At 38.9% G+C, this 72,089-nt stretch overlaps 2 protein-coding genes across 2 annotated transcripts; both read left to right on the top strand.

Moving 5' to 3' along the window:
- Positions 1-34,956: 34,956 nt before the first annotated feature.
- Positions 34,957-36,792, top strand: LOC141660714 (uncharacterized). The gene is made up of 3 exons (XM_074467704.1): positions 34,957-35,809; positions 35,903-36,316; positions 36,413-36,792. The coding sequence occupies exons 1-3, from the start codon at positions 34,957-34,959 to the stop codon at positions 36,790-36,792; spliced, it is 1,647 nt and encodes a 548-aa protein (XP_074323805.1).
- A 2,114-nt stretch (positions 36,793-38,906) lies between these two features.
- Positions 38,907-55,565, top strand: LOC141660713 (uncharacterized). The gene is made up of 7 exons (XM_074467703.1): positions 38,907-38,978; positions 50,911-51,272; positions 51,378-51,504; positions 51,579-51,899; positions 54,613-54,705; positions 54,805-55,263; positions 55,437-55,565. The coding sequence occupies exons 1-7, from the start codon at positions 38,907-38,909 to the stop codon at positions 55,563-55,565; spliced, it is 1,563 nt and encodes a 520-aa protein (XP_074323804.1).
- Positions 55,566-72,089: the final 16,524 nt, after the last annotated feature.

Below are 72,089 nucleotides of genomic sequence, written 5' to 3'. Positions count from 1 at the left end.
AGTATTTGATCCAAAGGAGAAAATTCAGACGTTTCACCAAGTGTGAAGAGGCTGGAGGCCAAAAAAGAGTCAATGACCGAAGAGATGATGATGGACGGGGTAATGACAGTGATCGCAACCCACAGCCCCGAGGGCCAGTAATCAATATGATCTGAAGGGGTCCTACAATAGCTGTTACTACAAGGAATTATGCGAGAGAGGTGATGAGCATAGTTGGAGAACCATCTAAGCATTCTAAGTCAGAGATGACGCTGGAATTTGGTGATCTAGACCTTGAAGGTTTAAAATTTCCTCAGGATGATCCTCTAGTTATCACTCCGGTAATTGGAAATTGTCCTGTTATGAGGGTCCTAGTGGACAATGGAGATTTCGTGGATATTCTTTACCATGGCACATTCATAAGGATGGACTATAATGATTCTCAACCAACTCCATCTGACGCACCCATCTACGGGTTTAACCACGTAGAATGCAAAGTGGAAGAAACAATACAACTTTTCGTGACTATCGGGGAATAGTCCAGGAAGGCCACACAGATGTTGAACTTTCAGGTTAAGGCAACCTCTACTTACAATGCCATCATGGGTAGAATGGGGATCCATGCGTTTAAGGTCGTGCCCTCAACCTACCATACGGTACTGAAGTTCCTAACTAGGAACAGTGTTGGAGAAGCGAAAGGAGATCATAAAATAGCCCGCAGTTGCTACGTTATAGCACTTCGGCCCAATGGAATGGGGAGCAGGTCCTCCCCATATAAGATTTGTCTTGTACAGAAATCTCAATTTGAGAACTACAGATCATATCTGAACCAGTGTTTGCCACTACTGCTTCATATGCAGTTCCGGAAGCATGTGTCATATACATAATAATCATTTCCCGTTTAACAGATCATGTCAATACACCATTTGGCCAACAGTTTATATCACTATCTATAAACCAGACATCATACATAACAAACAAATCGCATACTGATCAGTCATGGCAAAATATAACGTGCTAGTATCATCATATGCATATACATCACGTGAATATACAAAAAATTCTATATAAAAGTTCGATCATAAATTAACATAATAGCATGCATATTAAATCTCACAGATAAACGATATCAATACATGGAAGATCTGATACATGCTTAATATATTGAAAAATTGTCAAAACACGTAACCAAATCATCCCATTATACACATAGCTCTGATGCTAGTGATAGGGATTCAAGCAATAAAACCTGACGGAAAACCAAAAACTTTTGAATCCCCACCGCAGGATCTATGTATAATGACTGGATAATTATGGAGAATATATGTTTACCTTAATAAAGCTTTCCTTCTGATTTTAATGGACGTTCTGATCTTGATGAACCAACACATCAGCCCTCCTTTCGAAGATCTTCTTTCCAAAGTATCCACGCGAACGTCCGATCATCCAACGATCACCGGAGCCGGTACTAGCCAATTTGCTTGCCTCTTTATCTCTCTCTCTCTCTCTGCCTTTAGCCTCTCCAAGATGTAGAGCTGCTAGGGTTTATTCTCTAAAAATGTGATTAAACTTCTAACCCTAAAAATATATATCTTAATATATAGGGGATAGAGGATTAGGGCATGACCCTAATCTTATTGGGCTTCTAAAAGGACCCATTCTGATTTTGGGTTTATATTATTATTAAATTTGAATTCTAATATATATACAATTAATCAAGTCTCGCTTAATTAATTTAATAATTAAATTCGAATTAATAATAATGAAATATATAAATTCATAATTTAAATAACACTCCGTTTTAAACGTTCTTTGTGTGTGACCCTTTAGGTTATTATTATGTTGGAAATAATTTTATTTTCTAATAATAAAATTATAAACAATGAGTGGCATCTAGTAATACATCATTGCTCCCCAAGTAATAATAATAATTGGTGATTCAATTACACCTTTCATGAATAATATAAAATGTAAATTTAATCCATTTAGCCTTATATTATAGATCAAACTCGAGGCATGCATTATGTCATCCTTTATTAACGTTTAATCCTTCTTTCCTTGATCAATGAGTAAACTATTAAACAAATCAGTATTTGAGTACGGCCATGCATTTTCTAGTCTTACTCAATCAAGAGGCCAATAATATCACTCCTTTAATATTGGAGGGCTAAATCCCGTCTAGATTATACATATTTCTCGTACAATTCATAATATACACAATGTCTACTTTTATTAATACATGGTCAAGAATAACTTTCAATAGTATAAAAGTATATTAATTCTCGTATAGAAATATAATGATTTTAGGTCTAAGGACCAATACATCATTATCAATGTGAGATTAACTTATGACACTTTAAACATGTAGTATCTCACAGCGGGTCAATCCAGCACCATGTATCTAATATATGTTTCTGTGTTTTGATCTTAGTATCAAAATACCTATGATCAATGAGATGTGATCATCAGTCAACAAACACACTAGTCTCAATGTATTTATTATCATCCTTTAACAATAATACTTGACCAGGGACCTTTAGGAATATCAATACTATTCTCATAATCTCATTTCTAAGTCACATACTTGGAGATATAGATTTATATATCATATTCCAAGGACATTTATTAATCTAACATTTTACCACAGAAAATAAAGATATAACAAATTACTAAAGAATAATCCATGGAATCATAACTAATAATCCAAATCTCATAATATAAACATAATAGTGTTGTCTCTAGGGCACACACACTAACAGTTCTCTAATGCCCTGCTGGTACAGCCCATGAACGACGCTATCAAGTGTCGGGCCTTTCCTCAAACCCTATCGGATACGGCTCAAAGGTAGTTTATCCGTCTATCTTCAAACTATATTGGATCTTTCAAGGACTTGAGCCAAGCTTTTATCAAGAAATTCATAAGTGGCATAGTACACAAGAAGAGTTCGGCCTCTCGCATTGACATAGTCCAAGGAGCAAAGGAGTCCCTGAGAGAATATCTGAATCGATTTATGAAGGAGTCTTTGAAGGTCCCTAATCTTGTTGATAAGGTAGCTATGATAGCCCTAGAGCAAGGGACTAGAGATGAGTTCATTAAGATGTCCCTGGCCAAACGCCCTCCCGAAAGCATGCTACAACTACATGATAGGGCCGGAAAGTATATCAAGGTGGAGGAAAGTATGAAAAAGACAGCTGTGAGTAATGAACCCGCTGGAAACAAGAAGCGGAAGAAGGATCAAGAGTACGATGGGAAGGACAAGTATCCTCAAATTAGCCAAAGCTCTGACTCCTCCTCTTCTAAGAAAAATTAGCAACCAAGGTTCACTGAATATGCGAGGTTGAACACTGCAAGGAGCCAAATCCTTATGGAAATTGAAAAGGACAAAGAGTTCAAAAGGTCGAAGCCACTAAGTAGAGACCCCGAGAAAAGAGACAATAGTCGATACTGCAGGTTCCATAAAGATGTTGGTCATGATATTGACGATTGTAGGAAATTTAAGGATGAGATTGAGTATTTGATCAAAAGGGGAAAATTCAGACGTTTCACCATGGGTGAAGAGGCTGGAGGCCAAAAAAGAGACAATGACCGAAGGGATGATGATGGAAGGGGTAATGACAGAGATCGCAACCCACAGCCCCAATGGCCAGTAATCAATATGATCTCAGGAGGTCCTACTGCAGCCGGTACTACAAGGAACCCTCAAAAAGCTTATGCGAGAGAGGTGATGAGCAAAGTTGGAGAACCATCTAAGCGTTCTAAGTTAGAGATGATGCTGGAATTTGGTGATCCAGACCTTGAAGGTTTGAAATTTCCTCAGGATGATCCTCTGGTTATCACTCCGGTAATTAGAAATTGTCATGTTATGAGGGTCCTAATGATCAATGGAGCTTTCATGGATATTCTTTTCCATGGCACATTCATAAGGATAAGCTATAATGATTCTTAACTAACTCAATCTGACGCACCCATCTATGGGTTTAACCAGGTAGAATGCAAAGTTGAAAGAGCGATACAGCTTCCCGTGACTATCTGGGAAGAGCCCAGGAAGGCCACACAGATGTTGAACTTTCAGGTTAAGGCAACCTCTACTTATAATGCCATCATGGGTAGAACGGGGATCCATGCGTATAAGGCCGTGGCCTCAATCTACCACATGGTACTGAAGTTCCCAACTAGGAACGGTGTTAGAGAAGCGAAAGGAGACTAGAAAATGGCCCGCAACTGCCAAGTTGCAACACTTAGTCTCGATGGAACCGGGGGGCAGGTGCTCCCCATAAAAGACATGGATGTCCATGAGAATGATGAACTGTGAGAGAAGCCAACAGAGGACTTGCTCCCAATTCCCCTAGATTCATTAGACCTGGAGAAGATCACGTTTATTGGAGCATCTATGGACAAGCCCTTGAAAGGCCAATTAACAACTTTTCTAAAAAAGAACGGTGATGTGTTTTCTTGGACAGAAGCTGATATTCCTGGGACTGCCCCGATGCTTATAACTCATAGGTTAAACATCGCTCCGACTCGAAAGGCTATAAAGCATAAGAAGAGAATTTATGCCCCTGATAGGCTGTAAGCCATTAAACAGGAGGTCGAGAAGCTCCTAGAAGCTGGATTCATTGAGGGAGGCAATTCCCTAAATGGTTGTCCAACCCCTTAATGGTTAAGAAGGCCAATGGGAAGTGGAGGATGTGAATTGACTTCACTGATTTTGAATGATGCTGTTTTTAAGGACTTATACCCCTACCAAGGATTGATACCCCGATCGACGCCACTGATGGACACAAGATGCTAAGTTTTATGGATGGCTTCAGTGGTTACAATCAGATTAAAATGCATAAGGATGACACCCCCAATGTATCTTTGATAACTGACTTTGGAGTATTTTGTTAACTTGTTATGGATTTTGTACTTAAGAATATAAGAGCTACTTACCAAAGGTTGGTAAATAAGATATTTTCCCATGCAATTGGGAAGACCATGGAGGTCTATGCTGATGATATTCTAGTCAAAAGCCTAAGCAAGGCCGATCATATTAGTCACCTTAGAGAGGCATTTGAAATGCTGAAGCACCACAAGATGATGTTAAACCCAGCCAAGTGTGCTTTTGATGTTAGGTCTGGAAATGTTTTGGGTCACATGGTCTCTTAGAGGGGAATAGAGGCCAAACCCGATAAGATCAAAGCCATCCTGGACATGGAGCCACCACGCTCCATCAAGGATGTCCAACAAATGATAAGAAGAATCGCAGCTCTAGGAAGGTTCATCTCCAAGTTCGGAAATAAGTGCCTCCCCTTTTTCAGAACCCTTAAGAAGGTGAAGAATTTCCAATGGACAGCTGAGCATCAAGAGGCCTTTGAACAGCTAAAGAAGTACCTGATTGAAGCCCCGTTGCTGGCCAAACCAAGTCTGAAGGATACCCTTTATCTGTACTTGGCAGTATCTGAATAAGCCGTGAGTGTAGTCCTCGTGAAGGAAGAACATAAACTCCAGAAGCATGTATACTATGTAAGCAAGGTGCTCCATGGAGCAGAGTTGAATTACTCCACCATGGAGAAGTTTGCGCTTGCTCTCATTACAGCCTCGAAGAAGTTGAGACCATACTTCCAGGCTCACAAGATCGAATTCCTGATGGACCAACCCTTGAGAAATATTCTTCATAGCCCGAATGCCAGTGCAAGGCTCATTAACTGGGAAATTGAGTTAGGAGAATTTGACATCAAGTACAAGCCTCGAACGGACATCAAGGCTTAGGCTTTAGCAGACTTCGTGGTAGAATGCACTATTAACGACCAAGAAGTGGGGGGGGGGTAAGAGATAGTAACCCCAGAACGAGGAGAGAAGGAGAAGGATACAGAAATGACCCTTAAAGAGTATTGACGGAGCATCCAAAACAAAATCTAGTGGTACAAGCCTAGTCTTGCAAAGCCCGATGAGTTTATTATTGAGTATGCCTTGAAGTTGGACTTCCCAATTATTAACAAAGAAGCAGAATATGAAGCATTGATAGCTAGCTTAGGCTTGGCTCGAGACGTGAGGGCGAAAAACCTGAAGGTCTGTGGGGACTCAAAATTTGTGGTTGCTCAAGTTAATGGAGAGTTTAGGGCCAAAGATGATACTATGGCCAAGTACCTGAGAGTCGTAAAGGGAATACTGACTCGATTCGATGAATGGTACGTAGAACATGTTCTGAGAGAAGAGAACACTACGTCGGATTCCTTGTCCCAGTTCGCCTCATCAGAAATTGAGAACTATCTGAGAAGTATCTACTTCGGGGTCCTGAAGACCCCTACTATTCATGTCATAAATCTGATAGCACCGGTTGGTGTGACCAGCTGTTGGATAAACCCGATCAAGACCTACTTAGAGACTGGGTGGCTTCCCGATGATGCCTAGGAGGCACGTAAACTGCCGGTTTGAGCATTGAGATATTCATTGATTGAAGGCCTTCTCAATAAAAGGTCCTTTTTTATTCCGTACTTGAAGTGCTTGAGACCTCTTGAAGCAGATGTGGCACTTAAAGAAGCCTGTGAAGGGATCTGTGGACAACACTTGGGAGGCAAGGCCCTCGCTCACAAGATAACTCGGTTGGGGTTCTACTGGCCAACTATGCTAGTCGATGCAAAGGCTTATGTGAAAAAATTTGACAGGTGCCAGAGGCACACTCCAATAGTATGACATCCCCCAGAGAGGCTTACATCTATCAATACACCCATTTATTTTGCAAAATGGGGAATGGATATACTTGGACCATTTCTGTAGCATCGGGACAGAAGAAGTTCATGGTGGTAGCAACAGACTACTTCACGAAGTGGATTGAGGCTGAGGCACTAGCCAAGACAACCACCAAACAAATTGCCCAATTATTCAGGGAGAATGTGATATGCCAATTTGGAATCCCACGCATCCTAATCACGGATAATGGGTAATAATTTGATAATGCGGAATTCAGAGAGTACTACGATGATAACAGCATAGAGCTTCACTTCACCTCGGTTGCTCACCCACAAGCAAACGGGCATGCGGAAGTGGCAAACAGAATCATCCTCGATGGATTTAAGAAAAGGGTTGAACACTGTAAAAATATTTGGGAAGATAAGTTCCTTTTTTTACTATGGGCATATCGTACCACCTGCGAAGTAACTATTGAAGCTACCCCATTTATGCTGGCTTATGGGGCCGAGGTCGTGGTGCCCCTCGATATCACTCATTGGTCCCCTAGGATCAAAGCTTGTGAGCCAGAGACCAAGGAAGAAGGAATGACGCTCGCTCACGATCTCATTGACGAGGTCAAAGATGAGGCCAACGCCTGCAATTCAGAGCATCAACGAAGAGCCTCCCTCTATTACAATAGAAGGGTTAAATAAAGGTTCTTTCATCAAAGAGATTTAGTTCTAAGGAAGGTTGAGGAATCGGGAGTCGGTGAAATATGAAAGCTAGCCCCTAACTGGGAAGGACCTTATAAGGTCAGAAAGACATTAGGTTGAGGATCCTACAAGTTGGAGACCCTGAACAGTGATGAAGTGCCCCGCACTTGGAACGCTTCAAACTTGAAGGTTTATTATGTTTAGGATATTTATGATGTAATCCTAGTACTTGGCCCTTTTGGCCGACCAACATAGAACAAGACCCTTTTGGCCGACCAGGACCCCCTGTGAGGGTGATTCCTACGAAATTTCTTCAAGTTCTAAGAGAAGTCCACTTAAACGAAAATTTTATACAAGTTAAAGTGTACCTGATACAAGGCATGAGCCCCCAGCATCTCGGCCTCAAGAAGTTTCTCACCAGAAGAGACATGAAAAAGGTTGGGAAGAGTAATACAGTTCCTTGACCACTCGAGGGCTAATTCCGGACTTCCGAACACTGAGTCATTGTTGGAGATGCCCCAACCAGGTTCCTAGGGGGACCTTGCACTCCCATCAAAGTCTTTGGTCCTCTTCTGGCCAAATCCAGACGCTTCAAGGAAAGCAGGAATCTTAGGGACTCGATTGGCCTGCTTGGCTGCGTCCCAAGCCATCTTTCCTGTAATCGAATCGCTCTTGTTAAACTTAGCGTCAAGAGCCTCAGTAGATGAAACAAGATAAAAGAACATAGATTTAAGAATAAACTTGTACAAAGTTGAAGTAGAATGAAAATAAATACCCTCTATAGAGAGGCCACTAATGCCAGCCTCAACGAGCTTGGTTTCTGTTACGAACTCCCAATAGGGGGTTCTCCCGTCATCATCAATAAGAAGGTCGCTGGCATGAAGCTCAGTATCTGAAAGATTAATGATGTAATGAGAACTATCAACCGGACTGCTGAAGTCATATATGAAGTACACTCCCCAGTCTCCACCCTTCCATTCTAAGACCACAAACCTCTTATTCCATTTATGGATTGAGTCATGAAGAGAACTTATGTTCAGTATGTGAGGGATGTGAGCTTTGTGTTATATCACAACCCATTCAGGTCTGTTCATAGGAGAAGTTTTCATCATAAAAATACTTTAGAACATCGTTACACTCAAAGGGATATCTATGTCATGGCACCTCACTATGAAGAGAATGATAAAGGCCCACCCGTTGGGGTAAAGCTGACATAGGTGAATCTTGAGCTCGGCTAGAAGCCTCAGAATGAATTGGTGCAGGGGAAACCTTAGCCCGGACTTCAGAGCTGCCTTGTACATAAAGAGTCTCTGGGGGCAGAGATTGCAAGCCCTCTCACCAGGCTTAGCCTTACGAATCTCTAAACAATCGGGCCAAGAGTAAGTCGACTGAATCTCTTCGACATCCTTGTCACGGAGCATACTCCTCTGATGAAAAGCATCAAAATGGACGGTACTTGGGTACTCGTCCACCCTATCATCCAACATGCTCTTTAGGCTGTTAGAATAACGGTTAATAGAGAAAGAAGAAACGAGAGTTATACCTTGCAGAGAGCGAAGAGTAGCCCTCTTGTGCATAGCTTCCTTCTGGGAGAAAGAGGACTTTCAAGGGCCTTGACCTTGAGACATCTTTGACAATCTTGAGAAGGATTGGGAGCTTGTGAAAAGTTTGAGAGTTTGAGAAATGAAAGTGTGAATGAAAATGAACACTTCTCATCTTCTTTTATAGGAAAGAGCTACCTGCTGCAATAGGTCGTAACTCTTCCTGGTTTGTATTAGAAGGTACCTCTCAAAAGAACACTGGAAATGGTGGATAAAAATGATCAAAAAATGGAAAAGGATGACATATTAAATGAAGAAAGCGATGCAGGACACCTCTTATCGTATTAGTCTTCCAAAAATAGCCTGGCTGAGACAAAACATAAGTCATTAGTCTTAGCTAACGGCTGATTACGTTAATCACCATGATTAGCAAAACTTATAAAGGTTAAAACAAGATTAGATTTTCCGCTAAATAAATTCTGTGAAGGCCACAGTGCTCACGAATACTAGAATAGAACGTTCTCCTCTGACAGATCAAACTACGCTGCAGAGGTTGTCAAGGTCCGTTAAGAGTAGCCCCGGCCGACAAGCCAACAAAAAGAGGCCTTATGGCGAACCAGGAGCTTCTATAGGAGAGCCCGTAGGGCCAAAGGTCCATTAGGACTAGCCCTGGGCGACCAACCAACAAAAGGAGGCTTTATGGCCGACCAGAAGCCTCTGTAGGAGACCCCAGAGGGCCTCAATGTCCATTAAGACCAGCCCTGGCCGACCAGACAACAAAAGGAGGCCTTATGGCCGATTATGAGCCTTTCTAGGAGACCTCGGAGTGCGTCAATGTCCATTAAGACTAGCCATGGCCAACCAGCCAATAAAACAAGGCCTTTTGGCCGACCAGGAGCCTCTATAGGACATCCCGGAGGGCCCCAAGCTCCATTAAGAGTAGCCCTGACCGACCAGGATACAAAATGAAGCCTTGAGGCCGACCAAGATCCTCTGTAGGAGAGGCTTGAGGCCTTTCAATTTTTTTCTGGTGGCTCCCTAGAGAAATTTTGTGCGAATTCGTAAAAAGGGGTTGACCTCTAAAGGAAACAAGTTTCATGAATTAGCCTCGATTAAGGCCGTTTAACCTATTCACTCATGTGATTAGTGTGAATTAGGGATAATTAGTGTCTTATGCATGCTGATTAGTCTTGGTTAGCTCCGTTTAGGGCAGATTAGCCCCGATTAAGGCCAATTAGTGCATTCTAGCTTAAAATTAGCTCTTTTAAGTCTAGTTAGCAGTTTGTACATGGTAATTAGCCCCGATTAGGGATAATTAGCCCCTATTAGGGCCAGTTAGCAGCTTTCACCCTATAATTAGCCTTGACGAAGGTTAAAGGGTGATAAATGCTCGCTTTTTAGTCCCGATTAGGACCGTTTAGTGTTGAACACTATCCAAATAGCCTGTGAAAAGGCCTTAAATGTGGATGCTCACACTAATAAGTCATTGTAAATGTGTAGGTCACTCCATATTTTATGATAAACTGGCGACACCCATGAAGGGCCGATACCCGAGAAGGGCCAAAAGTACCACGAGTCGTTATAAGACCATTATAACTTCCACGAAAACTCGAGCAGTATTTCCGGAAGTTGGGGGACAAATGATATGGATAGAAAATATATCCTAAAGGTACATCAAATATCGTATTAATTACACTTGGGTTTCTTGTCTGAAGTCCAGTACAGATCTGTCTGGTCCAAGCTCGTAACAGACTCAAGATGGCCCATGTAGACAAGGCCCACCAGCAGAGGTCATCAAGGTCCACGAACACAAGTTCTTCATGGACTAGGCCCAATATGGCCACAAGAGCAGAGACATGTGTCCTAAATAGACTTAAAGTCCTACACAAAAGGTTATGGAGTTCCTTCCCTTAAAGGACACCTAATCGCCTTCTAAGTTGGAGACTTGTCCACCAAGTCTCCCAATACAAGTCTAATCCTAGATTCACATCTATATAAAGGGCTCTACCCCTCAACCTAGAACTACATTTTTGGTTTGATTCTCTACCGCACAGAGATACGTAGGCATCTTACAAGGACCGAGAGTCCCAAACGGGGGAGCAACCATTAAAGCTCGAACCTCATAAACCCTAGCATTAATTACTAACGCACTCTAGTTTTTATTTCACAACAATATGAATCACGAGTTTTGAATTATTATTGTTATGTGATTATCTATATCATCTGCATTGAATAAGAATATGAAAGTTTATCAAAAATATTTGTTTCGTATATTGTATCATATAGAGTATCATATTTTATAATATGGGTATAAGTTGCTTGGCCCTACTAGTTGGATCGATTGGCTACTTGATGGGCTATATATAGCCATGACTTACAATTTTAAGCTTCGTTAAAATTCAAGTTGGATAGTATTGGAGTTTTTTGGGCCTTAGATTTGGAGTAGATTGACTTTTGAATCACGGTTAGCGGCACTTTTGTAATAATCATCACCGTAACTATAAATTCTAAATACAAAACTGAAGTACAATTCTAACTTATTAATCTAAAAGTCTGTTACATGATGACTATTACGTGATCAATGTTTATATATCACTGCGGGATAACCTCTGAATGAGCTTCAGTATAAGTAGATAATAACTCAAGACTCTCTGAAGACATCAACCCATTAGCATATAGAGTCGGGCACTCAATATAAAAGTTAACGATTCCTCTATAAGGGTAACTCACTACAAGAAAGAATTGAGTCTCTAAGATATAAGTTAATGGTCCTCTAATGAGGGTAAATCATCGGAGTACAATATTAGGGCTTCAGCATTTAAGTAGTCCCTTAGCGTTAATGTTGGCATGCCAAGAAAAACTAAGTTGACTCTATATCCCCCAACAGGGAATACTTATTGAAATACATGATCGGGCCTTCAGCATGAAGTTGATTCCTTGATAAGGACAAGACATCATAATACATAATCAAGTTTACATCATTTGAGTAGTCTTGCCAACACTAGTGGAGCATCGGTCATAGTCTCCAATCGAGAAGTAGAGCCCTGATACCTTTGGACCAGGAAAACCCCCATGAGGCCCTCAATAATTTAATAATAGTTGATGCGCCTAAATTAGTTTTTCACCAAGTATTCAATAAATTTTCATTCTTTTTCATAAATAGATTAATTCCTTGTAGTGTGTAGCTTTTCATAGAAAAATTACCCAATGAACTTGAGATACAAGACAATCTTCACACTAGAAGAAAAAAGAGTAAAAGTGACCAAACAAAAGCGACCAACTATAAATTCCACCAAAATGGTGGCTTTTAAGGTCAATCCCACTTGACCAAAAATCGCGCATGAAAGCGACCGATATGAGTGGCTTTTATAAGCGGTCGCTTTTGTTCGGTGGAATTTAAGGTCGGTGGCTTTTAGTCGGTGGCTTTTAGTCAGTGGCTTTTATTAACAAAAGCAACCGCCTATTTGGTGGGAAAATTGTGGCTAAAATGAAGCCTGAAATTAGAAAACAAAAGCGACCGTCCGGTCGCTTTTAAATTAATTACCAAAAAACATTAAAAAAATACAACGGTCATTTTAATAAAAACAACCACTAGTGGTCGCTTTTATAAAATCCACCGAATGCGGTGGATTTTATAAAAGCGACCGCATATGGTGGAATTTAGGCTCCAAAAAATTAATAGCTACTGCCTTATCCTCTTCCTCTCGATTTTGTCAATACTTTCCTTTTCCCCATCTCCACTTCCTTTCCTTCAAAATTTCTACCATTTTCCTTCCATTTCAAGCTCAAATTTCTACTACTTTCAAGACAAGTAAGTACAATTCCTGAACTACCTATACTTTGTTTACCATGATTGTTGTTTGTTTATTTCTCACATAAATATAATATTAATTGATATAATTTAAATGAAATTTTAAATTTTAATTGTTAATAATTTAAATGTAGTCTTCAAAAACTAAAAGAGTTTAATATATTTGTTAACTTTCTCCGCTTGATACAAGATAATTTGAATTAAATCATTGAAATAATTTAAAAAAATGAAATAATTATTGTTCATTTATTTTCACTAAATATCTTGTACACATAATGAGTTTATTTAGGTATGTTTTGTTAATTAGTAATAGATTATTAATTATAGTATCTATACATCTTGTAGATGACATCGGATCGTAGTTGGATGAATCGTCAATTTGATGCAAGGAAAAATATAACGGAAGAGTATAAAATTGGTGTTGATGGTTTCATTAAGTTTGCCGTTGCCAGTACGGATGATTCAAAGGGGAGAATAAGATGTCCATGTAATGAATGTGGAAATTTTTTATATAAAAAATCCCGATGATGTGATATTACATTTATATCGACATGGCATCATGCCCACATATACAACATGGAATTTTCATGAGAAGAGTGTTAGATCGCAGGTTGACACTGGGACGAGTTCTATGAATATTGATAACACGCATGATGATTTTTATGATGCACGTGAAATGCTTGGAGATTTTGCCGAGGCAAATAATAATTTTGAAAATATGGATAAAGAGTCGAATGCAACAGCAAAAAGTTTTTATATGATGCTTGATAGTGCTTCTGAACCATTTTATCCTAATTGTACAAGTTTCACAACATTATCATTTGTGAGTAAGCTACATAAGTTCAAACACATACACGATTGTAGTAATAAGGGATTTGATGAGCTACTTGAACTCATTGGATCGGTGTTGCCTGAAGATCACAAGTTGCCCCTGAGATATTATGATGTGAAAAAGTTAGTAAGTGGGTTGAGCATGGGATACCAAAAAATTGATGCTTGCGTGAATGATTACATGTTATTTTACAAAGAAAATAGTGAGAAAACATATTGTGACATATATGATGAAGATGGATACAAGATGCAGAAGGATTCTATGAAAAAGTTGATTCTGAAAGAAGATTTTGAGATACTTTCCTCTTACTTTGAGACTACAACGATTATTCATGTCCGAGAAGACTGCTAAATGTATGACATGGCATCATGATAGAGCTGCAGTTGAGGTTCAATTAAGTCATCCAGCTGATGGAGATGAATGGAAACAATTCAATCATAGATTTCCTTGATTTGCAAAAGAAACACGGAATGTCCGAATAGGTCTTGCTAGTGATGGATTTGATCCCTTTCGAGATGCACATGCAAGGGAATATACAGTGTGGCCTGTGATTGTTGTTGTTTACAATCTTCCACCATCGATGTGCACAAAAGCTCCATACATGTTTATGCCTCTTCTCATTCCCGGGCCAAATGATCTGAAAAAAGACTTTCATGTTTATCTTCGACCACTAATTGATGAATTGAAGATGTTGTGGTGTACCGGGGTGGAAACATATGATAGAGTATCACGCTCAAATTTCACTATGAAAATAGCATTGATGTGGACAATAAATGACTTTCTAGCACTTGGTATGCTTAGTGGATGGTCGAATAAGGGAAAATTGGCATGTCCAGTATGTATGGGATTGGTAAAGGCAAAGCAACTCAAGCATGGTGGTAAATCGACTTTGTATGGTACATCGCGTTATTTTTGGAAGAAGATGATCCACTAAGGAGAAGCACAAAGTTTGGATGATGTGAGAGACATTCAGTCACAACTCGACATTCAGGATCACGGGCAAAGATACTTTGTGAGTAGATACAGTTTCCTCCTCCAGGAAAAAATATTAGGCAAAAGCCGAGGGATTATGGTGTGATACATAATTGGACACATTGTTCTCCATTTTTTGAGCTACCATATTGGGAGACACTGAGTCTTTGTCACAATATTGATATTATGCATACAGAGAAAAATGTCTTTGATAACATATTCTACACAATGCTTGGTGATAAGAAAAAAACCAAAGACAGCTCAAATGCAAGAAATGATTGTAAGGAGTTAGGTATACACCGTGAGTTGTGGATTCGAGATGATGGCACGATGCCAACTATGCCATTTGTGCTTGGGAGATAGCAAATTAATAAGCTGTTCAATTGGATTAAAAGTTTGAATCTTCCAGATGGGTATGTCTCAAATATATCTAGCTGTGTAAATATGGAAAAAGATGTGTTCGCGGGATGAAATCACATGATTGCCATATTTTCATGCAAAAGTTATTTCCCATTGTTTATCGTGACTTGCTACCAAAGAATATAGCTGATGTTCTTATTGAGTTGTCTAACTTCTTTCAAGATTTATGCTCAGTAAATTTGAAATACACAGATTTGGAGAAGATGGAAAAAGATATAGTGAAGATAATGTCTAAGCTCGAAACCATCTATATTCCAGGTTTTTTTAATCCCATGGAGCATTTGCCTCTACATTTGGCTACTGAGTGTAAGTTGGAAGGCCCATCTAATCATCGATGAATGTATTTTATTGAAAGATACTTGCACGGCTTGAAATTGAAAGTTAAAAATAAAGCACGAGCAGAAGGTTCAATGGCAGAGCGCTATATTGAGGAAGAAGCTGTACAATTTTGTGAGTTGTATTTTGAATCCAAAGCTGAAACAGCGCATAATCGACTTCGTCGAAATGAGGTCCCTAGAAGGTTTCTTGATCCGAGTTTGTTGGAGGTTTATAGGTATCCTACACAACCTATACTACGTAATGGGCGTAGACTTTTGAGTAGTGCTGAACATAGACTAGTGAAATACTATGTCCTTATCAATTCACCGGAGGTTGCACAGTACTTATGGTATTATATTATTCCTTACTTTTATTTATTTAGATTTAACAAATTTAAATTTAGTGAATTGTAATTTAATAAATTCTTAAATTATAGGGAGTTTCAAAGCCTGGTACGTTGGCATCACCCGGATTTTAATGATGCACAAAAGGAAGGGAAGCAAAAAGAACTATTCGCGGGTTGGTTTGAAAGAAGGGTACGTTTATAAATATATAAATGTGTAAGTGTGTATTTTTGTGACATTATCTTAGTACTCTAATACTTATCCATATGCTTCATTTATAAAATAATTTAGGTAAAAGATGACACTGAACTTAAAAACAAATTCAAGGACCTAATAAGAGGGCCATCACATGAAGTGGAATCTTACAAAGGTTGTAAGTGTAATGGTTATAAATTTGATTGCGGAAATCCTAGTGAACGTACTTCTCCCAATTCCGGTGTACTTGTCATTGGTAAGAGATTAAAGAAGCTACTAAAAGAGAAATTATACCGATTTTGTATCATTTGTATTTAATTTTCCTATGTTTGATTTATAGGAAGTTCTTACAAAGAAAGTTTTGGAAATTATTACGGACGACTCCAAGAAGTACTTGACCTCTACTACTACAATGGTCATCATGTTATCTTATTCAAATGTCATTGGTTTGATCACACAACACACGTCAAAGTGGATAGAAACCGAATTACAACGGTTGATATCAAATCAAAGTTGAATGCCGAAGATGTGTTTGTGTTAGCTAGTCAAGCTCATCAAGTGTATTATGCACCAAGTATTACAAATGCAAAGTCGTCATGGTACACAATTCTCACCACAAAGAGTCGACATGTTATTGAAATTTTTTCATCAACCGAAGAGGATACATTTGATGATGATGTTTTTCAAAATGACGTGTCAAATGCTTCATCATCATAAGTTAAAAGAGTGGTTATTCGTGATCCTTCAATTTTTTTTATTGATTTGAGAAGTTTTGAAGATGACTACTCTATACATGAAGGTATTGAACAACAAAATGACCAAGACATGAGTGATGACGAACAAAATAAAAGTGATGACGATAACGACGATGATGATGATGATTAATATTTTTCACATATTCTTTGGCATCAGCCATCATTTCTGGCAAATAGAAGCCCAAACGGGTTATCTAATGAGCCAAGGCCCTGCCCCCAAGTGTTGCCCACATATGCCTTCATGTACTTCTTCAAGAGCCAAGTGAGCTTCATCGGGCCTGAGACATCTTAAGTAGAGAACCACGAAAGATCTTTTATACAGAATTCCATCTATCAAAGAGTATCTTAATGCTCGAACAACCAATTTTTGTGCTTCACTAGCATCGTTTGGTAACCAACCGGTTTGAATGTGAGCCTTAATGGGATCAATCCATGATGTCCCCAGGCCTATAGGAGCCACAAGCTTAACATCAATGCTTCGTGTTTTCAAAACGCGATAGTATACACTTCCAGAACTTTCTTCCATCTCAGATGAAGCAAACTTTGACAACGCATCTGCCTTAGCATTTTCCTCCCTTGGAATGTGCTCAACATGGCATTCATCAAATTGGGTCATCATGGCCCTTACCAGGCGGACATACTTAGCCATTGTTTCACCCCTTGCCTCAAACTCTCCCTTCACCTGGGATATGACCAACTTCGAGTCTCCACATACTTTTAAGTTCTTGACTCTAAGTGTCCCTGCTAACCCAAGACCAGCTATCAGAGCTTCAGATTCTGCCTCATTGTTTGTGGTTGGGAAGTCTAACTTCATGGCATACTAAATTAAGAACCCATCAGGGCTTTGTAAAACCAAATCTGCTCCACTTGAATTCATTTTCGATGCTCCATCAAAATAGATAACCCAATATTCTTTTTCCTTATTAACCCTCTCTTTATCCTCCTTATCAACTTTCTTGTCTTGAGGTATGTTATCTTCCTGCCCCCCGACTTCTTGGTTGGGTATGGTACATTCCACCATGAAGTCAGCTAATGCTTGGGCTTTTATTGCCGTTCGTGGCTTATACTTGATATCGAACTCTCCCAGCTCTATTGCCCACTTGATCAATCTCCCACTAGCCTTGGGACTATGAATGATATTTCTCCGGGGCTGATTCGTTAGCACCTCAATTTGATGAGCCTGAAAGTAAGGTCGTAACTTTCATGAAGCCATTACCAAGGCTAGAGCAAATTTCTCAATAGGTGAATAATTTAACTCAGCACCATGCAGAATTTTGCTGACATAGTATACGGGTTTCTGGATTTTCAGTTCCTCCTTAACCAATATAGCGCTCAAGGCACTCTCTGAAACAGCTAAGTATAAGAATAAAACTTCATTCACAGCTGGCTTGGCCAACAACGGGGCCTGGGCCATATATTTCTTTAATTCCTCGAATTCCTTCTGGTTTTCCTCTTTCCATACAGAGTCCTTAAAATTCTTTAGTGACTTGAAGAATGACAAGCATTTGTCTCTTGACTTGGAGATGAATCGTCCCAGCGCAGCAACCCTTCCTCTGAGCTTCTAAACATCCTTGACAGTTTTTGGTGGTTCCATGTCCAGGATTGCCTTTATTTTATTAGGGTTAGCCTCGATCCCTCTCTTGGAGACCATCAATCCCAAAAATTTTCCAGACCCTACTCCGAAAGCACACTTTGTAGGATTTAACATCATCTTGTGGTACCTCAAGACCTCAAAAGCTTCCCTCAAATGGGTTATATGGTCAGTCTTTACTAGACTCTTGACTAACATGTCATCGACATAAACTTCCATAGTTTTGCCAATAAGATTCTTAAATTTTTTATTTACCAACCTTTGATAGGTGGCTCCTGCATTCTTAAGGCCAAATGCCATAACTAGATAACAATAAACACCAAAGTCAGTGATGAATGATACCTTTGGAATGTCATCCTTGTGCATCTTAATCTGATTATATCCACTGAATCCATCCATGAAGCTCAGAATTTCATGCCCAGCAGTGGCATCTATCAAAGTATCGATCCTTGGTAACGGGAAACAGTCCTTAGGACATGCATCATTTAGATTAGTAAAGTCCACACACATCCTCCATTTTCCATTGGCCTTCTTAACCATTACAGGGTTTGCTAACCACTCTGGAAATTGAATCTCCTCAACGAAACCAGCCTCCAAGAGCTTCTCTACTTCCTGTTTTATAGCTTCTTGCCTTTCTGGAGCAAAACTTCTTTTCTTTTGTTTCACTGTCTTCTGATTTGGGTCCACATTCAGCTTGTGAGTAATCAGTTCCGGGTCTATGCCTGGCATATCAGCTGTTGACCATGCAAATACGTCACTATTTTCTTACAAAAATTTCACCAACTTCCCTCTAAGGGGCTCCTCGAGCATTGCTCCAATAAAAGTCACATTCTCAGGATCTTCGGGGGCTAAAGGAATTGAAACCAAGTCTTCTGCTGGCTTTCCTCTTTTCTCATCATTCTCTCAGATATCCAGATCTTCAATAGGAAGAACCTGCCCCCCCCCCCACTCCATCTGCCCTCAAAAAAGCCACATAACGGCTTCTAGCCATTTTCTGGTCTCCTCTCTCTTATCCAATTCCATCCCGGGTAGGAAACTTAATAACTGAATGGTAGGAAGAAGGGACTGCCTTGAAGGTGTGTACCCCTGTTCTTCCCATGATAGTGTTGTAAGTCGAACTGGCCTTCACCACCACGAAGTCCAACATCTGAGTTGTTTTCCTTGGTTTCTGTCCTATGGTTGTTGGCAACTTAATTATCCCTTCTTCGGGGCACTCCACTCCCGCAAACCCATATATTGGCATGTCGGTTGGGGTCAATTGGGAGTCATTATATCCCATCCTCAAAAAGGTGTCATGGAGCATGATATCCACTGAAGCACCATTATCTACAAGGACCCTTCTCAATGAGCTGTTCCCTATTATCGGGGTTATAACCATCGGATCGTCATGGAAAAATTTCACACCCTCCAGATCAGAATCATCAAAAGACATTGTTACTCCTGTCCTGGCCCTCTTTGGGGCTTCCCCAACAATATGCATAACTTCTCGGAAATACGCTTTCCTGGAGTTCTTGGATAACCTAGCAACAGTTGGTCCTCCAAAGATTGTGTTTATCACAGGCCCTCGGGGTCGTGGTCCTCCGAAGATTGTATTTATCACAGGTCCCCTAGGCTAGGGATTCCGCCCCTGATCAACTTGGTCCCTCCTACGATCTTCAAAGTTCTTTCTTCCATTGTTATTCCTATCCCCTCCTTCTCCAGTGTATTTGTTCAATCTTCCTTTTCGAATGAGGAACTCAATTTCATCTTTCAGCTGTCTACACTCATCGGTGTCATGACCAACATCTTTGTGAAATCTGCAATACTTGCTTTTATCTAGCTTTGCAGGTTCAGCCTTCAAGGGCTTAGGCCAACGAATATCTCTATATTTCTCGATTTCCATCAAGATATGGTTTCTAGGAGCATTCAGCTTAGCGTATTCAGTGAACTTTTGCCCAGGTCCTCCCTTCTTGGGGGTTGAATCAGGGTTTTGCTCGGTTCTAGGATACTTGTCATTAGCGATATACTCCAGATCTGTTTTCCGCTTCTTGCCTACAGTGGGATCATTACTTACTACGGTCTTCCTGATGCTTTTTTCCACCTTGATATACTTCCCTGCCCTATCCTGGAGCTGCAACATGCTTTTAGGGGGTGTTTGGCTAAGGACATCTTGAAAAACTCATCCCTAGTTCCTTGTTGCAGTGCTATCATGGCTACCTTATCATCAAGGTCTGGGACTTTTAAAGCCTCCTTTGTGAAACGATTCAGGTAATCTCTCAAGGATTCCTTTGTTCCCTGCACAATGCTCATGAGAGATGCTGAACTTTTCTCATGTACACTCCCGCTGATGAATTGCTTAATAAAAGCCAGACTTAATTCTCTCAACGACCCAATAGAGTTTGGGGGCAAACGACTATACCACCTTTGAGCCATACCCGACAGGGTTTGAGGAAAGGCCCGACACTTAATAGCATCATTCACGGGTTGCAACAGCAGTGCATTAGAAAATGTTCTAACATGATTAGCGGGATCTCCCGTGCCGTCATAAGCTTTTATAGTTGGCATCTTGAACTTCCTTGAGATATGGGCATTCATTATATCTTCAGTGAAGGGTGGAGTAGGATCATCAGGATCTCCAAGGGGAAGAAGATTGCTTGGATCAGCCCTTGGGACAACAACCCTTCTCTGCACTGGACCATGCAGGTCTATGATAGGAGGATGATTTCGCCCCCTAGGAGGTACTGGGGGTCTGGTGGTTTGGTGCGCCTCCAAGTCGCGCCTCAGCCTTTGAATCTCAGCCTCGTGAGCCCTGATTCTTTCCTACACTTCTTGGGGATTCGCCCCTTGGGTGCTTTGAGGGAGTTGGCTACCATCAGCGATCGGCTCTTTGCCAGCATGTCTCCTTCTTGGGGCTACTTCATCATCCGAAGATTCAGAGTCTCTCTCAGTGTAAGGACCAGAAAATTCTTGATCCTCAGGGATAGGAGCCAAAGCTCGTATGTATGGGGGCGAGTACCCTCGTGCTTCACAACGTCCAGCATATCCACTTCCTCCAATCTCGGGGTAAAGGGGCATCCCATAAGGGGGGTTAGTAGTAACAATAGTTGAATATTTGTACCCGATAGGTCGAGAATTCACAGGTGCATGTACTTGTTGAACTTGGGGATTCGTACCTTGAGTAGCTGAGGGAATCGTCCCTTGTGGCTGAGGTTCAGTTGCCCCTATCTGGGCTTCTCCTTGCATGGTTGCATAGGTTGAATGAGGAGGTACCTCCACAGTTGAAGAAATCACTTGGGTTGTCCCCGTTGGTGTTCCTCCTCCAAGGGCTCTAACTGTTCTCCGTGTTTTCGCCATGGTTATTATTGTGCGTTCCCACAGACGGCGCCAAATGTTATGGATAAAAAACTAAGGTTATTATTTGCTGTATTTATTGCTAAGGTTCGGGAGCTCAAGGCCTTTAATGGCTGCTCTCGTGTTTCGTAGCTTAAATCTGCCTTTACGAGATGCCTACGTATCTCTGTGAATTAGAGAATCAAGCCAAAAAATGTAGTTCTGATTTGTGGGGTGAGACCCCTTATATAGATGTTGGTGGTCCTTGAATTGGACTTGGTATAGGAGACTTGGTAGCCAAGTCTCAGAATTAGAATGGACTTTGGAGTCCTATATAGTAGGAAACTGATTCCTTATCCTTCTAGGTCCCTTAGAGGCTAATCAACAAGGACTTATGTCCTTATTGGGACTCTTCTCGGTAGCTGATTTTTCCCTTATTAATTAATTACAAAATTAATTAATATTCAGGCTTTTTGGGCCTTCTTTGTTCCATCAGGCCTTATCTGGTCCATCAGGCCTGATCAATGTGTTAACCTTTTTTGTCTGAATGTCATACATCTTCTTATTGGGCCTGGCAACCCAAATCATGTATAATTACTGTGATATTTAATTACAAAATCAGGATTTATTTATCCCTATCATTCTTCTTTCTCGCATTTATGATTAAAATTCGTAGGTCACATAAAACTCAATAGTTGTAGAAAGTTTGAAGAAAACTTATCGGAAGTCAGAATGCCTTGATTCTGGACTTTTCGGTAAAAATATATTCGTTCTTTACAACTTTATTCCTTCATGTTTTCCAAGAAAACATCATTTAGAGGGACAAAAATGCTTAAAACATATATGTTCAGACTTAAGTTAAGTTTCTGATCATTTTTTCTACTGTTTTTAAAATTATATGTTATATATGTATATCTGTTTATCAAAATATGGGCTAATTGATGATACACTTGGGAGCATTATGTGTTACAGAATATATATTATTTTATAAGTGTGGTGTCTAGATGAAAATTTTGGATCTATAATTTATATCAAGGTATGTGAGAATATCCAATCAGAATATAGGACCAATTCACCAGGTTATAGTGATAATTTTCTGAAAATTTAGGACCGTTATCACCGGGTTGTGGTGGTCGTGGTATGTGATATGGATAGAAAATACATCCTAAAGACACATTAAATGTCGCATTAATTACACTTGAGCTTCTTCTCTGAAGTCCAGTACAGACCTGTCTGGTCCGAGCTCTGGAGCTCGTAACAGACTCAAGATGGCCCATGTAGGCAAGGCCCACCAACAGAGGTCGTCAAGGTCCACGACCACAAACTGTTCACAGACTAGGCCCAATATGACTAGAACAGCAGAGATATATGTCCTAAACGGACTCAAAGTCCTACACAGAAGGTTCTGGAGTTTTTTCCCTTAAAGGACTCTTAATCGCCATCTAAGTTGGAGACTTGTCCACTAAGTCTCCCAACACAAGTCTAACCCTAGACTCACCTCTATATAAAGGGCTCTACCCTCAACCTAGAACTATGTTTTTGGATCGATTCTCTATCACACAGAGATACGTAGGCATCTTGCAAAGACCGATAGTCCCAAACGTGAGAGCAGCCATTAAAGCTCGAAGCTCACAAACCCTAGCATTCAATTACTAATGCACTCTAGTTTTTATTCCACAATATTTGGCTTTGTATATGGGAAAACTGCAACAACTATGGTAAACACACGGAGCAGAAACAATAGTGGAACAAACACTCCTGTCCCATCATGAACAATCATATCAGTGATGGAAGTACCACCGCACTCTACCTATGCCTCCACCCAAGGAGGAATCCTGGTAGGGGCAACTGAGGCTCAGCCACAAGGGATGAATCCCCCGGCTCCTCAAGGGATGAATCCCCAATTTTAGCATCTACATGCACGTGTGAATTCTTAACCCGTTGGGTATGAGTACTCGATGATCATGACCATTAATCCCCCCTTACGGGATGTCTCTATACCCCGAGGATGGATGAAGTGGGCACCCTAATCGGAGTGAAGCACAAGGGATGACGCCCCAATACATACGTGGATTGGCTCCTATTTCGGAGGATCAAGAATTATCTTGACCCTATTCTAATAAAGAGGTTACTCCAAGAAGGAGGCGTACTGGTAAAGAGCCGATGCCTAGTACAAACCAGCGGCCCAGGAGCACTCAAGGGACGAATCCCCAAGATGTCCAGGAGAGGATCAGGGCTCATTAAGCAGAGATCCAAACGTTGAAGCGCGACCTAGAGACACACCTGACCCCACGACCCCCACTTCCTCCGAGGCAGAGAGATCTTCCTCCAATCATAGACTTGGATGATCCAACACCAAGAAGGGCTATTACCCCAAGGGCTGATCCAAGTGATCTTATGCCCCTAGGAGATCCTGATGATCCATACCCACCATTCACTGATGAGATAAAGAATGCCCACATCTCAAGGAAGTTTAAGATTCCCACCATCAAAGCATATGATGGTACTGGCGACCCTGTTAATCATGCCAGGACGTAATTATTAGGGATTCAAGCCATAAAACCCGATGGAAAACCAAAAACTTTTGAATCCCTACCGCAGGATATATGTATAATGACTGGATAATTATGGAGAATATATGTTTACCTTAATAAAGCTTTCCTTCTGATTGTAATGGACGTTTTGATCTTGATGAACCAACACATCAGCCCTCCTTTCGAAGATCAGCTCTCGAAGGTTTCAACACGAACGTCTAATCGTCCAACGATCACCGGAGCCGGTACAAGCCGATTTGGTTGCCTCTTTATCTCTCTCTCTCTCTCTCTCTCTCTCTCTCTCTCTCTCTCTCTTTCTCTTTAGCCTCTCTAAGATGTAGAGCTGCTAGGGTTTATTCTCTAAAATGTGATTAAACTTCTAACCCTAAAAATATATATCTTAATGTATATAGGGGATAGAGGATTAGGGCATGACCCTAATCTTAATGGGATTCTAAAAGGACCCATTCTGATTTTGGGTTTATATTATTATTAAATTTGAATTCTAATATATATACAATTAATCAAGTCTCGCTTAATTAATTTAATAATTAAATTCGAATTAATAATAATAAAATATATAAATTCATAATTTAAATAACACTTCGTTTTAAACTTTCTTTGTGTGTGACCCTTTAGGTTATTATTATGTTGGAAATAATTTTATTTTCTAATAATAAAATTATAAACAATGAGTGGCATCTAGTAATACATCATTGCTCCCCAAGTAACAATAATAATTGGTGATTCAATTACACTTTTCATGAATAATGTAAAATGTAATTTAATCCATTTAGCCTTATATTATAGATCAAACTCGAGGAATGCATTGTGTCGTCCTTTATTAACGTTTAATCCTTCTTTCCTTGATCAATGAGTAAACTATTAAACAAATCAATATTTGAGTACGGCCATGCATTTTCTAGTCTTACTCAATCAAGAGGCCAATAATATCACTCCTTTAATATTGGAGGGCTAAATCCCGTCTAGATTATACATATTTCTCATACAATTCATAATATACCCAATGTCTACTTTTATTATTACATGGTCAAGAATAACTTTCAATAGTATCAAAGTATATTAATTCTTGTATGAAAATATAATGATTTTAGGTCTAAGGACCAATACATCATTATCATTGTGAGATTAATTTATGACACTTTAAACATGTAGTAGCTCACAGCGGGTCAATCCAGCACCATGTATCTAATATATGTTCCTGTGTTTTGACCTTAGTATCAAAATACCTATGATCAATGAGATGTGATCATCAGTCAACAAACACACTAGTCTCAATGTATTTATTATCATCCTTTAACAATAATACTTGACTAGGGACCTTTTGGAATATCAATACTATTCTCATAATCTCATTTCTAAGTCATGTACTTAGAGATATAGATTTACATATCATATTCCAAGGACATTTATTAATCTAACATTTTATCATAGAAAATAAAGATATAACAAATTACTAAAGAATAATCCATGAAATCATAACTAATAATCCAAATCTCATAACATAAACATAACAGTGTTGTCTCTAGGGCACACACACTAACAGTTCTCTAGCGCCCTGTTGGTACAGTCCGTGAACGACGCTATCAAGTGTCGGGCCTTTCCTCAAACCCTATTGGATATGGCTCAAAGGTGGTATATCCGTCTATCTTCAAACTATATTGGATCTTTCAAGGACTTAAGCGAAACTTTTATCAAGAAATTTATAAGTGGCGGAGTACACAAGAAGAGTTTGGCCTCTCTTATTGACATAGTCCAAGGAGCAAATGAGTCCCTGAGAGAATATCTGAATTGATTTATGAAGGAGGCTTTGAAGGTCCTTAATCTTGTCGATAAGGTAGCTATGATAGCCCTAGAGCAAGGGACTAGGGACGAGTTCTTTAAGATGTCCCTGGCCAAACGCCCTCCCGGAAGCATGCTACAACTACATGATAGGACCGGAAAGTATATCAAGGTGGAGGAAAGTATGAAAAAGACAGCTGTGAGTAATGAACCCGCTGGAAACAAGAAGCGGAAGAAGGATCAGGAGTACAATGGGAAGGACAAGTATCCTCGAATTAGCCAAAGCTCTGACTCCTCCTCTTCTAAGAAAAATCAACAACCAAGGTTCACTGAATATGTGAGGTTGAACGCTGAAAGGAGCCAAATCCTTATGGAAATCGAAAAGGACAAAGAGTTCAAAAGGTCGAAGCCACTAAGTAGAGACCCCGAGAAAAGAGACAATAGTCGATACCACAGGTTCCATAAAGATGTTGGTCATGATATTGACGATTGTAGGAAACTTAAGGATGAGATTGAGTATTTGATCTAAAGGGGAAAATTCAGACGTTTCACCAAGGGTGAAGAGGCTGGAGGCCAAAAAAGAGACAATGACCGAAGGGATGATGATGGAAGGGGTAATGACAGAGATCGCATCCCACATCCCCAATGGCCAGTAATCAATATGATCTCAAGAGGTCCTACTGCAACTGGTACTACAAGGAACTCTCTAAAAGCTTATGCGAGAGAGGTGATGAGCATAGTTGGAGAACCATCTAAGCATTCTAAGTTAGAGATGACGCTGGAATTTGGTGATCAAGACCTAGAAGGTTTGAAATTTCCTCAGGATGATCCTCTGGTTATCACTCCGGTAATTAGAAATTGTCATGTTATGAGGGTCCTAATGGTCAATGGAGTTTTCGTGGATATTCTTTTCTATGGCACATTCATAAGGATGAGCTATAATGATTCTTAACTAACTCCATCTGACGCACCCATCTACGGGTTTAACCACAAAGAATGCAAAGTTGAAGGAGCGATACAACTTCCCGTGACTATCGGGGAAGAGCCCAGGAAGGCCACACAGATGTTGAACTTTCAGGTTAAGGCAACCTCTACTTACAATGCCATCATGGGTAGAATGGGGATCCATTCGTTTAAGGCCGTGGCCTCAACCTACCACATGGTACTGAAGTTCCCAACTTGGAACGGTGTTGGAGAAGCGAAAGGAGATCAGAAAATGGCCCGCAAAAGACATGGATGTCCATGAGAATGATGAACTGCGAGGGAAGCTAACAGAGGACGTGCTCCCAATTCCCCTAGATTCATTAGACCTGGAGAAGGTCACGTTTATTGGAGCATCTCTGGAGAAGCCCTTGAAAGGCCAATTGACAAATTTTTTTAAAAAAGAACGGTGATGTGTTTGCTTGGACAGAAGCTGATATTCCCGGGACTGACCCGAACCTTATAACTTATAGGTTAAACATCGCTCCGACTCGAAAGGCTATAAAGTATAAGATGAGAACTTATGCCCCTGATAGGCTGTAAGCCATTAAACAGGAGGTCGAGAAGCTCCTAGAAGCTGGATTCATTGAGGGAGGCAATTCCCTGAATGGTTGGCCAACCCTTTAATGGTTAAGAAGGCCAATGGGAAGTGGAGGATGTGTATTGACTTCACTGATATTGAATGATGCTTTTTTAAGGACTTCTACCCCCTACCAAGGATTGATACCCTGATCGACGCCACTGCTGGACACAAGATTCTAAGTTTTATGGATGGCTTCAGTGGTTACAATCAGATTAAAATGCATAAGGATGACACCCCCAATGCATCTTTGATAACTGACTTTGGAGTATTTTGTTATCTTGTTATGGATTTTGGACTTAAGAATGCAGGAGCTACTTACCAAAGGTTGGTAAATAAGATATTGTCCCATCCAATTGGGAAGAACATGGAGGTCTATGTTGATGACATTCTAGTCAAAAGTCTAAGCAAGGCCGATCATATTAGTCACCTTAGAGAGGCATTTGAAATGCTGAAGCACCACAAGATGATGTTAAACCCAGCCAAGTGTGCTTTTGATGTTGGGTCTGGAAATTTTTTGGATCACATGGTCTCTTAGAGGGGAATAGAGGCCAAACCCGATAAGATCAAAGCCATCCTGGACATGGAGCCACCACGCTCCATCAAGGATGTCCAACAAATGATAAGAAGAATCGCAGCTCTAGGAAGGTTCATCTCCAAGTTCGGAAATAAGTGCCTCCCCTTTTTCAGAACCCTTAAGAAGGTGAAGAATTTTCAATGGACAGCTGAGCACCAAGAGGCCTTTGAACAGATAAAGAAGTACCTGATTGAAGCCCCGTTGCTGGCCAAACCAAGTCCGAAGGATACCCTTTATCTGTACTTGGCAATATATGAACAAGCTGTGAGTGTAGTCCTCGTGAAGGAAGAACATAAACTCTAGAAGCCTGTATACTATGTAAGCAAGGTGCTCCATGGAGCATAGTTGAATTACTCCACCACAGAAAAGTTTGCGCTTGCTCTCATTACAGCCTCGAGGAAGTTGAGACCATACTTCCAGGCTCACAAGATCGAATTCCTGATGGACCAACCCTCGAGAAATATTCTTCATAGCCCGAAGGCCAGTGGAAGGCTCATTAAGTGGGAAATTGAGTTAGGAGAATTTGACATCAAGTACAAGTCTCGAACGGACATCAAGGCTCAGGCTTTAGCAAACTTCGTGGTTGAATGCACTATTAACGACCAAGAAGTCGGGGGGTAAGAGATAGTAACCCCAAAATGAGGAGAGAAGGAGAAGGATAAAGAAATGACCCTTAAAGAGTATTGGGTTCTCCATTTTGACGGAACATCCAAAACAAAATCTAGTGGTGCAAGCCTAGTCTTGCAAAGCCCGATGAGTTTATGATTTAGTATGCCTTGAAGTTGGACTTCCCAATTATTAACAAAGAAGCAGAATATGAAGCATTGATAGCTAGCTTAGGCTTGGCTCGAGACGTGAAGGCCAAAAACCTGAAGGTCTGCAGGGACTCCAATAGTACGACATCCCTCAGCGAAGCTTACATCTATCAAGACACCCATTTCTTTTGCAATATGGGGAATGGATATACTTGGACCATTTCCTGTAGCATCGGGACCGAAGAAGTTCACGGTGGTAGCAACAGACTACTTCACGAAGTGGATTGAGGCTAAGGCACTAGCCAAGATAACCACCAAACAAATTTCCCAATTATTCAGGGAGAATGTGATATGCCAATTTGGGATCCCACGCATCCTAATCACGGATAATGGATGATAATTTGATAATGCGAAATTCAGAGAGTACTATGATGATAACAGCATAGAGCTTCGCTTCACCTCGGTTGCTCACCCACAAGCAAACAGGCATGCGAAAGTGACAAACAGAATCATCCTCGATGGACTTAAGAAAAGGGTTGAACTCTATAAAAACACTTGGGCAGATGAGTTCTTTTTTTTACTATCGGCATATCGTACCACCTACAAAGTAACTACTGAAGCTACCCCATTTATGCTGGCTTACGGAGCCGAGGTCGTGGTGCCCCTCGAGATCACTCATGGGTCCCCTAGGATCGAAGCTTGTGAGCCAGAGACCAAGGAAGAAGGCATGACGCTCGCTCACGATCTCATTGACAAGGTCAAAGATGAGGCCAACGCCTGCAATTCAGAGCATCAATGAAGAGCCTCCCTCTATTACAATAGAAGGGTTAAATAAAGGTCTTTCATCAAAGAGATTTAGTTCTAAGGAAGGTTGAGGAATCGGGAGTCGGTGAAATATGAAAGCTAGCCCCTAACTGGGAAGGACCTTATAAGGTCAGAAAGACATTAGGTTGAGGATACTACAAGTTGGAGACCCTGAACAGTGATGAAGTGCCCCGCACTTGGAACGCTTCAAACTTGAAGGTTTATTATGTTTAGGAAATTTGTGATGTGTTCCTAGTACTAGGCCCCTTTGGCCAACCAAAATAGAACAAGACCCTTTTGGCCAACCAGGACCCCCTGTGAGGGTGATTCCTATAAAATTTCTTCAAGTTCTAAGAGAAGTCCACTTAAATGAAAATTTTATACAAGTTAAAGTGTACCTGATACAAGGCATGAGCCCCCAGCATCTCGGCCTCAAGAAGTTTCTCACCAGAAGAGACATGAAAAAGGCCGGGAAGAGTGATACAGTTCCTTGACCACTCGAGGGCTAATTCCGGACTTTCGAACACCGAGTCATTGTTGGAGATGCCCCAACCAGGTTCCTAGGGGGACCTTGAACTCCCATCAAAGTCTTTGGTCCTCTTCTGGCCAGATCCAGATGCTTCAAGGAAAGCAGGAATCTTAGGGACTCGGTTGGCCTGCTTGGCTGCGTCCCAAGCCATCTTTCCTGTAATCGAATCGCTCTTGTTAAACTTGGCGTCAAGAGCCTCAGTAGATGAAACGAGATAAAAGAAGACAGATTTAAGAATAAACTTGTACAAAGTTGAAGTAGAATGAAAATAAATACCCTCTATAGAGAGGCCACTAATGCCAGCCTCAACGAGCTTGGTTTCTCTTACGAACTCCCAATAGGGGGTTCTCCCGTCATCATCAATAAGAAGGTCGTTGGCATGAAGCTCAGCATCTGAAAGATTAATGATGTAATGAGAACTATCAACCGGACTGCTGAAGTCACATATGAAGTACACTCCCCAGTCTCCACCCTTCCATTCTAAGACCACAAACCTCTTATTCCATTTATGGCTTGAGTCATGAAGAGAACTTATGTTCAATATGTGAGGGATGTGAGCTCTGTGTTGTATCACAACCCAATCAGGTCTGTTCAGAGGAGAAGTTTTCATCATGAAAATACTTCAGAACATCGTTACACTCAAGGGGATATCTAAGTCATGGCACCTCACTATGAAGAGAATGATAAAGGCCCACCCGTTGGGGTAAAGCTGACATAAGTGAATCTTGAGCTCGGCTAGAAGCCTCAGAATGAATGGTTGCAGGGGAAACCTTAGCCCGGACTTCAGAGCTGCCTTGTACATAAAGAGTCTCTGGGGGCAGATATTGAAAGCCCTCTCACCAGGATTAGCCTTACGAATCTCTAAACAATCGGGCCAAGAGTAAGTCGACCGAATCTCTTCGACATCCTTTTCATGGAGCATACTCCTCTAATGAAAAGCATCAAAATGGACGGTACTTGGGTACTCGTCTGCCCTATCATCCAACATGCTCTTCAGGCTGTTAGAATAACGGTTAATAGAGAAAGAAGAAACGAGAGCTATACCTTGCAGAGAGAAAAGAGTAGCCCTCTTGTGCATAGCTTCCTTCTGGGAGAAAGAGGACTTTCGAGGGCCTTGACCTTGAGATATCTTTGACAATCTTGAGAAGGATTGGGAGCTTGTGAAAAGTTTGAGAGTTTGAGAAATGAAAGTGTGAATGAAAATGAACACTTCTCATCTTCTTTTATAGGAAAGAGCTACCTGCTGCAATAGGTCGTAACTCTTCCTGGTTTGTATTAACAGGTACCTCTCAAAAGAACACCAGAAATGGTGGATAAAAATGATCAAAAAATGGAAAAGGATGACATAATAAATGAAGAAAGTGATGCAGGACACCTCTTATCGTATCAGTCTTCCAAAAATAGCCTGGTTGAGACAAAACATAAGTCATTAGTCTTAGCTAACGGCTGATTACGTTAATCACCTTGATTAGCAAAACTTATAAAGGTTAAAACAAGATTATATTTTCAGCTAAATAAATTTTGTGAAGGCCACAGTGCTCACGAATACTAGAATAGAACGTTCTCCTCTTGACAGATCAGACTACGCTGCAGAGGTCGTCAAGGTCCATTAAGAGTAGCCCCGGCCGACAAGCCAACAAAAAGAGGCCTTTTGGCGAACCAAGAGCTTCTATAGGAGAGCCCGTAGGGCCGAAGGTCCATTAGGACTAGCCCTGGGCGACCAGCCAACAAAAGGAGGCTTTATGGCCGACCAGAAGCCTCTGTAGGAGACCCCGGACGACCTCAATGTCCATTAAGACCAACCCTTGACGACTAGCCAAAAAAAGGAGGCCTTATGGCCGATTATGAGCCTTTCTAGGAGACCTCGGAGTGCGTCAATGTCCATTAAGACCAGCCATGGACAACCAGCCAATAAAACAAGGCCTTTTGGCCGACCAGGAGCCTCTGTAGGACATCCCAGAGGGCCCCAAGCTCCATTAAGAGTAGCCCTGACCGACCAGGATACAAAATGAAGCCTTGAGGCCGACCAGGATCCTCTGTAGGAGAGGCTTGAGGCCTTTCAAATTTTTTCTGGTGGCTCCCTAGAGAAATTTTGTGCGAATTCGTAAGAAGGGGTTGACCTCCAAAGGAAACAAGTTTCGTAAAGACCAGGACGTTCGCGGGAACGAATTCCATAAAGATCAGAATGTCAGCAAGAACAAGTTCCATGAAGAACAAAATGTTCACGGAAACAAGTTTCTTAAGAATTAAAGCGTTCACTGTAACAAATTCAGAGAACTTTTCCTCCCGGCCGACTAGACCACCCTCAGAGTGGCCCCAAGGCCCACTAAGAGCAAGCCTGGATGACCAGGCACAATTCAAGGCTTGAGGCCAACCAAAAGCTTTTGTAGGAGAGCCCTGAGGCCTTCAGAAGTTGTTTCGGAGATCCTCCTGTGAAGTCCCTTGGAAATTTCTTGGAAAGGATAACTCTCAGCGGAACTAAGTTTCATGAAGACTAGAACATCTATGAGAACGAGTTCGTTAGAGTAAAGAACATCCTACAAAGGAAGTTTAGAAAATTTCAATGAAGTTCCTATAAGACAAGTTCAATAGAGCAAAGAACGTTCAGTAGGAACGACTATAGAATGTTCGATAGAATGAGTACGAAATATTCACTAAAACAAGCGTAGAAGAACCCTGTGGAACTCTAGGGCAACCATGAGATTAATTCCATGGATAACTAAGAGTAAGAATATCCTAGAAAAAGAGCAGAAAGGGCTTGAGTTTGATTAGACGGTCCTACGAAAAACAATTTGGAGCAAACACCCATGGTCAGCAGGGAAGAGGAGGACCTTCCCTGGCCGACCAGGAGGTGGCTAACCACATGAGGCTGACCAAGCTACAATAAGGGGCATGTGGACAAGAAGGAGGTCCTGTAAAGCCCCCGCGACCCCCTACGAAAATTTCTGTAAAAAATAAATAAAATAATTTGTTTTTTTTTTATTTTCAGGATTTTGGGATTAAGCCCGGTAAGGGCCAATTAGTGTATATTACACTAAATTAACCTGAATCAGAGGGAATTAATGACCCGTGTGATAGAATTAGCCTCGATTAAGGCCGTTTAACCTATTCACTCACGTGATTAGTGTGAATTAGGGATAATTAGTGTCTTATGCATGCTGATTAGTCTTGGTTAGCCCCGTTTAGGGCAGATTAGCCCCGATTAAGGCCAATTAGTGCATTCTAGCTTAAAATTAGCTCTTTCAAGTCTAGTTAGCAGTTTGTACATGGTAATTAGCCTCGATTAGGGCTAATTAGCCCCTATTAGGGCTAGTTAGCAGCTTTCGCCCTATAATTAGCCTTGACGAAGGTTAAAGGGTGATAAATGCTCGCTTTTTAGTCCCGATTAGGACCGTTTAGTGTTGAACACTATCCAAATAGTCTGTGAAAAGGCCTTAAATGTGGATGCTCACACTAATAAGTCATTGTAAACGTGTAGGTCACTCCACATTTTATGATAAACTGGCGACACCCATGAAGGGCCGATACCCGAGAAGGGCCAAAAGTACCACGAGTCGTGAAAAGACCATTATAACTTCCACGAAAACTCGAGCAGTATTTCCGGAAGTTAGGGGATAAATGATATGGATAGAAAATACATGCTAAAGGCACATCAAATATCATATTAATTACACTTGGGTTTCTTGTCTGAAGTCCAATACAGATCTGTCTGGTCCAAGCTCGTAACAGACTCAAGATGGCCCATGTAGACAAGGCCCACCAGCAGAGGTCGTCAAGGTCCACGAACACAAGTTCTTCATGGACTAGGCCCAATATGGCCAGAAGAGCAGAGACATGTGTCCTAAATAGACTCAAAGTCCTACACAAAATGTTCTGGAGTTCCTTCCCTTAAAGGAATCCTAATCGCCTTCTAAGTTGGAGACTTGTCCACCAAGTCTCCCAATATAAGTCTAATCCTAGATTCACATCTATATAAAGGGCTCTACACCTCAACCTAGAATTACATTTTTGGCTTGATTCTCTACCACGCAGAGATACGTAGGCATCTTACAAGGACTGAGAGTCTTGAACGGGGGAGCAACCATTAAAGCTCGAACCTCACAAACCCTAGCATTAATTACTAACGCACTCTAGTTTTTATTTCACAACAGTATGAATCATGAGTTTTGAATTATTATTGTTATATGATTATCTATATCATCTGCATTGAATAAGAATATGAAAGTTTATCAAAAGCATTTGTTTCGTATATTATATCATATAGAGTATCGTATTTTGTAATACGTGTATATGTTGTTTGGCCCTACTAGTTGGATCGATTGGCTACTTGATGGGCTATATATAGCCCATGACTTACAATTTTAAGCTTTGTTAAAATTTAAGTTGGATAGTATTTGAGTTTTTTGGACCTTAGATTTGGAGTAGATTGACTTTTGGATCACGATTAGCGGCACTTTTATAATAATCATCACCGTAACTATAAATTCTAAATACAATTCTAACTTATTAATCTAAAAGTCTGTTACATGATGACTATTACGTGATCAATGTTTGTATATCACTGCCGGATAACCTCTGAATGACCTTCAGCATAAGTAGATAATAACTCAAGACTCTTTGAAGACATCAACCCATTAGCATATAGAGTCGGGCCCTCAATATAAAAGTTAACAATTCCTCGATAAGGGTAACTCACTACAAGAAAGAATTGAGTCTCTAAGATATAAGTTAATGGTCCTCTAATGAGGGTAAATCATCGGAGTACAATATTAGGGCTTCAGCATTTAAGTAGTCCCTTAGCGTTAATGTTGGCATGCCAAGAAAAACTAAGTTGACTCTATATCCCCCAACAGGGAAAACTTATTGAAATACATGATCGGGCCTTCAGCATGAAGTTGATTCCTTGATAAGGACAATATATTGTAATACATAATCAAGTTTGCAGCATTATTCGTAGTTGGATGAATCGTCGATTTGATGCAAGGAAAAATATAACGGAAGAGTATAAAATTGGTGTTGATGGTTTCATTAAGTTTGCCGTTGCAAATACGGATGATTCAAAGGGGAGAATAAGATGTCCATGTAATAAATGTGGAAATTTTTATATAAAAAATCCCCATGATGTGATATTACATTTATATCGACATGGCATCATGCCCGCATATACAACATGGAATTTTCATGAGAAGAGTGTTAGATCGCGGGTTGACACTGGGACGAGTTCTATGAATATTGATAACACGCATGATGATTTTTATGATGCACGTGAAATGCTTGGAGATTTTTCCGAGGCAAATAATAATTTTGAAAATATGGATAAAGAGCCGAATGCAACAACAAAAAGTTTTTATATGATGCTTGATAGTGCTTCTGAACCACTTTATCCTAATTGTACAAGTTTCACAACATTATCATTCGTGAGTAAGCTACATAAGTTCAAACACAGACACGGTTGTAGTAATAAGGGATTTGATGAGCTACTTGAACTCATTGGATCGGTGTTGCCTGAAGATCACAAGTTGCCCCTGAGATATTATGATGTGAAAAAGTTAGTAAGTGGGTTGAGCATGGGATACGAAAAATTTGATACTTGTGTGAATGATTGCATGTTATTTTACAATGAAAATAGTGAGAAAATACATTGTGACATATGTGATGAAGATCGATACAAGATGCAAAAGGATTACATGAAAAAGTTGATTCCGAAGAAGATTTTGAGATACTTTCCTCTTACATTGAGACTACAAAGATTATTCATGTCCGAAAAGACTGCTAAATGTATGATATGGCATCATGATAGAGCTACAGTTGAGGGTCAATTATGTCATCCAGCTGATGGAGATGAATGGAAACAATTCAATCATAGATTTCCTCGATTTGCAAAAAAAACACGGAATGTCTGAATAGGTCTTTCTAGTGATGGATTTGATCCCTTTCGAGATGCACATGCAAGGGAATATACAGTGTGGCCTGTGATTGTTGTTGTTTACAATCTTCCACCATCGATGTGCACAAAAGCTCCATATATGTTTATGCCTCTTCTCATTCCCGGGCCAAATGATCCGACAAAAGACTTTCATGTTTATCTTCGACTACTAATTGATGAATTGAAGATGTTATGGTGTACCGGGGTGGAAACATATGATAGAGTATCACGCTCAAATTTCACTATGAAAGTAGCATTGATGTGGACAATAAATGACTTTCCAGCACTTGGTATGCTTAGTGGATGGTCGAATAAGGGAAAATTGGCATGTCCAGTATGTATGGGATTGGTAAAGGCAAAGCAACTCAAGCATGGTGGTAAATCGACTTTCTATGGTACATCACGTTATTTTTTGGAAGAAGATGATCCACTAAGGAGAAGCACAAAGTTTGGATGATGTGAGAGACATTCGTTCACAACTCGCTATTCAGGATCACGGGCAAAGATACTTTATGAGCAGATACAATTTCCTCCTCCAGGAAAAACTATTAGGCAAAAGCCGAGTGATTATGGTGTGACACATAATTGGACACAATGTTCTCCATTTTTTGAGCTACCATATTGGGAGACACTGAATCTTCGTCACAATATTGATATTATGCATACGGAGAAAAATGTCTTTGATAACATATTCTACACAATGCTTGGTGATAAGAAAAAAACCAAAGAAAACTCAAATGCAAGAAATGATTGTAAGGAGTTAGGTGTACACCGTGAGTTGTGGATTCGAGATGATGGCACAATGCCAACTGCGCCATTTGTGCTTGGGAGAGACAAATTAATAAGCTTTTCAATTGGATTAAAAGTTTGAATCTTCCAGATGGGTATGTCTCAAATATATCTAGGTGTGTAAATATGGAAAAAAGATGTATTCGCGGGATGAAATCACATGATTTCCATATTTTCATGCAAACGCTATTGCCCATTGTTTGTCGTGACTTGCTACCAAAGAATATAGCTGATGTTCTTATTGAGTTGTCTAACTTCTTTCAAGATTTATGCTCAGCAAATTTGAAATACACAGATTTGGAGAAGATGGAAAAAGATATAGTGAAGATAATGTCTAAACTCGAAACCATCTATATTCCAGGTTTTTTTTAATCCCATGGAGCATTTGCCTCTACATTTGGCTACTGAGTGTAAGCTGGGAGGCCCATCTAATCATTGATGGATGTATTTTATTGAAAGATACTTGCACGGCTTGAAATTGAAAGTTAAAAATAAATCACGAGCAGAAGGTTCAATGGAAGAGCGCTATATTGAGGAGGAAGCTGTACACTTTTGTGAGTTGTATTTTGAATCCAAAGCTGAAACAGCGCATAATCGACTTCGTCGAAATGAGGTTCCTAGAAGGTTTCTTGATCCGAGTTTGTTGGAGGTTTATAGGTATCCTACACAACCTATACTACGTAATGGGCGTAGACTTTTGAGTAGTGCTGAACATAGACTAGTGAAATACTATGTCCTTATCAATTCACCGGAGGTTGCACAGTACTTACGGTATTATATTATTCCTTACTTTTATTTATTTAGATTTAACAAATTTAAATTTAGTAAATTGTAATTTAATAAATTCTTAAATTATAGGGAGTTTCAAAGCCTGGTACGTCGGCATCACCCGGATTTTAATGATGCACAAAAGGAAGGGAAGCAAAAAGAACTATTCGCGGGTTGGTTTGAAAGAAGGGTACGTTTATAAATATATAAATGTGTAAGTGTGTATTTTTGTGACATTATCTTAGTACTCTTATACTTATCCATATGCTTCATTTATAAAATAATTTAGGTAAAACATGACACTGAACTTAAAAACAAATTCAAGGACCTAATAAGAGGGCCATCACATGAAGTGGAATCTTACAAAGGTTGTAAGTGTAATGGTTATAAATTTGATTGCGGAAATCCTAGTGAACGTACTTCTCCCAATTCCGGTGTACTTGTCATTGGTAAGAGATTAAAGAAGCTACTAAAAGAGAAATTATACCGATTTTGTATCATTTGTATTTAATTTTCCTATGTTTGATTTATAGGAAGTTCTTACAAAGAAAGTTTTGGAAATTATTACGGGCGACTCCAAGAAGTACTTGACCTCTACTACTATAATGGTCATCATGTTATCTTATTCAAATGTCATTGGTTTGATCACACAACACACGTCAAAGTGGATAGAAACTGAATTACAACAGTTGATATCAAATCAAAGTTGAATGCCGAAGATGTGTTCGTGTTAGCTAGTCAAGCTCATCAAGTGTATTATGCATCAAGTACTACAAATGCAAAGTTGTCATGGTACATAATTCTCACCACAAAGAGTCGACAAGTTAATGAAATTTATTCATCAACCGAAGAGGATACATTTGATGATGATGTTTTTCAAAATGACGTGTCAAATGCTTCATCATCATAAGTTAAAAGAGTGGTTATTCGTGATCCTTCAAATTTTTTTATTGATTTGAGAAGTTTTGAAGATGACTACTCTATACATGAAGGTATTGAACAACAAAATGACCAAGACATGAGTGATGATGAACAAAATAAAAGTGATGGCGATAACGACGATGATGATGATGATTAATATTTTTATTGTATTAAATTTGAAATTGTCGAATTTATGTATCACATTTATTTGAGTCATGTTAATGTAATATTCAATTTGATCTTTTTTTATCTATTTTTTATGCAATTTATATAATATGTTTGGGAGTTCAAGTTTGAGGGGTAAAAAAGAGGCAGAAGCTACTGGAACTGGACAAATACAGTAAACTAAAAACGACCGGTATGGGTCAAAATTATATTAATAAAAACGACTACAATCGGTCGATTTTAAAATTACTAGGTACATGTATACACCGACTCACATTTATTTTTCTTTCTTTTTACTGTTATCTCTCTCCACCAATATCTCATCTTTCTCTCGGCTAAGCAATGGCGGGTCAACTGTATCCGACGAAAATTGATGCTCCCACCTCTCTGTACTCTCGGGTTAGAAATAAACAGGTTAGCCTCTTCTTCTTCTTGTATCGATTTTTGCTTCATCTTGTATGACTAACTGATTTTAATATCGAGTTCTTCTCTCTTAAAAGATTTTGATTAAAATCTTTCTTCTCTCTCTTGAAATCTCAGTTAGTATTTAAGATTTGGGGATTAGGGTTTTTGAGATTTATAGATTAAGGGTTTGAGTTTTTGAGATTAGGGTTTTGAGATTTGGGGATAAGGGTTTTGAGATTAGGATTGAGATTTGGGGATTAGGGTTTTATAATATTATTTTATAATATATTCACGTTCTTGTACATTTTTTTGTTAAATATTGTTAAATACTAAGCCAAATTTTCTACCTCTTTAGGAGTTGGGTAACACATTGTGTTTAAGTTTTTTAAATTTTGTAATCAATATTGTCTGCATCTAGGTGGTCACAACTCACAAGAATATTTTTCTTGTTCGCTCGTGAAGTTTGGGAGTACAATTTATATATATGATATTGTAATTTCATCTTATTCGCTTGTGAAGTTTATGAGTACAATTTTAGTATATAATATTATAATTTCATTTTGTAGTGGTCTTTAAAACAACCCAGATCTCTGCTTTCCATATGTATTGTTAGTTTTTCTGTAGTTGGATTTGACCAGGCTTGTCTCCTTTCTTTCAATATAGGATATAAACCCACTTAAAGTAAGAGTTTTCCCTGTTCTAATGATTTAAAAGTCTAGATGAATGAAGTTTATTTTTTCTTAGGGTAAAAGAGCTGCATGTATTTAGCAAAAATCAAGACAAATGAAATGATCTAAAAGTCCAATTATGTTGTCACTTAATTTGTGGATCTTCTATAAGATGCTGCTCGAGATGGGTAGCTGCATTCACCACTTTAACACCCCCTTGTAAAAGGCGTAAAGACAAAACTCCAACCTTGCTTGTGTTTTAAGTTGTAATCCGACTGTCCAAATATTTTCTTTATATAATTCTCTGGTTTGTAGCATAATGGGTTGGCAACTATATTTCTGTAGAATGCTTCTTATTTTTTGACTGCCATTCCTGAGTTTTTTGATTGTGTTTTTTCTTTTTGTTATATTTTAGTTATTTTCTCCGTTATTTGTTTTGTGATTTACTATGATATAGTTTTGATATCTACTGACAGAAGGAAAAATCTACTCAAGGAGCTTTAGTTTTGATTAAGTGATTAATGCTGCTTATCTTTTGACTACCATTCCTGAGTTTTTTGATTGAAATCCTTTGTTTTAGTTTTATTTGTTCTAATTTTTTATATCCATATTCCATTTTGTCCACAAGATTCAGTTTATGGTACGCACACTTTCATTCTGTTACTTGTTCAACCACGCTCAAGCGCGAGAAAATACTGAAATAAGAGTAAGTATCTGATAGGGATAAATAAATCCTGATTGCATAATTAAATATTGCATTAATTGTACAAAGTGTAGGCTGCTAGGCCCAATAAGAAGATGTATGATATTCAGACCAGAAAGGTTAACACGTTGATCAGGCTTGGTGGACCAGATCAGGCCTGATGGAACAAAGAAGGCCCAAAGCCCTGATTATTTATTAATTTCATAATTAATAAATAAGGGAGAAAAAAGCTATCATAAAAAGTCCTAATGGGGATATAAATCCTTGTAGATTGGCCTCCAAGGAACCTCATGGGATAAGGAATCAGCTTCCTACTTCCTAGGACTCCTAAGTCTATCCTAATTCAGAGGCTTGACCACCAAGTCTCCTACACCAAGTCCAATTCAAGGACCCCACATCTATATAAGGGGCCTCACCACACAACTCAGAACTATGTTTTTTGACTTGATCATTGGCAATCAGCAAGGTACGTAGGCATCTTGTTAAGGCAGATTGAGTCACGAAATACAAGAGCAGTCAAATCGAGCCTTGAAGCTCACGTTCCTTAGTACTAAATACAGCAATTATATATATTATTTTTTAATCCATAACATTTGGCGCCGTCTGTGGGACGCACAACAATAACCATGGCGAGAACACGGAGAACAATTAGAGCTCTGGAGGAAGGAACACCATCAGGGACAACCCAGGTGCTTTCGTCAACCGTAGAGATTCCTCCCCACTTAACTTATGCATTTACTCAAGGGGAAGCCCAGATAGGGGCAACTCAACCTCAGCCACAAGGGACGACTCCCCCGACTATTCAAGGTACGAATCCTCAAGTTCAACAAGTACATGTACCTGTGACTCCTCGACCCGTCGGGTATGAATATTCAACTGTTGTTACTACTAACCCCCCTTATGGGATGCCCCTTTACCCCGAGGTTAGAGGAAGTGGACATGCTGGGCGAAGTGAAGCACGAGGGCAATCACCCCCCTATATACGAGGTTTGGCTCTTATCCCCGAGGATCGGGAATTTTCTGGTCCTTATACTGAGAGAGACTCCGAATCTTCGGATGATGAAGTGGCCCCAAGAAGGAGGCGTCCTGGCAAAGAGCCGATGGCCGATGGAAGACAACTCCCTCAAAGCACCCAAGGGGCGAATCCCCAGGAAGTGCAGGAAAGGATCAGGGCTCATGAGGTTGAGATCCAAAGGCTAAGGCGCAATTTGGAGGCGCACCAGGCCACCAGACCCCAGATACCTCCCAGGGGGAGAAATCCTCCTCCTGTCATAGACCTGGATGGTTCGATACGGAGAAGGGCTGTTGTCCCTAGAACTGATCCAAGCAATCTTCTTCCCCTTGGAGATCCTGATGATCCTACTCCGCCCTTCACTGAAGAGATAATGAATGCCCATATCTCAAGGAAGTTTAAGATGCCAATCATCAAAGCCTATGATGGCACGGGAGATCCCGCTAATCATGTTAGGACATTCTCTAATGCACTGCTGTTGCAACCCGTGAATGATGCTATAAAGTGGCGGGCCTTCCCTCAAACCCTGTCAGGTATGGCTCAAAGATGGTATAGTCGCTTGCCCCCAAACTCTATTGGGTCGTTCAGAGAATTAAGCCAGGCTTTTATTAAGCAATTCATCAGTGGAAGAGTTCATGAGAAAAGTTCTGCATCTCTTATGAGCATTGTGCAGGGGGCAAAGGAATCCTTGAGAGATTACCTGAATCGTTTCACAAAGGAGGCTTTAAAAGTTCCAGACCTTGATGATAAGGTAGCCATGATAGTGCTGCAACAAGGAACTAGGATGAGTTTTTTAAGATGTCCTTGGCCAAACGCCCCCTGAAAGCATGTTGCAGCTCCAGGAGAGGGCAGGGAAGTATATCAAAGTTGAAGAAAGCATGAGGAAGACCATAGTAAGTAATGAGCCCACTGGAGGCAAGAAGCGAAAAACTGATCTGGAGTATATCGCTAAGGACAAGTATCCTAGAACCGAACAAAACCCTGATTCAACCCCCAAGAAGGGAGGACCTGGGCAAAAGTTCACCGAATACGCTGAGCTGAATGCTCCTAGAAGCCAGATCTTGATGGAAATCGAGAAAGATTGAGATATTCGTTGGCGTAAGCCCCTGAAGGCTGATCCTACCAAGCTAGACAAAAGTAAATATTGCAGATTTCACAAAGATGTTGGTCACGACACCGATGAGTGTAGGCAGTTGAAAGATGAAATTGAGTTCCTCATTCGAAAAGGAAGATTGAACAAATACACTGGAGAAGGAGGGGACAGGAATAATAATGGAAGGAAGAACTTTGAGGATCGTAGGAGGGACCAAGACGATTAGGGGCGAAACCCCCAGCCTAGAGGACCAGTTATAAACACCATTTATGGAGGGCCGAGACCTCGAGGGCCTGTGATAAACACGACCTTTGAAGGTCCAACTGCTGTTGGATTGTCCAAAAATTCCAGAAAGGCATATACTAGAGAGGTTATGCATATTGTTGGAGAAGCCCTGAAGAGGGCCAGGACAGAAGTAACATTGGCTTTTGATGATTCTGACCTAGAGGGTGTGAAGTTTCCTCATGACGACCCGCTGGTCATAACACCGGTAATAGGAAATAGCCCGGTCAAGAGGGTCCTTGTGGATAATGGTGCTTTTATGGATATCTTGCTCCACGACGCCTTTCTAAGGATGGGGTATAACGACTCCCAGTTAACACCAACCGACATGCCGATATATGGATTTGCTGGAGTAGAATGTCCTGTAGAAGGGATAATCACGTTGCCAACCACCATAGGTACGGAACCAAGGAAAGCAATGCAGATGTTGAATTCTGTGGTGGTAAAAGCTAGTTTAATCTATAATGCTATCATGGGAAGAACAGGGATACATGCCTTCAAGGCAGTCCCTTCTTCCTACCATTCAGTCATAAAGTTTCCCACCCGGAACGGGATTGGAGAAGAGAGAGGAGATCAAAAATTGGCTAGAAGCTGTTATGTGGCCTCTTTGAGGGCAGATGGAGTCGGGGGGCAGGTTCTTCCTATTGAAGATATGGATGTCCGAGAAAATGATGAGAAGAGAGGAAAGCCAGCAGAAGACTTGGTTTCAATTTCTTTAGATCCCGAGAATTCTGAGAGGATGACTTTCATTGAAGCCACATTAGAGGATCCCCTTAGAGGGAAGTTGGTGAAATTTTTGCAAGAAAATAGTGATGTGTTTGCATGGTCAGCAGCTGATATGCCAGGCATAGACCCGAAGCTGATTACTCACAAGTTAAATGTGGATCCAAGCCGGAAGACAGTGAAACAAAAGAAAAGAAATTTTGTATCGGAAAGACAAGAAGCTATAAAACAGGAAGTAGAAAATCTCTTAGAGGCTGGTTTCATTGAGGAGATTCAATTTCCGGAATGGTTAACAAACCCGGTAATGGTGAAGAAGGCTAATGGAAAGTGGAGGATGTGTATAGACTTCACTGATCTGAATGATGCATGCCCTAAAGACTGTTTTCCGTTGCCAAGGATTGATACTTTGATTGATGCCACTGCTGGGCATGAGATGCTGAGTTTCATGGATGGATTTAGCGGATACAATCAGATTAAGATGCACAAGGATGACATTCCAAAGGTATCATTCATCACTGACTTTGGTGTTTATTGTTATCTTGTTATGGCATTTGGTCTTAAGAATCCAGGAGCCAGCTATCAAAGGTTAGTAAATAAAATTTTTAAGGACCTTATTGGTAAGACTATGGAAGTCTATGTTGATGACATGTTAGTCAAGAGTCTAGCAAGGACTGATCATATAACCCATTTAAGGGAAGCTTTTGAGGTCCTGAGGTACCACAAGATGATGTTAAATCCTACAAAATGTGCTTTCGGAGTAGGATCTGGAAAATTTTTGGGATTGATGGTCTCCAAGAGGGGGATAGAGGCTAACCCCGACAAAATAAAGGCAATCCTAGACATGGAACCACCAAAAACCGTCAAGGATGTTCAGAAGCTCACAGGAAGGGTTGCTGCGCTAGGACGATTCATCTCCAAGTCAGGAGACAAGTGCCTGTCATTCTTCAAGTCACTAAAGAACATCAAGGACTTTATATGGAATGAGGAAAACCAGAAGGCATTCGAAGAGTTAAAGAAGTATATGGCCCAGGCCCCGTTGCTGGCCAAGCCAGCTTTGAATGAAGTTTTATTTTTGTACTTAGCTGTTTCAGAAAGTGCCTTGAGCGCGGTGTTGGTTAAGGAGGAACTGAAAGTCTAGAAACCCATATACTATGTCAGCAAAATTCTGCATGGTGCTGAGTTGAATTATTCAACTATTGAGAAATTTGCTCTAGCCTTGGTAATGGTTTCGAGAAAGCTGTGTCCTTACTTTCAGGCTCATCATATTGAGGTGCTAACAAATCAGCCCCTGAGAAATATCATTCACAGTCCCAAGGCAAGTGGGAGATTGATTAAGTGGCCAATAGAGCTGGGAGAGTTCGATCTCAAGTATAAGCCACGTACGGCAATAAAAGCCCAGGCACTAGCTGACTTCGTGGTGGAATGTACCATACCCAACCAAGAAGTCAGGGGGCAGGAAGATACCATACCTCGAGACAAGGGAGTCGATAATGGGGACAAAGAATATTGGGTTCTCTATTTTGATGGAGCATCAAAAACAAACTCCAGTGGAGCAGGATTGGTTTTACAAAGCCCTAACGGGTTCTTGATTGAGTATGCCATGAAATTAGACTTCCCAACTACAAACAATGAGGCAGAATATGAAGCCCTGATAGCTGGCCTTGGCCTAGCAGGGACACTTAGAGTCAAAAACTTAAAGGTCCGCGGAGACTCGAAGCTGATCGTATCCCAGGTAAAGGGAGAATTTGAGGCAAGAGATGAAACGATGGCCAAGTATGTTCGCCTAGTAAGGGTTTGATGACTCAATTCAATGAATGCCATGTTGAGCACATTCCAAAGGAGGAAAATGCTAAGGCAGACGCATTATCAAAGTTTGCTTCATCCGAGATAGAAGAAAGTTCGGGAAGTGTGTACTTCTGTGTTTTGAAGACACAAAGCATAGATGTTAAGCTTGTAGCTTCTGTAGGCCTGGGGACGTCATGGATTGATCCCATTAAGGCTCACATTCAAACCGGATGGTTGCCAAGCGATGCAACTGAAGCACGGAAGTTAACTGTCCGGGCATTAAGGTACTCTTTGATAGATGGGATTCTGTACAAAAGATCTTTCGTGGTTCCTTACTTAAGGTGTCTCAGGACCGATGAGGCACGCTTGGCTCTTAAAGAAGTGCATGAAGGTATTTGTGGACAACACTTGGGGGGTAGGGCCTTGGCTCATAAGATAACTCGTCTAGGCTTTTATTGGTAAGAAATGATGGCTGATGCCAAAGAATATGTGAAGAAGTGTGACCTCTGTCAGAAGCATGCACCTGTTGTTAGACAACCTCCCGAGATGCTGACCTTTATCAACTCGTCCATTCCCTTTGCTATGTGGGGAATGGATATTTTGGGGCCTTTCCCCATGGCTACGGCACAAAGAAAGTTTCTGATTGTAGCCATTGATTATTTCACCAAGTGGATTGAAGCCAAACCCTTGGCCAAGATCACAACTAAGCAGGTTGCACAATCCCGTGGGAAAATATTATGTGCCGATATGGAATTCCCCGTATCCTAGTCACCGACAATGGAACACAATTCAACAACGAGGAATTCAAGAAGTACTGTGAAGAAAATGAGATTGAGTTACGGTTCACCTCTGTGGCTCACCCATAAGCCAATGGGCAAGCTGAGGTAGCAAATCGAATAATCCTGGATGGACTAAAAAAGAGGATCGAGAAGTCAAGAAATAATTGGATGGATGAGATACTTCCAATATTATGGGCCTATAGGACTACCTGTAGAGTCACGACCGGAGCAACTCCCTTCATGTTGGCATATGGGGCAGAGGCAGTAGTTCCCGTGGAGATATCACATTCCTGTCCAAGGATTCAGGCTTTTAATGCTGAGGAAAATGAGGAAGGACAAAGGTTAGCTCTGGACTTAATCGACGAAGTAAGATATGGGGCACATGCAAAGATAGTAGAGTATCAGAAGAAGGCTTCATTCTACTACAACCTAAGGGTTAAAGAAAGATTTTTCAAACAAGGTGACCTGGTCTTGAGGAAGATAGAAGCTTCTGGTGTAGGACAGAAAGGGAAGCTTGCCCCGAATTAGGAGGGTCGTACAAAGTCAAGAGTGTTCAAGGTAGAGGAACTTACAAGCTGGAAACGATGGATGGTTTTGAAGTCCCGAGAACTTTGCATGCACAAAACCTGACGGTTTACTATGTGTAGGGAAACTGAATATGATTCTCACTTGTCAAGATGACGAGTAGGTTGAAAAGCACCTTGAAGCTTTGCTTGCTTAGGATCTATTTGTTCTAGTTTTATTTTGAATTTTATTAAGACTTGTGTAAGGGACGAATCCCAGACAATTTATGGAAATTCATGAGGTTTTCGAAATAAGTTTAAATGTCTATGCCCTGACAAGTAAAACCAAATGCATGGAATGCAAGCATAAAATGTGATAGATCGGATAAATATTACAAGAGTTCGATAAATAAAGTCTTGAAAATAAGATAAAGAAAACAAGCCACGCAGGGCTGAAAGAAGCTCTAAGGAGCTGAGGTGACCTCGGCATCCATATCATCATCCCCCTCGCTCTCGCTAGATGTCTCTGTCGTCTCGGAGGAGGTGGAAGAGCTATCGTCCTCAGTAGGCCTGGAAGAAGACTTGGGAGGAGGAAGGAGCGGATCCTGAGGAACATGATCCGAGACAATTACTCGGGTATGAAACCTCTGTAGCAAAGCCTCATCATCAGGGCAGACATAATCCGCCGGGTTAATATCAGGACAAGCCTCATTCACGGTCCCAAGGGCCGTGTCCCAACCAGTCCTAAAAAACCCGGGAAAGACTGAGTCATCCCTAATCCTCATGGACTGGGCAAACTCCTCCGAGTCCAGGTATTTATCTATAGCTTTATCCTTCTCCGCCCGAAGTACCACCAGCTCGGCGTTAGACTCCCCGAGTTCCTCCTCCTTGCGTTTGAACTTCTTCTCCAGAGTAACATACTTCTTCTGTTGCCTCCTGAGGGCATTATCGGCCTTATCGGAAGCCCGCTTCCAGGACTTGGCTTGCCTCACAGTGCCTTGAAAATAGGCGTTAGACTGAAACAAAGCAATAAACAAAGTATAAGGCAAGAGAATGCTACAAGAAAGAAAGATAAGTTCAAAAAAGAAGAGGCATACCGAAGCCAGAGACTGAGCTCCCATGAGCTTAATCCTATCAAGGTCAGGGGTGGCCACCACGTCAGTAAAATCCATGGGAGTCACGCTATGGTAGGACCAATCCCAAGCATACTTCGTGGAACCAACCACGGTATCCCTTCGGCGGAATCCCCAGAGAGGTTTGAAGGCGCCTGTAGCAGTAGCAGCAGGGGCAGCAACAGTGATAGGAGCACTATGGCCCTCAGCTCCTCCAGTCGAAGCCTCCCCCATAGGCTCATTGTGCTTTCTTAAGAAGATAGGCTCTGTCGCCTTTCCTCGGGTGTCTAGGCCTGCGAGCCAAGCTTTCTTCATTCTAGCAGTCTCTTCAACAGGAGGAACGTTGTCCTCATTAATCTCCTTAGCAGCTGCAAAACAAGGCAAAAAACAAAATAAGTGATGTTAATAATGCATGAAATGAAATAAAGTTGAGAAGGGAAGAAAAATACCATGTTGAGAAACAGAGGATAGTCCCACGTGAATGAGGGAGAACTCGTCTAAGAGAGTCCAACTAGTAGTAGTGTCGTCGTCTTGAGTAAGCCCATTATAAATAATAGTTTCCTCAGGAGTTAAGTGAATGGATTTGAGGCTACCATCACTGACCTTCCCGAAGGAAGATCGGAAGAGTGTGCCCCAGTCACCATTCTCCCAACGTAACCCAATGAAACTATTCCTCCAATTTTGGTTGTTATCAGGAATGGAGGTGCTGTTAAAGATATGTTTACTTTTGGGCCTTTGCTTGACATAGACCCAACCACAAATACTAGAAGAGCTATTATAGCACTGAAATACCTTCCTAAAAACAGCTACAGAAATGGGAAAGCCCTCCCTAAGGCAGCAGATCATAAAACATAAAATGTTCCTCCAAGCGTTTGGAGGAAGCTGACACGGGTTGATTTGTAAATCAGCTAAAAGATGAGGAATAAAAGGGTGGAAAGGAAACCTAAGCCCATCATTAAGGGCATCAGTGTAAATAAAGAGAGTGTCAGGTCTCCAGTGGCAAGTACGGTCACCACCAGAGACTGGAACTAATCTAAGAGGAGGAAGGACGTTATAACGTGCATTCAGTTTATCGAAATCTATGTTGTGCCAAGTATTACAATGATTAAAAGAATCGATATGTGCAGTAGAGGGATAGTCATCCCCCCTAGTATTAATCATATCGATTAAAGACATAAACGAAGAACGGATCTCGATATCCTTACCTCGTTTTGAAGCCGAGGCTATCTTTGCCGCCCTCTCGGAACTCTTGTCAGCCATTAGTAAGCTGGAAAAGGCCTGAAGTTGGAAAACTAAGGGAGGGGATTTGAGAGAGGAAAGGTTAGAAAGCTGGGGGAAGGATGAGGAGAAGTTATGAAATGAGTAGAGAGCTGAAATGAGAGGTGTGGAGAAATCAAACTCTCACCCCACCTTTATATAGCCAAGGAAGGGGGATAATGGGCCTTAAAAAGCCCATATCCTAAGAGAATTCCAGTAAAAAACAAAAGAAAAACTTAAGTTTTTAGGAGATTCTGGAAGAATCTGAAAGAATCCTAGAAGAGTTTGGAATTTGGGCTAAGAAATGAGGCCCAATTCTAGAAAAACCTTGGAAAAGTCAAGCCCAGTTAAGGGCCCAAGTATTTAAAAAGCCCAGGTAAAAAGGCCTCTGTATTAGGCCCAAGTCATTTTAGGGGTGAAAAAGAAAAACCCATTAAAAGGGTTGGCCCAAGAAAATTTAGCCCAGATTTAAGGGCCCAAATCTAAATTTAGCCCAGATTTAAGGGCCCAAATCTAAAGTATATGCAAAAAATCATTATGTAAATATTCCTGACCCATTCGACCAGAAAACATAAAGAAATCCTGGTCGAATGGCTTGAGGTCGAAACCCTGTCGATCAAGGCTAAAAAACGGCCTTAATTCGACCAGAAAGAAGATCCATTCGACCAAAGAAACATGAAGGAATCCTGATCGAAGCTCCCGAGGTCAAAGTTTTGTCGATCAAGGCTGAAAAATAAGCTTAATTCGACCAGAATTTAGACTCATTCGACTAGAAATTAAGAGAAAATCCTGGTCGAACCAATCTTGCTCGAAATAGCTTCGACCAAGGCAAGAAAGATGGTTAATTCGGTCAGAAACACAAGAATCCTAACCGAAAGGGACGAAAATCCTAGTCGAAAAATTCCTAGTCGACAAAAAAAGAGAGGGGGAAATCCTGGCCGAAATTCGACCAGGATTCCTAATCGAATGCATCCTCCTCGAAAAGCCTTCGACCAAGGCCCAACAGAGGCTAATTCGACCAGGATCCTGGTCGAACAGGATTCTTGGTCGAAATCTGTATAAAAAAGAGAGAAAAAGAAAAAGGGAAAAAGGGAAAAAGGGAAAAAGGGGGAAGAAAAAGAAGGATAAATCCCGGAAATTAAGGGAAAAATCCAGAAAAATAAGGATAAATCCCAGAAATTAAGGGAAAAATCCAGAAAAATAAGGATAAATGCCAGAAATTAAGGATAAATCCTAGAAATTAAGGAAAAAATCCAGAAAATTAGGGAAAAATCCCGAAATTAAGGGAAAAATTCCTGGAAATTAAGATAATTCCTGAATAAAAGGAACAATCGTTGTAAACGTGTAGGTCGCTCCACATTTTACGCAAAAACGAAACCATGTAAGGGAATGAATAGACTTAACTTCTTATTAGGAAGATGTATGATATTCATACCATAAAGGTTAACACGTTGATCAGGCCTGATGGACCAGATCAGGCCTGATGGAACAAAGAAGGCCCAAAGCCCTGATTATTTATTAATTTTGTAATTAATAAATAAGGGAGAAAAATAGCTATCAAGATAAGTCCTAATGGGGATATAAATCCTTGTAGATTGGCCTCCAAGGAACCTCATGGGATAAGGAATCAGCTTCCTACTTCCTAGGACTCCTAAGTCTATCCTAATTCAGAGGCTTGACCACCAAGTCTCCTACACCAAGTCCAATTCAAGGACCCCCACATCTATATAAGGGGCCTCACCCCACAAATCAGAACTACGTTTTTTGACTTGATACTTGGCAATCAGCAAGGTACGTAGGCATCTTGTTAAGGCAGATTGAGTAACGAAACACAAGAGTAGTCAAATCGAGCCTTAAAGCTCACGTTCCTTAGTACTAAATACATCAATTATATATATTAGTTTTTAATCCATAACAGTATCTTGAGAAATATTTACATATTTTGTTTGACCTAAAACTTGTTTTATACCAATTTGACAGAAAATTTGGTTTATTTTTGTAAATTTGGTTTATTTTTGTAACAGATTGGAAGTCATATTTGGTTGTTGATTGAATTTTTGGTTCTCATGGCATTGGGTGGCGCAAGTACTAGCAGTGGGGGAAGGAGTACTAGCAGTGGGGGAAGAGGAAGGGGAAGGGGAAGAGGAAGAGGAAGGGGAGGGGACAGGGGTAGAAGTGATGGAAGAGACAGGGGAAGGGGAGGAGCTATGGGAAGAGGTGATGGAGATGATGTCATGGATATTGAAAATGGTGGCAGAGTTGACGATGAGGAGGAAGATATAGCAATTATTGTTGAACATCTTCAGTGGAGAGCTTCACAAGGCGATTTTCATAGGAGACCGATAAACGGGGTTAAACTTGGGGTTGTTCACTTTGTCGACGAATGGTAATATAACTTGATATATATATCTTGTTAGAATTGTTATAGTCTTATTTTTTTAATCCTTTTCTTTGCCAAACCTTGAACGTTTGTGTATATAAACTATTACAGTATCAAAGAGGCTCATTATAAAAAGACTCTATTGGCTATAGTTCGAAGTCTTTTGGACAAAGATACCATAAATACAAGTGGAAAAACGAGAGAAGCTTTTCTGGACAGTTGTGCAATTGATTACAGGGTATTGAAGTACTTATGAGTTGGTACATTTACCACTGGAATTTATGCTAAGAATTGTATGTATTTTTTTGGCAGGTTTATTACAACTATGAATGTATAGATGAAGAAGGAGACAGATATGTTAAAGCTCATATTCAAAATAAGTGGAAGCAACTTCTTAGCAAGGAGAATAGTCGAGCGGATGAGAGAGTGAAACTAGCCATTAGTCTAGGCTACACTCATGCAACCAGACTTATGGTAAAGCCGCATTATTTTAACGAGAGTGCATGGGAAAGCATCACTAATCATTGGGAGACGGAAAGATTTAAGAAGGCTTTAGATATAGAAAGACAAAATTGGGCCAAGCTGGACTTCAATCACAAAAGTGGGGCTGTTCCTTTTTCTGTGAGAAGATGGGTACATTCTTATCCCTTCTGTTATGAATTTATAGTTGTGCAATTTATACGTACATGTGTTCTGATATGTTCTGTTCAGAGGTGATTTGGAGATATTGTTGAAACATTATTGTTGCATTAGGTCTGTACTCTGGAGTCTGGATTTAACTGAATGAAAAAGAACATTACAAGTGCATTTATTACCATATATTATCTTTGAGCTTTACATTAGGCGTATCAGTAATATGAGCATATTCTGTGAAATGTTGCCTTTGTTGTAGGAACTAGGTTTAGAGAAGTCAAAACTTATCGTATATAGGACTCTTGGAATAACATGGATCAGGCCTAGGAGTTCTCATCTGATAGCACCTCTGTTAGGATTCATTTTTAAATAAACATGTATATTTTGTAAGGACCGGAACAGAAGTGTTGGTATTTATAAAATACTTTATAAACTTACTATAATAGTCACCAACTCTGAGTTAAAGTTAACAATGACTTGACCGACATAACAAACAGTTATTGAACTGAACTAATACTTTTCTGTCAGTTCTAGCATTTGTAAGCAATTCAAAGGAAAACTACATAGTTGACCAACTCGTGTCAGTGTTCGATTGAGTGTCATTATACTTATAGTTATGGATGGATGCTTCAGCTTACCTGATACATTGTCCATGAATAATTCATACCCCCATAAAAAATAACATCTTTTATACCATCTCGTACATTCTGGATAGAGAATCAGTAACTGCAAATTTCTTTTTTCTGGCACATTTGCAGTCTCCTGTTATATGATAAATTCTGAGTACCCTCTTTTAATTTTTTTTTCCAGCTAAGATAACTAATACTTTCAAAATTCAAAATAGATTATGTGCTTTCAACTTAAAAATTCCTCATTTTAATCTTTATACAGAAATTATGAGAACTTTCCGGTGGCAATAGAAGAACTGTATGTGTGTAATATCATTCGACTTGGTATAGTAGATTAGTTTGATTTTTATATCCATAACCTACTTGTCTAGATTGTTGTTGTTTTGTATATGTATCGGTTATAGCTTGCTTGTGTAGATTTGAGATGATATTCTGTGAAATATTTCCTTTGTTTCAGGAACTAGGTTTAGAGAAGTCAAAACTTATCGTATATAGGACTCTAGGAATAACAAGGATCAGGCCTAAGAGTTCTCATCTGATAGCACTTCTTCTAGAATTCAGTTTTAAATAAACATGTATACTTTGTAAGGACCAGAACGGAAGGGTTGGTATTTATAGTACTTAATAAGCTTACTATAATAGTCACCAACTCTTAGTTGATAAAGTTAGCAATGACTTGACCGACATAAGAAACACTTATTGTACTGAACTAATACTTTTCTGTCAGTTCTAGCATTTGTAGACAATTTAAAGGAAAACTATATAGTTGACTAACTCGTGCCAGTGTTGGATTGAGTGTCATTATACTTATAGTTATGAAGGGATGCTTTAGCTTACCTGATACACTGTCCATGAATAATTCATACCCCCATAAAAAATAACATCTTTTGTATCATCTCGTACATTCTGGATACAGAATCAGTAACTGTAATTTTTTTCGGGCACATTTGCAGTCTCATGTTATATGATAAATTCCAAGTACCTTCTTTTAAATTCTTTTTTCCAACTAAGAGAACTAGTACTTTCAAAATTCAAAATAGATTATGTGCTTTCAACTAAAAAATTCCTCATTTTAATCTTTATAGAGAAACTATGAGAACTTTCCGGTGGCAATTGAAGAACTGTATGTGTTTAATATCATTGGACTTGGTATAGTATATTAGTTTGATTTTTATATCCATAACCTACTTGTCTAGATTGTTGTTTTTTGTATATGTATAGTTGTCGTTTGCTTGTGTAGATTTGAGATGATATCTAATTGATGCTCTCATTGATCTGTAATTACTAGTATAGCAAGGAATTGATAATATATTTTTTTCGTATTAATATTATGTCGATAATTTAAGATTAAAGCTAACTATTTTTTGGCTAAATTAAAGCCAACTTTTATTTATTATAAAATTCAATTTTGTTGGATGAATATATTATTAGGTATATTCTTATCTAGGACTAGGTGAGACAATTTTTAAGATATTTGTTTTTTTTGTAAGCATTACGATATTTGTTACCTACATCCTTAATTTACAAAACACAAGTTATTAAAACATCTTGATAATCAGGGTAAAAAAGGAACTGTTAGTTAGTTACATACACAGATGTTTACTATGCTAAAGTTGATGTTCAGATAATTGATACTGTGAAAAGAACTCTCAACTAGTTAGAATTTAAAACCTAGGTTTCTCTGTCAGGTACTGCATGAATTTTGCATAGTTTACAGAGATTTATAGTTTAGATCAATAATTAAACTAAATTTTGATATTGAAAATAGTGTTTTTTATTAAATTGCAACTGGTATTGTTATAGACCAGCCAACTATGTATTCATCACCTATGAAATCAGAATCTTAGGAGAGTTCTAGTCTTCCATTTCGTAATAGACAAACACTCAAATTGTACCTTGTTGGGAGGCGCAGAAACAAACAGCCTATGCAGCTATGCTAAATTCCAATACATTTTACTTTAATTCTTTAAAATGCATAGTTTATATAATAGGCATATAAGTTATTCCATTGCAACCATTACTTGAACATAAAGTGGCATTTAATAATTTTTATTACTCCTTTTATAATGTCTACGTGTCTACAGGCGTTGGATGCTAACTTGGAGACACCTATGACTGATCTGGAATTTTTTAAGTATGTCTATAACATTGACGAGCCAACAATTAAAAAGATAATGGTATGTGGCAAACTTTATCCAAGTTCATTGAATTGAACCAATAATATCTTTGTATATTTTATTCATTGTTTGGTCTATTTGTTACAAAATGTATGATAGGAATCTTTAGAGGCCATGATGAGCACTCAACCAGCCCCCGAGGTACCTTTCTCTCCGGCTAGCCAAAGGAAGCGAGACTTGGCTCTCCTTATAAAAGCCAGAATGCCAAAGAAAAATCGGCTCGTGTTGTATCCTCGAAATTCAATATCGGAGTTAGTAGGAGCGGACGAGGCAGCTAAATTAAACATGTCTCAGGAAGCCTCTCAAACAAGCATTCCGGATGATGCATACTCCCTTATTCGAAGGGTTTTATCTGAGGTGTCCACTACAGTCAAGTCTTTGGAGGGCATCGAGCGAGTGGCGCGTGCAGAAGTTAATGAAATGATAGAGAAATTAGCCACTGTAGCCTTTCCAGACAAAACTGATCCGGTACAACAAGCATCATGGGAACAATATGTGCGGATTGGGACTGAGATTATTGATCAAGTGATGCAGAATTTTGAGAAAGTTATCGTGAAGGTAATATAAATATATATATAATTTAATTCTTTCCAAACTCACAGCTATGTTTTTCGTAATTAAAAAAATATACAACTATGTTTATTTCTTTGCGGCTGAATTTGGTATTTATATTAGCTTCACCTGAAAGATGTTATGTATTATGGATACATTTTTTAACTGTTTGTGCTTAGGGGTTAATTTGCATCATTTGTAGGCTTTTCTTTTCGGAGGCAGAATGTTATTTCCATTATATTTTGGTTTGTAAGTATGGTATTTCAATTGTTGGGATTAGAAGAGGAGCGAGGGAAATATGGGATTAATTTTAATTTGAGTCCTGTTGAGAGGCGCCATATACCATAGTAGTATATATAGGGTTCTTGTTCACATTTTTAATAGTTGACATTTTTAAATTTTAATTGCTGGATTCTTGTTTGGATCAGCTTTGCATTTAAAAGGGTATGTTCTCATTGCTAAGATTGCTTTTTTGTTTGTTTTTTTTTCTGAATTGATGGTGTGATTTTTTTTATGTGTTAGTGTTTGTGTTGATTTTGTTTTCTTGATTTTTTGACCATATAAAAACCACCGACTTTGGTGTCTTTAATCTAAAAGCGGGAAGTTTAAATTTTAACGAAAATCAAGAGCGGGAGGTTCAAATTTTCACCAAAATATTGAAGGGAAAGCTGAAAAGTTGACCTGGAATAAAAGCAACCGACAAAGCGGTCGGTTTTATATAAATTCCACCGCTGAAAACAATTTTGACCAGGTTAAAAGCCACCGACAGGGGACGGTGAATTTTATAGTAAAATCCACCGACTTCGGTCATTTATAGCTAAAAACAACCGATTTTGGACCGGAGGTTTTTAACCTTTTTTAATAATAGTTGATGCGCCTAAATTAGTTTTTCACCAAGTATTCAATAAATTTTCATTCTTTTTGATAAATAGATTAATTCCTTGTAGTGTGTAGCTCTTCATAGAGTAATTACCCAATGAACTTTAGATACGAGACACATCTTCAATATATCATTTGAAAATGTATTTCTATAATTATAACTGAGTGTAATAAGCGCCAACCTAGTCGGGCTTTTCAACAAAGTTGACAAGTTATCTAGGTATAAGCTAGCAAGTCGGCCAGTCACATGACAACTTGTAAAAGTCAATCTTTATATATTCAAATGGTATTGTATATTATATAAAATTATATATTAATATATAAGGATAACCTTCATCATATGTACAAATATTTTTGGTAACGAAAAAAATATGTTACGAGAGAATTTTGATTTTTTGTATTTGATAATTTTCTAGAATTAAATTATTTGTTTAATATGAATAATTATGAAAAGGTTACAATAGATCTACGTTTACAACTTTGCTCAATATATGTTTTTAGAATAAATTATTAATTTAATAATAAAATTATTCTTAAATAGGTCCATATGAGTATTTAGTGTGGTTAGATACATAGTTTAGGAGTTCTAGATTTAACGTTTAAGGTATGAATTAGGGTTAGAGTTTATAATTTTTTTTAAATAATTCAACCACACGGATATTAAAATTGTCAAAAATAAAGAGTCTACGGATAAAATGAACTGATTTAAATATTTAAATCTTAATTATTTTTAGAAAATTAAATTTAGTGGTTGAAATCCTAATTCGAGATTGTTACTCATATTCAGAATATATATTGGAAGAGCCAACCGTACAAATGTTAAAATGGTTCAAAAAAATGTTATACGCAAAATGTCAAAAATTTTGAATCGTCAAAGCTTGAATATTTTAATAAATAAGGTATAATTATCTTAAATTCCACTGGACACTCTTATTGATAAAATTTATGATAAAATCGACCAAAATCACAATTTTAATTTTTTATTAAATTATTGAATTGTTATAAATTTATTTTGTTCAAAAAATATATTTTACAAGAATTTTGATTTTTAATTTTATTTTGTTTGGTACTTTCTTGACAATTATATAATTGTGTAGTAAATTTAATAATTGTAAATCGAATAAATTACATTATAAACTGACATTCCTAATTTCTACTGATGGCAGTTAAATTTAGTGCCACGTTAACAATCCGTGTAAATAAGATCGGACAAACCAAATTTAACCCCTAAAAATATAATCCAATTGTGTCATATACACACCCACTTTCTACTACCTCCCCTTTCGCTTCTGATTCTCTCTCCCCAGTTTGCACGTGTGACCTATAAACCCCACCTCCCCAGTCCCCCCTCTCTCCTTTCTCTTTACATATAAAGACACATATATAATTAACAATATGCACGCACATTCACTCTTGTTTAATAATTCAGGTCAGCTACGTACCGGTCCCACAAATCTCTAAAAACATTATGGCGCAAGTAGATCTTTAAGTAGGTTGTTATGTTAATGGTGGCGAGGAAGTTAATAATGTCACACTACGGGAGAAACCTCAAGTTTTGAAGAAACGAACAAACTCTAAAAACACTCTGGCACAGGTGGATTTTTGTAAGAACCCAAATTTTTGACATTGGTAAAAGACCTTTATGAATGGTAATATAATAACTTGAATTTTTGAGACCTTGTAAAACGTTTAATGAATAGTAACCCTGACGGACAGGAAAATTTTTTGAGCCCACGCTATGTAGTGCATGAGAAAATGAGTTTCAGAGTTGATATTACGATTATACGTACCAAATGAGTGTATATAAACGCTATTAGTTTTCGAAGAAAATGAACTTTGAAAAACGACCGTATTTACAACTCATCGAGGATTACGGGAATCACAATATAATTACAAGATTAAAACCCTACAGATTTATATTCAAGTATGATAATTAAAAATATAAAGAATAAATACGAAATGAATTACGTCGCGAACCATTTACGAGTAAGTATTAAAAAAATATTTAAGCAACCGAGCGAACGCGTAAACGATTAAATAAACGTAAAGCACTAACTAAACAATTGTAAAAAAGTAACCATGGTTACTTTATAAAATAGTAAGCTAACCACAGGATTATCAAGTAAGCTATCCAAATTATGTGCTAAGGAAGCTAACACAAGTAATTTCTAGGAAGCTACTTAAGATTTATCCCTAAGATTTGCAACAAAGAATAAACCTAGAATGCTATACTAGGAAGAATAAAGATCAAGGAAAGATATCAAACCATCTTCCTAGAGGTTACCTAGCAAATCAACCAAGCTAAGCAACCAAGAGTAGTATAAATACCCCCTTGAATGCTCCATTCGGCCCTAATTAAAAAGAAGGAGAAATCCAATTCAAAAACTCAAGCTCTAGCTCTTGTAAAATCATCAAATTAATTCTAAAGCCTCCTAGAAATTAAACTAAGGTAAGAAAATTCTTTCATATCTTTTTGTCAAGGTTTGATGGGTGAATTAAATTCAAGAAACTCACTAGTGAATAGTGTGAATAGTAATCTCTCTTTGGTTTCTTAATTTCAATAGTGGTTTTAGGTTCTAAAAATCATACCAAGCACTTCCAAGACTCCACCATCCTTAAGAACACATCTCAAGATTTCAAGAGAGGTAAAAATATTTGGCCCAAATTTATTTAAGATTCATTTTTAAGATCCATTTAGTATGTGGTAGAAAACTTAGTTTAAGGAGTGGTATTGTTGAGATTTTCAAGTTTAAGTTGAGTAGATTTAAGATGGATTGTTGTTGCCTCAAGAACATGATGTTCTTGAGAGAAGTTTGTGTGTTGATGATGAAATGATGATTATTGGTGGTTGTATTATGAGTTAGGGTGTAAAGGAAACCCCGATCGTAAACGTAACTCCGTTAAAACCAACGAATCGTAACTTTAAGTTTCTGCAGAAAATCCCGGAGTTGTAAACATTAGTTCTTGAAAAATAACCCTTGATTATGATAGGCAATTTTATAAGGAACGTTTAGGCACTTGAATCGCTTAGATTCCGATTTACGGATGAAAAGTTATGGTCGTTTTGGTAAAAGTGATTTACGAGACAAAAACTGCTACAAATCACAAACTTTGAAAATATAAAAGATCGACTTAAGAATGTTCATAAATCATGAAATTTTTACAAAGAGTAGTATTTTTAGTTTCCTAACTGTCATAAATATTTCAAGTGAAAACAATGATTTTTCAGTTTTATAAAAATATCGGAGCCGAGACCGCGAGAGTAGAAACCGTAAGAATTCATAAGCGGAGCCGACAACGATAAAGAGAATGAACCTAAGATACTTAGAAAAATGAAGCGACCATAATGTGAATAAGAACTTAAAGGAATAATAAGGTTAGTATAAGTTGAGAGGGTGCATAATAAGTAACGCATGAAGTGCGAGTCACCGTAAATTAGGACGTGACCTAACAAAACAAAATTTGTTTATGATTATAGATTTCCGAGCGGATCCTAGAGCATCCTCCACCTCGAGATACCTAGGCAAGTTTTCAAACCCCACCTTTTAAGAACTGTTGTGTTGTGAATATTTTACAAAACTGTGATATATGCATGAGATTGCTTTAAACTATTTTATGAAGTTGGGATGTATTACATTTTTCAATTGTTGATAATTTCTAGTATATGTTCATACCGAGTTCGAAATATTATATTTAGACCGAGAGCCGGTCGGTGTAAGCTTATAAAAACCCGGAAGTATCCCGAAGGAGTTTATAATTAAGAATGTTGATGCTAGCGAGTAGCGTGGCATGTATATATTTTAGACCGAGGATCTGCCAGAAAAAATTGAAGAAAACCCGGAAGTATTCCGGAGGTGTTTTAGTTAAGAATATTAATGCTACAGTAGAGCGTAATGTATAAGTCGTAAGACTGAGAGTCGGTCAATTTTGTTTTATAAAGTATAAACTCGGGAATCATCCCGAAGATGTTTTGGATGATTATAAGTCCATAGTAGTATGTGTTAAAACGGACTCAACGTCCACTTACGAAACATTAAAATACCTCGAACTTTTATTAAAACGATTTCCCAACGATCATATTACCTCAACTGTAACACCCCCAGATCCGGGGTCAGGGATCCGGGTTGTCACGAGTTCCATTTCCCTTAATAATACTTAACCTTAACAATCAACCAACTACTGCGTACTGTGACCCCACAATATACACACAGACACCACAAGTTATAGTCTCAGAGATGAAAACTAAAAATAACACAAGTCATTTATTCCACAATTATAAACCATTTCACCTCAAAAGGGTTTCTGAATAATTTACATATTCTTTGCCATTATTACAATTCATAATATACATAAGTCTGGTTCATCAATAGTTGAAGCCTAGCCTATTGGTAGTTCCTACCTCAACTACGGCGGCATCAATACTTCCAGAAAACTGCGGAACGTTTCCTAACCGCTTGCGAATTGGAAGCTTGGTCCTGTTCATCTTTTCTATCTGATGTTGTGTGATGAGAGAAGAAAGCAAGGGTGAGCAACAAGCCCACCGAAATAATATGCATAATAATTAATAATATATGAGCATTCTCATAGTACTCATGAAAGTCTTGGTCAAGAAGAAATGAACCAAGTTTGACCTCTTAATGCGACGAAGTCGCAAAATATTCAGTATATATACTTATATACTTTTCAAAATCTTTGAAATCCTCTGCCATGTATAATATACACAGAGTTCCAGTTTATAACTATATAAAAATATCGTTGCAAGGTGATCTCATATATCTAACCTTGTCTCAACGTTTTTCTAAAAATCTTTGTCATGCATAAGATAATCATTTACTAGATATAAGTTGAAAAGATGAAGTTACAAGATACTCCAATATACTTATATCCTTTTCGAATACTACTTGAATTACCATCGTTCAAGGTATAAATAGTTCATCACATATATGGAGCTACAAGGCATAACTTGTATAGAATCAATCTTTGAAATATCATTCAAAAGAAATGAAGTTACGAGATACTTCATTTGATGGAAACATCATTTTGAAAACTCGACCCTGCCAACACTCAACAATCGCCCAGCCGTAGCCTTTCTATCGAAGTGCTCTGGGTAGTGCTGCAGAAATATCCAACTGGATGATGAACTCATTACGGGAGTTTACCGCGCCAGGAAGACCACTTACGATGATCAGTCGTAGTAGTGCAACCCCACCATTTTCTACATGTAGAGGAGAACATGTCGGATTTACTTGTCAACCGAACACTGGACTTCTAAGGAATGGACCGTCTTTGCGGAAATTCCAGGCCATTTGGGCCAATATAATTAGGCTGGGCCGGCGCCACTCGACCACTTACGCCACTCCTAGTTCAGATGAAATCCATGACTCTGAAACGTAAAGCTCGTCCCCCCTTTCTCCAAGTAGAAACTTGTTGATACGGCTCCACCAAGAAGTCGTATCTAGTTGGAAAGGAAAACTCACCGATATTTCCCAGGCGATGCCTGTTAATGGATTAACTTGTTCCAAGAATTTTACTTCCCAAGTGTTGGGTAAGTAATCAAAAACTCTTTTATCAAAATAGCAACCTTGTTGCGAATATAAAACACACCACAGAGCCGGATCCCTTAGGTTTTGAGCGAGTATTTAAATCCCCTCGAAAGGAGGATCTTAAATATAAAAATGAGTTTTGGGATCCGCCCTAACTTTTAAAATCATTTTGAAGACTCGAAAACATTTTAAAGAATGTTTAGAGTAACGCTGATTTAAGTAAATAAATCAGTCCCGATATGTTAGAAAGTATCTGAATATTATTATTTAAATAATATTCCCATAAGGATGATCCTTATAAAAATAATCGAGGTAGGAGTTTTAAAACTCATACTTGAAATGAATACAATAAGCAAAGATATACTTATACGAAAGTATGATCTTTATTAGAATAATCAAAAATAAGTTTAATTATCGAAACATTATTCTTTAATAAAATAAAGAATATTATTTAGTAAATAAGCGGAGTCATAAGTCCTCAAATGAATATTCAAAAATAATATTTATTAAATAAAATAAACGGAGTCATATGTCCTTGAATGAATATTCAAAATAATATTCATTAATATTAATAAACGGAGTCATAAGCCCTTGAATGAATATTCAAAATAATATTCATTAATAAAAATAAAGTTATCGAATAAACCTTATTCGATTCATACTTTTGAAAACTATATCTATATATCTATCTATCTATCTATATATATATATATATTATACTCGGGAACATCGACTCCCGGTTTTAGAAAATGTTCACCTTTGGGTCCCCTATACTAAGGGTATACGCAATTACTGCTTATCTCTAGCAAAGGTATTATGCAACTAATAAGCATTTGAATCAACAGATATATATCAAGATTACGAAACAGACATGCATATATACCATATCACATGCTCCAATATATCGCAAGATTTGCTAATTAACCATCATGCATCTATCACAACATATGTATACATCACAACAACAGTATAACGGGTAGAAAACTTGCCTGAGCGACTGGGGGTGATAAATGGCTTGGGACGAGTCTGGTAACCTATAAACAACATATAAGTTGGAATTAAACCAAAGTCGCTTATAAATCTATACTTTAACCAATTAGACCCTAATGTTCACTTTTGTGCTTAACGATTCACTTAAGTCGCTCGAGTACCCTCGGCTCCACCATTTTTAATAAATAAACCATTAAGGGTTTTAAGGCGATTCTTTTGCGAGTACCCTACTAACTGCCTAATCCACTTAAAATAATTGTTTCATACCCCAATTAGTCATTTAAAGTCCTTAACCAAGGTTTCAAAGTAAGGTGAGGGGTAAGGGTTCGGTTGCGAAACGCCGTTACTTAAAACGGTCGTTTCTCCTAAACCGTACATCGGATTCAAGCGAACCACATATCAAAACGAAGCTCATAACATGAACTATCTAATAATGGTAATGGTAAAAACCTAACAGTGAGTTCATGGGTCCTGATGTTAAGAACAAAAACAGTCTAAAGTAAATCGGGCATTACGACGACTATGTTTACGCGATTACCAAATTTTATCCTACTCCAAATCAACCACAAATCAATCACAATTTAACCATAAAACCAAAATCCATCCATACATCACTACAACAGCCCAAGAACCTCAAGTTTTCCAATTTATATTATTCTCAAACATGAACTAAAACTATTCTTAAGTTCATTAACTAATAACCAAGATTTACAACTCCAAAAACATCACAAAACCAACTAATCTCTACATATTCAATCACCATGCTTCTCATGAACTATCCTACTCATAATAAGCTCTTAATATTCAATAACAATGCTATGTTAAGAGATTATACCTTCCTTGGTGAGTAAGAGTAACTAAGGAGCTTGGAATCACCCTTGAAAGTCCTTACCAAAGCTTAATCTAACCAAAAACACAAGATCAAACAATTTAAATTTCTTGAAAACACTATTCACTCTCTTCTTAAATGGTTTATTGAAAGAGATTGTGAAGGAATTTGGAGCTTAAACTCCTAGGATAGCCATAACTAATCGTAAGGAACCTTGGATAATTACCTTGCAATTTAACAATGGTTGGATCTTGGATTTTGAAATTTTCCTCTGTGAAAAAGAAGAAAAGCCGAGAGCTTCTCTTGAATAATGAGAGTCAACTTTGTTTTTTGTGTTTTTTGATTTATTTGGCTTTGTTAATCCAATTTTGTTTTGATTTATTACCTTTTAACCATGGTGAATTTTGTGTGGTTTATAATCAACCAACCTTCCTTCCTTTTTGGTCATGCTTAGGTCATCATTCTTATGTCATCTTCCCATGCTTGTCCTCTTCTTATTGGTTTGATGACATCATCCTCACTAACCTCTTTGATTAGCTCCTAATTACTTGGCTAATGACCGCTGATCTGTTATACGGTCCGCTTACCATTCGTTTTCGTTTATCGTTTGAGGGATCATACCCGGGATCTTATTACTTGGGTTACCTTAACCTTTCTCAATACATTATATTCCTTTTATGATCCTTTCTTATATCCTTGAATTTAAATCCTTTTTATCCTGTTCCCTTATACTCAATTCTTTCGGTATCTGGTGGATTTTCGGGAAAAATCAAAGTGTTCGAATTTGGATTCTGACGATCTTTACATACACTTATATCCCATATAAAGTAGTAATAAGATCTCAGAATAAAAATAGAAGAACCCCTACGTAGTGTGGCATGGAAAGTTTTCTTATTCAGCATAATCAACAAAACACTATTCATAAAGGTTACTAAAAGTTCAAAAATTTTGGGGTTATTACAGTCTCCCCTCCTTGAAAGGATTCCGTCCCGGAATCAGGAAAAAAATGAATAGGGATACTTTCTTAGCATTGCACTTTCTAACTCTCAAGTCAATCTTCCCATATTGTGGTTCTATCATCAAACTCTGACTAGTTTGATAGCCCTTCTCCTAAGCACTTGTTCCTTTTCAATCTATAACCCTTCCTGGTTGCTCCATATAGGTTACGTCGGGTTGCATGTCTATGCGCTCATATGCCCCTATTTGTCTGGCATCCGAATTATACTTCCTTAATATTGATACGTGGAATACGTTATGAACTTGCTACATGTTCGGGGGTAGGGCTAGCTCATATGCTAACTTCTCAATACGTCTTAATACCTCAAAGGGTCCAACAATTCGTGGGCTTAGCTTTCCTTTCCTTCCGAACCTCATCCATCATTTCCAAGGGATACCTTTAACATTACTACGTCCCCTATTTCCTATTCCTTGTCCTTTCGTGTCAAATCAACATACTTTTTATGTCCACCTTGGGCTACTACCAGCCGTCCTCTGATTAGATCTATTATATCCTTGGTCCTTTGGACCACTACTGGTCTGAGCATCTTACGCTCTGCAATCTTCATCCTAACATAAGGGAGATCGGCATTGTCTTCCCTCAAGAATCTCATAAGGCGATTTCCCGATACTGACATACGATCTATTATCGTAAAAAAACTTAATCCGTGCTAAGTGACCATTCCAAATTCTTTCAAGTCTATTGCACAGACTATTATCATAGCTTTTAGCATTATAGCTTTTGCTTCTCAATACCCATTCTTTTCCAGTTCGTAGTCATTACTATCTTCCGTACATAATACTATACCGGTTACACTTTTGCTTGTTAGCATTCTATAACCTTTTAATAATTGCGTCAACCTTAGTATCACAAACGCGTTAGATTCGGAATACCACCGCACTCATACTACTCCTTTCTAGCTGCTTCTATCTTTGAAAGCTTGATCCATTATATAGAAGTAAAAGAATTTATTGAGAGATCACTATGATCATGAACACTTGTTCTATTGCATAGTTAGTATAGAAGGTGGCCAGCCTTTAGTACTTGACAAGCAATTAAACAACATGTGGTATCCTACTAGGCTTCTATCACACAGATAGATAGTCATTCGACAATACCTCCCCTTCTGGAAGGGTTGTTCTTCTCAATTTATACAAAATAAAAAGAAGAGAAAAGAACGAACTGAAGAGAATTGTATATATGTAAAAAATATTGCCATAAAATATCTGGCTTGGAATCTACCTCTGAACTATAGAGGTTTGTCATAGGAGAACAAAACATATATGTATTTATATCAACATCAAGTATTATAGCATCGTATTTCACATGCCTAAATATTTTTTCTATTCCTCCCATCATTCTATGGACCCATGCTCTTCCTCGAGCTTATACACAATCACCTTTGAAACTCCCTCATCATCGAAAATCGAATCTGGGGTCTCATTCTAGACATCATCGTTACTAGAATCCTATGCTTGCACTGCAACCTTCCTCGTATAGTAATACGACTCTCTATTGATAAGAAGGAATAAGTATTCAATAGGTAGATAATCTACTTAATTAGTCTATTCAAGGATAACTTATAAATCACCACAACCCGATTAGGGGTACCTAATCTCAACATCCATTACACTACAATTCTCACGGTTGTAATCGGCTCATTATTCAAAGAATCGTTGCTGCATTACTATGGTCCACCACTGACCTACTGTCGTCATTCATTTTCCTTGGAATCTTAATAGCTAACCCTACGGAGTCCATACCTGTCGTATCAAATTCTTCTAAGGAATTAACATAATCACCATTCATAATTCATGAAGAACACTCCAGATCCTGACGTACTTTTATGACATGAAGCAGATAAAATTGCAGAAGATTTTCAATCAAAGCAACGATAGCAGGTTAATACCATTCTTAATCATATGCCTTCAATAGAAGACTTAACTCAAAGGTTCGTTTAGTCCTTTTTGAAACATGGTCCTGGATTATTCTCAAGATAGGACCTTCTAAGATAGAAAGCCCGCTCATGGCGATTACATGAATTAAATCTTTGCCAAACTACTATTACGGTTAAGTACCGCACAGTCATCAGAAGGAATGTCAATCTTTCACACCATAATACAACCTTCAGGGCATTAACCATTATCACTGTATTCTTCTAGCACGAGCACCGATAATTGTCCTCTTACACTTAAAGTGTTGGCCACCTCACTGGCCTTTCCTGATAGTAATAGTTCCTTATAATCAATGTCTTTTGAACGATCTCCAACAAAATTTTCTACCTCATTTCAAATCACTGCCTATGGGAACATGTTTTTCTTAAGTCCTTGTGATAAAATAAGTAAAAAAAAATTACCATTATTTTTTTTTCCATAAGTCGCTGCCTTAGTCTTTAAATCTAAACATTATCATGGCTGACTCTCGATCATACTTAGGACGTCTTTTATCTTGGGCCCTTCTTGCTTTAATAATTCTGACCTTCATTGGTTCAATATATACTTCTTATGGTTTAACCCGTGCCCACCTGGCATTATTATAATTACGCCATATTTCCTTCATCAAAATTTCTATTCTTGAGAACTTTGAATACTACCTTTCTCCTTGTAAAATCTCTAAGGTTATCCTTAAATCCTTCATCAGGTACACCCTAGGCATATGGCATATCAAGATACCATTTACTAATACCAGAATTATTGTCTATATAGTTCTGAAAAATTTCTCCACTAATCCTTAAAGGTTGTTGTTACCTTAATCCTTTCCAATTTATACTGTCAAAACTCATACTATCCCTATTAAGGGTGAAATGCCAACCTTTATGCATTCCCCTAGGATTCATTCTAAGTTACAGATGTTCTATCCTTAATTCCACCTTTAAAAAGGTATATGCATCCTTCCATGGATAAACCAAGTCATATGTCCTTGATAGATTATCTTATTCAATCATTCCCACCCAGATAGTCTATACCAATTTCACAATAGCATCTTTATTCAAACCGAGGTCAACCCATATGGCCTTCAAAAGATAACAATGGTTACCCGCTTTTCTTTCCTAATTTGGTAATGACAACAGGGTTGTTCTGGAAGATATTGGTCATGTTCAACGTGAACTTCTTCTTTATAACTCCTCATTTACTTTTGTTGTTTATCTCAACAGTCATCTCAATGTTGGGATATCTTTCATACCTGGCGTCTCCCTTTCTGGGTATCATGCCACCGGTCTTACATATACTTCACATTCTTGAAGGTCACTTCCTTCATCCAATTTTTCTAATATCTTGTTATCCTGTCTCCTCAGTCCATCCGTGTTTTCTTATTAGCCCATCGATCTATCTCGAAGTGTCTTCCAATACTCCCAACTTAAAAGGGATATAATATACATATCACTTATGCCTTAAACCATCAACTTTAACTCATGGTGAATCACCCTCATCCCGACGATTACATACTTTTCTATTTCTATTTCTATGAGTCTTTAGAGTTTCCTCATACCCAACTCCCTTATCATTCCTCAAACTTTATTGCCTTTATATTCCTTTTCACTTCAGATTTTTTTTTCATTTCTATTACAACCATTTCATGAACCAACACAACATAAGCATTGATTTCAAACATCACGTCGTTCTAGAATTCTTGTCCTCCAGACGAATCTTGACAACTTTTACAACTTAGATTCATAACTCATCATACTCGTCCGCCTTTGTTCTGGCTCTAAAGCTTTTACACTATCTCTATAACCTTGGGAATTACTTTCCCGAAAACAATTGACTGAACTTTAATCAGTTTATTATAACCTCTGGCTCCGTGCCTTTCTTGGTCTTTCACCAGCGGGTGGCTTCTCTTTTAGAAAGGTAAGTGACAAAAACGGTCTTTTTCACTTCGTCAATTATTTAGAATCTCAAATGGTTCTTATATTTCCTTTATCCAGGCTCTTGCCTCGACTGGGTCACCTTGTTCCTTGGAACTCTAAAAGCTTAGCGATTTAAAGGTCATGAAAGAATTTATCACCGCATTGTTTCCTCAGGGTGGTGGTTGGGGATAATAGTCTAAGTTCTGTTTAGAAAGGTCCATAAATTGTCGTATAGGAGTACCGTCTCGGGTCTCCTTTCCTTACTCGACTTCTGTTTCCTTAGTCTGAATGTTCCCTCCTCCTCCCCATAATCGGGGTCATCCTACATGTTTTAAATCCTCATTTCCACTTCATTATGTTATGGGTTCCTTCTATCTTGATGGCGACCTCCCTGACTATCACGTTCAGGGTTTGCTGTAAATCTAATTCCTCAAACTAGGGCTTTCATCTAAGATCTCATCTTTAAGCTCTTGAACATTTGGAACCCAAATTCTGTAGGAACACCTCATTATTCCCTTATCATCTTTCTCGGTATTAATCTCTTCTCCAGTCATTGGCTCTCTGCCTTTATTCATCACTTTTATTGGCACAATATGATCTTTTCCAATAATTTGGGCTGCATTACAATCTCAAACAACTTTTCAGTACCGGCTCCGGTTACCTTCACTTCTATTTCCATTTTCTCAAAATCTCTTATCAACTCTCCCAAAGACATTTTCATCTTGAGTCTCTCCTTTATACTAAGGGCATTAGCCACCATTTTGGCTTTCCCTGGATGATAAAGAATCTCTTAATCGTAATCCTTGATTAGCTCTAACCACCTCCTCTGGCGCATGTTGAGCTCTTTCTGCGTGAAAATGCACTAGAGCACTTATGGCTTGTGTAAATCTCGCACTTCTCTCCATACAAGTAGTGCCTCCAATCTTTATGGCAAAACTATTGCCACGAGCCCAAGCTCATGGGTGGGGATATCGAATTTTATATTCCCTTAATTGTCTTGACGCGTACGCGATTACCTTGTTGTGTTGTATAAGAAGCACCCTAATTCCTTATGCGAAGCGTCACTACACATCACAAAATCTCCTTTTTCCATCCGGCAACGCCAACATAGGGGTCGTCACCAACCTTTTCTTTAGTTCTTAAAAGCTGTTCTCGCATTTCTCTGTCCATTCGAACTTCTCAGTCTTACGAGTAAGCCGCGTTAAAGGGGCTACTATCTTTATAAACTTGAACAAACCTCCGGTAGTGACCGGCCAATCCTACCTCTGGTAGTCGCCCTAACCATGGTCATCAATTCTTCAGTGGTCCTTTATTCATTCTGGTTAGGATCCTACACGGGATCCTCCTCAGCAACAATCCCTTCTAGGATAACGTCCTCAACCGCTACGTCCTCAATATGAACATCATCCGGTCCTGCGTTAGGACGCTCTATTGGATCCACAATCCGATCTCCAATTAGTAATAAAACATCATCGCGCTGTTGCTCCTCAACCTCAGGGTTCGGAGTCCCGCTACCATATATGATAACAAACTACACTTCTATCACGATATTTATAAGGGTTCCCATAAGGGTTTTAACTGTCAGTACTACGTTAGGTAGCCCGACTATGAACTTGGAAAGAGTTCTTATTATCTTAGTGAACTTATTATCTTAACGTCATATCATCTCTGAGGTTTATAACGCTTAGCTCTGATACCATTTCTGTAACACCGCCAGATCCGGGGTCAGGGATCCGGGTTGTCACGAGTTCCATTTCCCTTAATAATACTTAACCTTAACAATCAACCAACTACTGCGTACTGTGACCCCACAATATACACACACACCACAAGTTATAGTCTCAGAGATAAAAGCCAAAAATAACACGTCATTTATTCCACAATTATAAACCATTTCACCTCAAAAGGGTTTCTGAATAATTTAGATATTCTTTGCCATTATTACAATTCATAATATACATAAGTCTGGTTCATCAATAGTTGAAGCCTAGCCTATTGGTAGTTCCTACCTCAGCTACGGCGGCATCAATGCTTCCAGAAAACTGCGGAAGGTTTCCTAACCGCTTGCGAATTGGAAGCTTGGTCCTGTTCATTTTTTCTATCTGATGTTGTGTGATGAGAGAAGAAAGCAAGGGTGAGCAATAAGCCCACCGAAATAATATGCATAATAATTAACAATATATGAGCATTCTCATAGTACTCATGAAAGTCTTGGTCAAGAAGAAATGAACCAAGTTTGACCTCTTAATGCGACGAAGTCGCAAAATATTCAGTATATATACTTATATACTTTTCAAAATCTTTGAAATCCTCTGCCATGTATAATATACACAGAGTTCCAGTTTATAACTATATAAAAATATCGTTGCAAGGTGATCTCATATATCTAACCTTGTCTCAACGTTTTTCTGAAAATCTTTGTCATGCATAAGATAATCATTTACTAGATATAAGTTGAAAGGATGAAGTTACAAGATACTCCAATATACTTATATCCTTTTCGAATACTACTTGAATTACCATCGTTCAAGGTATAAATAGTTCATCACATATATGGAGCTACAAAGCATAACTTGTATAGAATCAATCTTTGAAATATCATTCAAAAGAAATGAAGTTACGAGATACTTCATTTGATGGAAACATCATTTTGAAAACTCGACCCTGCCAACACTCAACAATCGCCCAGCTGTAGCCTTTCTATCGAAGTGCTCTGGGTCGTGTTGCAGAAATATCCAACTGGATGATGAACTCATTACGGGAGTTTACCATGCCAGGAAGACCACTTACGATGATCAGTCATAGTAGAGCAACCCCACCATTTTCTACATGTAGAGGAGAACCTGTCGGATTTACTTGTCAACCGAACACTGGACTCCTAAGGAATGGACCATCTTAGCGGAACTTCCAGGCCATTTGGGCCAATATAATTAGGCTGGGCCGGCGCCACTCGACCACTTACGCCACTCCTAGTTCAGATGAAATCCATGACTCTGAAACGTAAAGCTCGTCCCCCCTTTCCCCAAGTAGAAACTTGTTGATACGGCTCCACCAAGAAGTCGTATCTAGTTGGAAAGGAAAACTCACCGATATTTCCCAGGCGATGCCTGTTAATGGATTAAATTGTTCCAAGAATTTTACTTCCCGAGTGTTGGGTAAGTATTCAAAAACTCTTTTATCAAAATAGCAACCTTGTTGCGAATATAAAACACACCACAGAGCGAGTATTTAAATCCCCTTCGAAAGGAGGATCTTAAATATAAAAATGAGTTTTGGGATCCGCCCTAACTTTTAAAATCATTTTGAAGACTTGAAAACATTTTAAAGAATGTTTAGAGTAACGCTGATTTAATAAAATAAATCAGTCCCGATATGTTAGAAAGTATCTGAATATTATTATTTAAATAATAATACCATAAAGATGATCCTTATTGTAACACCCCCAGATCCGGGGTCAGGGATCTGGGTCGTCATTGTCTTTATTTCCACAATATCACCTCACTTAATTAACAATAAATAACCTCATGTTGTGACCCCACACTAACACACACCACAACCCGTTATAGTCTAAGAGATGAAATTGAAATAAGTACAAGTCTTTGAATCCACAAGTTAAAAGTTATTACAACCCAAAAATGATTACTTGATAAGTTTATAATTAATTGCCATTATCTGCCACAAGTTATAATTATACATAATTGATTCCCAAAAGTAGAAGGTCTAATCTACAAATAGATCTACCTCTGC

The sequence above is a fragment of the Apium graveolens genome, chromosome 5, assembly GCF_009905375.1.
Source record: "Apium graveolens cultivar Ventura chromosome 5, ASM990537v1, whole genome shotgun sequence".
In the NCBI taxonomy this organism is placed as follows: Eukaryota; Viridiplantae; Streptophyta; class Magnoliopsida; order Apiales; family Apiaceae; genus Apium; species Apium graveolens.
Note: the sequence above shows the minus strand (reverse complement) of the source record. Positions and strands in the feature narration are given on the sequence as shown.

What these genes read in the sequence shown, in the direction of transcription:
- LOC141660714 (XM_074467704.1), top strand. Translation starts at nt 34,957, where the DNA reads ATGAATCGTCGATTTGATGCAAGGAAAAATATAACGGAAGAGTATAAA. An exon ending in TGATAGAGCTACAGTTGAGG is followed by an intron (nt 35,810 to 35,902) that starts GTCAATTATGTC and finishes ATGTCTGAATAG; the next exon opens with GTCTTTCTAGTGATGGATTT. An exon ending in TGGTAAATCGACTTTCTATG is followed by an intron (nt 36,317 to 36,412) that starts GTACATCACGTT and finishes CTCGCTATTCAG; the next exon opens with GATCACGGGCAAAGATACTT.
- LOC141660713 (XM_074467703.1), top strand. Translation starts at nt 38,907, where the DNA reads ATGGCGGGTCAACTGTATCCGACGAAAATTGATGCTCCCACCTCTCTG. An exon ending in CTCGGGTTAGAAATAAACAG is followed by an intron (nt 38,979 to 50,910) that starts GTTAGCCTCTTC and finishes TTTTTGTAACAG; the next exon opens with ATTGGAAGTCATATTTGGTT. An exon ending in CAACAATTAAAAAGATAATG is followed by an intron (nt 54,706 to 54,804) that starts GTATGTGGCAAA and finishes AATGTATGATAG; the next exon opens with GAATCTTTAGAGGCCATGAT.